Source organism: Melanotaenia boesemani, chromosome 1, assembly GCF_017639745.1.
Source record: "Melanotaenia boesemani isolate fMelBoe1 chromosome 1, fMelBoe1.pri, whole genome shotgun sequence".
In the NCBI taxonomy this organism is placed as follows: domain Eukaryota; kingdom Metazoa; phylum Chordata; class Actinopteri; order Atheriniformes; family Melanotaeniidae; genus Melanotaenia; species Melanotaenia boesemani.
The window spans coordinates 18,351,671-18,418,356 of record NC_055682.1 but is presented as its reverse complement, the minus strand read 5'-3'; the positions used below and the strand labels follow the sequence as shown (position 1 = coordinate 18,418,356).

Sequence of the window (66,686 nt, the reverse complement as noted above, 5' to 3'; positions counted from 1 at the left end):
GTCAGGAAAATCATGAACTGTGGAGGTGAAAAGTCTGAGCTCAGGATGAGTTTACACCTCTCTCTGCACAGCTACAGGGTGTTACTGTCACAGTGTCACATCCATGCTGGTGTTTTTTTCTAGTTGCTCTTTGCAGGCTGAAGATGGTTTTACTTATATGTTTGTAAAAATCTATTTTTTGTTCAATACTTCAGTTGACTCATTGCTTGTGGATGTGCATTGATTTCATATCTGTCACTTACGTAATTGAGTGCAGAGCATGTATCATGCTTAATTCAATTGGCACCACAACGACGGGCAGCCTGTGGGCTTTGTGTGTGCTTCTGTGTTCATGTGTCTGTATGTGTGACCCACTGTCTCTCTCTGTTAGGATTTGGCATGGAGGCCACATTGCTGCTGGTGGTTGGATATTCCCACAGCAAAGGAATGGCAATCTCCTTCCTTGTCCTGGCTGTGGGCTTCAGTGGATTTGCTATATCAGGTTTGTAACAGACTTTTAATATGTTGAGAGCATAATATAAGGTTTAAATCATTTTATAATGTACTGTAATTGAAATGATGAATGTTGTCCCGTGGCTTTAGTGTACCTAATGTTTGATCTGGGACATCTAAGAGGATACTAACAATCAAATGTCAAGGGGGGGAAATGTGGAGTATATGTTGGTGTAACTATTTCTTGGCATGATTTGGAAAATGTGTTGGTATTTGAAAGGCAAGCATTTGAACTGTGTAAGGCTTTTCTGTAGACATCTGACTGCAGCTTGTACTAGCCCTTAACCTGAACCTCTTGGTTTTCTTCATTAATTTGTTCAACAGATCTCGCTATGTTGCTGCTCAGTTAGAGAGCATACAGAGGTCTGTGACTGTGTGCAAAATCAGTTTCCTTGCCTGTTGTTCTCAAGCTTTCTCCTGCCTGGAGTGTTTAATAATTCAGTGTGAGCTGTCTCAGGGGATAAACCAGGCAGGCAGTGTGCAGCGGCTCACGAGGACACTCACTCATTCAGAGTGGGGGAGGAGGATGTGTGGCGACTTGATGCTTATTTCTGCAACAAGATGGTCACCATCTCTGCTGCTTTTGTCTTCAGCTGAGGCCTGCTTCTGTTCTTTTTTTTTTTTTTTTACTTGACCCACAGTCTTCATACAGTAAACTTTTAGATTAGTTAAAATCTGGCTTACTGGACTTCCTTCTGATTGAAGTAAAATATCTCAAGATATCAAAATATCAATGTGTTCATTTTATGTTACATTTGTCCCATCAGGCTTTAACGTCAATCACCTGGACATTGCTCCTCGTTATGCTAGCATCCTCATGGGCATCTCAAATGGTGTTGGTACTCTGTCTGGGATGGTGTGTCCACTGATTGTTGGTGCAATGACAAAGAACAAGGTAACACTTTAAGCTCTCAACAATGAACATTATATAGAGCTTCTCTTCTAATTTATTTTTACAAGCAAATGAGAAGATAGAAAAATATAGAGTGAAGTCCTTCAGTTCCTTAGCAATCATACATGGTGAATACAGTAATTATTACAGAAATGGTCTATAACAGATTAGAAAGAAGTTAAGAGATTTAACTAATAATCTGAGAACAACTGTAACACCACCCTCTTGGTCTTTATAAACCAATAATGAGGGATATTTTTGTATAGAAAAAGTAATGTAAAAATGTAGATTAATTTAAATTAGGAGATATAATGGCAGACTTTTCAGTGTTTCATAAATGTTTTCATGCTAACAAATGTTTATGCACTTCTTGCGAATCGCTGAACCTGGGAAAGAAACAGTGAACTGGGAAAATGTAGCTCATAGATCATGTGGAAAAACGTTCATTTTATTACTTTTAGATGTTTTGTGTTCAGTATTGTTACAGTGCATATTTTATAGAATCAAAAGGTACAGAATCCCATATTTGGAAGCACAATTTTCCAGCTTCCACTTAATGTCTCATTATAAATAAGTAAATAAGTAAAGGAAGTCTTATTAAAACCCACGAATTGTAAAAGAAGTGCTTGTAGCCACAATGGTAGATACTCATTTTAAAGCCTTGAGTTTGGCATTTGAGTTGTTGCCATCTGATCTGGAGAGGAGCCAATGGATCTGACTAAGATCCCACTGACACTGTGTTTGTCCATATGGTAACGACTAGACAATTACACCCCCTGAATTTCTGATTTTTGCCTAGTTTAGTCGAGTGGGATCACATCTGATAAAATGCTCATCATGGTTTGTTAAAGACTGCTTCATACTTGTGACTTAGACCAAACATTTATCAGAAAAAAAAACCTTCCTGTGGTAGTAAATCAAATGAGCAGTGGGGTGATTTTTAACATAGATTTCTTCATCATGTAATCAGATATCTTTTTGAAATCAAAAGAGTCACCCCCTGCTGGCCAATAGAAAAACTGCAGGGGTTAAAGACAATGACATTGGCTGCACTTGTCAAACCCACGGGCCAGCCCTTATTGAGTCGATTAGTTTTATTTTCCAGATTACTTTTCTATCAACCCACTTTATTCAAATGTCACTGTTTCAGTGGTGAATATAACAATAAGTAGTGATGGCATTCACTTGAGTTTTAACAGGTAATACAAGGATAATGACTATAAAACACAGGGTTATTTTATGGCACTGGTACATATCCAGTAGCATAAATACATGAAATTATAATATATTAATACATAATGTCCCTTTAGCCCATTTGTTATAGATAAGTTTAATTTTCAGCATTCCTTTTCCCCTCTCATTGTCCAAGTTAGGTTATTGTTTCCACATTCTATGATGGTAAAGAATAAAAAATATACCCTTTGACATATTCATGTAACTACACTCATAAATATAGCCACATGGGAACAAGAACATATATTTTGATGCAACTATAAAATAATTTTTATTCTCTCAAATAGCTGTGATCTGTAATTTTTAGAAAAGTATGTGAATGGCACATAGCTAGTAACTGTTGATGATGTTTTCCCTTTTCCTCTTTAGACTCGAGAGGAGTGGCAGTATGTATTCCTGATAGCCTCTCTTGTGCATTATGGGGGTGTGGTCTTCTATGGGATCTTTGCATCAGGAGAAAAACAGCCATGGGCAGACCCAGAACTGACCAGCGAGGAAAAGTGTGGCTTCATAGATGAAGATGAGCTGGCAGAGGAAACGGGAGACATCACTCAGGGTTATGGTGCTTTTGGTGGTCCCGCTAAAACATACGGCGCCACCACGCAAGTGAACGGAGGATGGGCTACTGGCTGGGAAAAGACGGAGGAGTATGTCCAGGAAGAAGCCCAGGGAGGAGGCTATGGATACAGGCAGGATGAGGGATACTCTTAGGCCAAACACGCTGTCATTGACACACAAGTAGACTTACTTTCTTCAGTGTGCATCAGTTTTAGTCATAAGAACAAACAAGAAACACGAAAAGCTACAATCCATTGTTGTATTGTTTGCACAAATCCTAAAAAAGAAAAATAAACTAAAAATGTTATTAACTAAATGTAAAAATTACAAATATATATACATATATATATATATATATATATATATATATATATATATATATGTATATATATAAAATAAAGATATTTGATGACTAGAGGTGTAGCACATATCAAATTGGCAGTCTGTAAATGTACTATTATGCATATTCATAATAGATATATATTTATTTGGAGTGGAGTTGTGTGTAAACGTGAACTTTCATCCAATCAGTCGAGGCTTCCTAACCATACTGAAGCCTGTAGGATTACATAGAAGCAGTATCAGACCTGACCCCTCGTCTGTCAGGTCATCAGTTACAGTACAACATCCTACAAGCCAGCCATTAGATATGTCACCATGCAGCACAGTAATCAGAAACTAGGCACTCTGTTGTTATAGATTGTACTGTATCTCCCCTGAATGCACTCAGACTAGTGTCCTTTTCAATGCACAATAGGACTATTTTAATTTTCTTATCACCTGTGTCTGTGTGTGTTAAGTCCTGAACATATAAGTGACCTAGTGTAGAGATTTGACGAGTGGCACATTGACTTGTGATGATCGTTACACATGCGTAGGAAGTTAAATTGTCTTTCAAATGTCTTTTTTTTTAAGTTGTAATTTCTTTAACTGTGCACCAGTTTAGCTGAGCATTTGTTTTTTTACCCAGTCTCAACTGTGTAATCCACTCCTGTTAATGTAGTCCAGCGTCTACAAGTGTAGTAGTGACAATACATTCTTAAATTGAACATATAAAAGAGAGATATTATGAAGTAAATATGTATGAGATGAATTTAGACATTGTTAGACCATGATGTTTGTGGTCACACATGGCCTTATAAAGGGTATGTGCAATGCAAAAACTGCTGTGATTAACCAAAAACAGTATGAGAATGTTAATGTTGTAGAGCTGCAAACCGAAAAATATTTACACAATCAGAGGAATGTGTGCAGAATTCAAACCATATTGTTAAGGCTCCTGAAAACTAAGATTTCTTCAAGATGCCTAAAAGTTAACCCCAAAAGCTCAACTTATCTATATTTACATTTCGATCCTGGGTGATCCCATGGCATCGATATTAATTAGCTTGGACATCAAAGACATTTCAGGGGTCATTTTTACACATTTTAAACGGTTTTGTGAAATTTTGCAGCCTTTGTTATAATTCGGTTAGTGTAAAAGCTGAAGACAGTGTCGTACCTCAGTGGTACGTCACTGAAATGGCACACAAGTAATCAAAAATGTGACGCATTTCATCAGATTTGACTGACAGATCTGAGTGGCAAAACAATCCACAAGCTGTCATTTTCTGATAGAAAAGCTGATGACTAGTTCACTGAAATGTTTATTTCTCTTCTGTAAACTGCCAGCTTAAAATCAGTGACATCAGTGTCTCAAACAAGTATTGATATTTGTTTACATATAGCTATCCTTTGCATAAAGCTGAATAAAATAAGACATTTTCATTTATGATTACAGGAAAGTTGCAGAAGAAGTGGCAATCACTACTGTGTGAATTTTAGCAAAATGTTGTACAAGTACCATGGGACATTTTAGGCATCATTCTAAAATCTAAGGACCTGCCTTTAACTGTAGAAGTTTGGAGATGAAGATGTTTTAATTTCCTGCTTAGAATTAACACAGTCTGAAAAACATGCTTTGTCTTCACGCTGCATTTACACTGACAAAGACTGATGGGGGCCAAGTTTTATTTATCTTGTCACTTTTCTGTGGAGACTTTATGTCGGCACTTCACATTGTAAATGTGCGAGGATGTGTATTTATGCATGAAACAGTGTAGTACTTTTTTTTTTCTTTCAAACTTTTTTGTCTTTGTCTCAGAAACTGTTACTGATGCTTCAATTTCTTTGCACAATCAACCAAAGGTGAAAAGTATAGTTGGTTTTTAGCAGAAGTCTGATATTTCAAGGTAGTACAGATCCTTAGCAGCAAGGTTTCCAATGAGAGGAACCAACAGCATGCAGGTGGCATTAAACATTACTCAGTGTACAAAGCAATAAATTCATAGTAACAGTTCTGGTCATGCACAGTCATTATGTCACTGTTTTTTATGCATTTGTTTAAAAGTTCTGTTTTTTGTGATAACAAATGTAGAAAATAAACACTTGTAAAGGGAAAAAAAAAACATGTATAAAAATATAGTAATAGAGTCCAACACAAACATCTCTGACAAGAAAAGTCAGGGAGTTTGCGACAGGGCTGCTCACCAGATGAGAATGATAAAAAAGAGCTCTGTCTGAGAAGCGGATGCTCTTCCTCTTTCTGTTTTGGTTTTGGTGTGGTCCACACTGACCGTGTGTTGTTGTTCCCCCCCTTTTCGCTCTCTGTCTCTCCTCCCTCTCCATTCAGTTGAACCTGTGTCTTTTATTCAGTGGCTGGACCCCCATTTCTCCTCTTAACCACATGTACCTCCTCCTTCCCCTGTACAGCCTTTCTCTGTCACAATATTCATTGACATTTCGGATGAAATCTAAACATGCGATTTTGAAAAATGACAAATGTGCAACCTGAAGTAGTGAGAAGTTTCCTGTTTTGTGCCTCTGAAGTTAAAATGTGATTCTCTGGCTTCTGTTGCTGTGTAAATCGAGAAGTTTGTTGATGTCAAAATGAAATACTCTATATCCTTTTTTGATATAAAAATGTAAACAAATCTGTGTTTGTTCTGAGTATTTTTACTGATATACAAAAAGTTGGGCAATATTAAAGAGTATGCAGTAGGTGTCATAAACAGTGATTTGTGATACAGATTTAGTCTTGCTTTCAACATAGTTTGATGCTGGTTAATATTTTTTAAAAAGCATTATAGATTGCGTCTTTTAAACACCTTTTCTGCAGAATATTACTTAGTGCTAATCATGAAATGACAAAGAAGTCAAAATAAAACAAATATAAAAAGTCTGCATTTATTATCTATATAAAAAATAGACTGTAATATCATTACATTAAGAATCTAGGTAAAATTAGTTTGAGAGGTTCCACCAAGGCCACAGGAAGCGCATCAGTAATGGCTGCCCTCCTTCCCCCTCAGTGAAATCAATAGGGACTGTCCCCAGTGTTAGACTGGACCTATTGACTGTTCTAACCTCTTAATGGAGATGAGAAGGAGGAGGAGCACTTATTGAGCTATTTGGAGGTGTTATTTTCGATTAGCAAACTGGCTGCTACCTTCACTAACAAGTCTTCAGCTCTGGTTGATGGTTTTCAAAGAAAAAACAGCAAAACAACGCAGTTTTGAGACAAAGTACAAATATAGTCTTTGTTTCCTTTAGGTAAAATTCTCCTCGAGAATAAGGTTCTACTCTTTATAATGAAATCTAAAAATAAGATCTAATTTAAAAAAGCTGAAAACATAATAACAAAATAAGTCATCCACAGCAAACAACATACATATATTCTTTTAACTGACAAGTTCAGATTAGTATCATGCATCTGATGACTTTATATGATAGTTAGACCTTCTGTTTACATTTTACCTTTTCCCATCTTAGGCATGCAATCACATACAGTGCCTTGCATGTATTATTTGTAGATGACAGATGTTATATGTTGTTTACAAAATGCAAACCTCCCTGATTTAAAGCAGATCTCACTATTCAGCAATATGCTCAAGAGCAAAGGAACGGCTGTTAATAGAATTAATAGATTTCCACTTGATAAAGACAAATTTTTTGCTGTCTTTTTGGTGGCAGTAACACAATTTAAAGGCTGTTCCTTGTTATTTTAGCCAGAATATACAGAAAAGAAACTTAAACTTTTAAGAGAAGAGAGGATGTGGAGAGCGACAACAATAGATAGAGGGGTTTGACTTAAACTGTGTTTGGATTCTCTGCTTTGGTTTTCCTTCAGGAAAAAAGGTATTTAGATTTTTAAACTTTTGTGTGATTTGGTTGGCAGTATTAATCTTAGTGGCATCTTAAAAAGATAGGCACCATGTGTGAATTGGAATATTTACATCCTTTTTTCTTTAAAATAAGCCACAACTTTATTGCACCCACAAACTCAAAGTTAATCTGTGAAAGACTTGATGCTTTGTCATAGTTTGGAAAGCCAGAAAAAATTTTTAATTTTCAAAGTTAAAGTTTGGACTCCAACTTTGTAAAGTTATTCTGATCTTTCCAGGGCAGCTTCCTGTCACTCACAAATTGACTGTTGTCTCCTTGCAGCAACTTACTTCCCACAAGATTTCACACTATCTCAGTTCCAAAAAACACATTGCAGCTGTATATATATATATATATATATATATATATATATATATATATATATATATATATATATATATATATAAACTATACATCTGCTTGAAAGTAAATGTTTCCTTGAGTCCTGACATCCTGTTTCAAACTGATATCTAGATGACACCAGCCAGTCCTGGTGCAGTATGCAGGATGGGGAAGTGACATGAATCATCAAGCTCACAAACACAAAGAAATATATCAAAAATGGAGAATAATGATCTATGTTAACAAAAAGTCCCCAGTGTGTTTGGCAGACTCATGCTTGAGTCACTTAAATTTTGAATAACATGTATGTTGTGTGTCATTGATCCCCATTGATTTAAATGTTTGAGGATTCCAGCCCTCTGCATTAATGGTGTATAATTCAGACCACAATCTCACACCAAACAACACTGACATCAAAAGAGTCTGCAGCAGCTCTAAAAAACAAGGTGACTCAGAGATCATTTTTTGATTGATGCACCATTTCTGTAGCAGGTCATATGAAAAACATGATCCCTTTATCCACATCTGTTTGTGTGTGTGAATGTGTGTGCGTGTGGGGTGGGTGGAGGGTTATTGGGACTCTTGTCCTGGCTCAGTTCACTGCTTTAGTTAATTTGACAAGTTCAATAAACGTGTCACCAGTAAACTCTAAATAGTGTTTTCTCACAGTCAACCAGCCTGAACCATCATGCTGTCCCAGTACAAATGTGGGAAGTGACCCATAACTCTTTGTGACCATCGATCCACCAATTACAAAAGGACAGAAGAATGCTGCGGCTTCATACAAAAAGAAAAGAGGAGACTTCAAGGTAATAGCAGCCAGTCTCTCTGCTTATAGATGCAATATTTGTGCAGAGACACGTCATCAAGTAGGTTTAAATGTTTTTATTTGCATCATTTATGTGTATAAAGCAATGTGGGGGTGTGTCTGTGACAGTGTAGATGCTAAGCTGAGAGAATGAGTCTGCATATGTTGAGCATCTTAAATGGCTGTTAAATTGTGGGTGGGGGGCAGGTGCTGCTATGGCCTCAAGGGAGCTGAGGGAGGGTGGGAGGAGTGGAAGTTGATGCCAAAATCATGCTTTAATGACTCAGGGAGGGGGAAAGGGGGCTGTGCTCCAGTTGTGCTAGGACCCCTGAGATTCTATGTGGCTCATAAATAAGCTCCTGATTTGCACAATGTGCCTCCAGCACCTCTGAGCAGGTTGCAGGATGACTAGAAAGTACTTCTCCAGACAAGATATTGATTTGAAACCAAGCAGGACACAGCACTATAGGTCTAAATGAATTTAAGAAAAGAATACATATTCTCAAAATACCATAAAGTATTCAAGTATTACTCAGAGTCTGAGTATTTTGAGTCATGTCTTTAAGATGATTAGCTTAAGAAAAAAGAATATGTTTGTTTAGGAAATAGCAGAAGTGAATGCAGCCTACACTGCTTTCTGTGGTGTCATAGAGCTGCATCTGAGCTGTCCATGGTGCTCAAGGATAACTGCGTAACACAATCACTGGTGTGTTCACTGAGCTGCACATAGACCTGCAAAATCCAAATAAACAAAACATAGAATAATACCACTTGAGATCTAAGGGGATTCCTTCTATAAGTCACAATTCTACATGACTTCGGAGCTACAACCGCCCCAAAATCAGCACCAATTGGTTTGGAAAATTGGAGCAGGATCCTCCTCCAGCCCAAGTCAAGAAGCATGATTGGCCTTTAGCACTATAGCCACAGCTGGGATATGTTTAGCTTGCCACCCCCTTCTTCAAATCTATGCCCCCCTCACATTGCCTCCTTCTCCTATCCTTATGCCCCTCCTACCACCTTATCAGGAAGTGCGTCACAGGTTTGTCAAGGGGGAGCCTCTGGGCGAGGCACACTAATATTAGGAGGTTGGAGATTCTTTTTTTTTATAAGACTTCCTTCAAGATCACACAGAAAACTGTTAAAACAGCAACATGATGCAAGAATGTGTGCACAAAGCTGAGAAGTCTCGCTGTGTATGCAGTGCAGATACTATGTTTGCCTTTTCCTTTCTTGTTTGAAAATGAAGCTATTTTACCACCATTCCTCCAAGAGCATCCATCATGGGATGCAAGATGCTATCACAATGTGGCATGTATTGGATGTGGTGATATGGTGGTTTTCATTTCTGTTGAGCAGTTAAAGTTTGATGTTTCATCTGAAAAAATCCCTAGCATGAATTCGTAGCACAAGTTGGAGCTGAATAGGAGTAGAAAATCCAGGGAAACATGTAAAAGGAGGGAGGGAGGCCTTTTTTCAATTAATGCAGCTGAAGCACCTGGGCTGAAGAGTGTTCCTGTGCACGGATGTGCATGCCCATGTGTGCTGGCAGGTTCTTATTCAGGCTTGCCTCTTAGTACCCTACCACCAGATGGGAGCTCGCAGCAGATTTGAATGTGTGCACATGTCTGTCTGTGTATGTGTGTGTGTGTGTGTATGTTAAGGGGGGTATTTCCTAAAACCCAAGCATCAGGCTTCCTTTTGTCCTCCTTCCTGTCACTGATGGCTTCACAGTGGGGTGACAAACACACTCCAAATCTCATTAAAAGTGAAAGATGGGGGAGGGTGTTCATGTCCAATGACTGTTCGGGAAATATACAGCAGGCCCATGTGTTTTAAGGCAAATGCAGCTATTACAAGAGGATTTAAAAAAAAATCTCAGACCTCTTGGACATATTTCCTTTGATGCTTTATTGATTTGATTTCATGCTGTCACCAATTCGTGTCCACTAGATTTCATTAGCTATAGTGATGTGACACATCTGATAAAGTGGTCTCAAAGACAGGAGATAATACAAGAAACACACTATCACAGTCAGGCTTTTTGTTATACAGCTAGAGAGTGGCCTCTGAACCACTACCACCCACCCAATGTAAGAGCTGACCACGATAAATCCATTTCCGATGGCTGTCACTTGTGTTACACAATAACAACCCTGACAAAGACATCTGATAAACATCTTACTCCTCAGAACAGACATCTTATTATCTCATGTTAAACCACTTGCTGTAATTGCCAGTATGAGTAGCACAACAACAAGCCTCCTTTGTGCACCCTGCAATTTACCCATTAGACCCAGAAATTGCTTTACAATTGCAAGTGATTACTTCTCATCTACAGCAGAAACCACACACACTCTTGCTCCTCAATAGAAAAAAAAAGCTGTATTCAAACAGACGTTACTTCATTGTTTTCTGCGTTATTAACGTACTGCAGCTATTAAAAAAAAGAAGTTAAAAACACTCATTTGCATTCTTCTGATAGTTCATATGCTTGCCGGGATAAAATATTGATGTCTGGTACCTTTAAGAGGTTTGCATGTGAGAGCAGACACCTTGCAACAAGTGTGTGGGAGAAAGAGGGACAGAAAATAAACAAATGGGAAAAAACACCCAGGAGACACTGCCCCTTATATTTCTTTAGAGAGGTCATAGAAAAAAAGCAGCTTTCAAATAAAAACATAACTAAAGCCACAGCTCTTAGTGATAGCACTAGTGTCACACACATGTTTTGATTTACCAGCACTCCAATATATATATACATATATATATATATGTGTGTGTGTGTGTATATAATTTTTTTAATGCCTTATAGGCCCTTCATGAGCTAAAGATTGTTACATCATCAATAAAACAACTAGGTAACACCTCTAAGACATCAATATGCGAATTGAAGCCTGCAGAAAAGAGTGAGATGAAAAGGATAAGATAATGTCATGATCTCTCTTTCATCAAATCAGCTTGCTTTGTTATCTGGTGGCTCTTTCTCCCTCCTTCATGCTCCTCCTCACTCTGTCACTGCTGCATGGTGACTCAGACACTGCAGAGACACTACATCTGAATGATACGCCGGATGAGTCACAAGCTGATCGGACATTGTCCATCTCTGGAAAGTTTTTTTCACTTATACAAGCACACAAACCCTGCAAAGACTCACACTGGTGTCTTGTACTCTCTGCACCATTTTGCATACCGTCAAACACCAGCAGATTTAGCTCTGTAGAGTGTGAGTTGTCATGGTGCACTCTTGTTTCCAGGATTGAGCTTGCACCTCCGCATAAACAAACTGATTTTAATGGTCTTTCCTTCACACTGTGCTGATCATTGCTGCACAAGAAGAGTGAACACTCATTGTGGGCTGTCAATCCAATGCCCCTTGGAGGGGTAAGAATTTCTTCCATCCTCTCACTGCTTCTGTCTTTCTGTCAGTCTTCTCCCCTTCTGATAAAACAGTGGGCTGATAGGTTTGACATTTAGAGATTTAAATCACTTATACACCAAATTCTCTGTCTAACACACACAAACACATGCAAGGTCGCTGCTTCAGGGGCTTCAACAAGTCAGTCAAGCTCAACAAGCCCCAGGCAGCAGTCATGGTATGTAATATTTATGTAAGTATTGTACAAATTTGTGAAACTCAACTTGATCATATGACTTTTACAGCTTACTTATTGCACAAAGTTTTACTTCATTGCATCGTGCTAGATTTTAATATTTGATATGCCAGGCATAGATAGTAAGAATTTTGCTCCATGTGTTTGAAAAGAAAAATCCAGTCCAATACATCTTTGTTCAGCCCAGTTTATCAGGTACAGTGACAGGATAACAGAGCCAGTCTTAAACCTTCCAAACTGCCCAATAAGGGCCACAAAGATTATATTATATATGTTATTACGTATATTATATTTTTTAGTAAATCTGTATGAATTCAGTCATAAAGAAACCTCAGGCCAACATTACCTACAGCAAAAAAATTTTATTTAGTGTGTCTTGGCAGCATTTTGAGTAAAGATGACAATGAAGCAGGGTGTTAAATAGGGCAGGGCTACCTTGTTATTTGTTGCTTACTCCCCAAAGGCCATGAGTTGTCTCCATAGATATCGGTGAAAGCCACTGTACACATGTACCATCAAGTTTTTTAAGGTGTAAGATGTGAAACTAGCTGTGTTACATGTCACCCACATGACATAAATAAACAACAAAACAAATAGAGGTTTTCAAAGAGCGGAATTGTAAATTTTTAAGCATTTACAGGAAATGCTTAAATATGCACTCTCACTGAATTGTGATAATAGAAAAGTGGTGTGAGCCAAGTCACATTATAAAATCTGAAACAAAGTCATTATGATGAACTGATGATGCTGATAGAATACCTCATTGAATAAACATGTCAAATAAATGACATGTTGTGAAATATATACAGGGATAACATGATCATTTTATTTTAGCTTCTCCCAAACATAAATCCTGACATTTTTGGGTGTTTGTGCTTTAGATGAAGAAACATTAAGGTGTCTCTTTGGCACATCTTTGTGTGTATGTGATAATGTTGCATTGATTACTGTGTATAGCTACATGTTTTACTTTGTATGTCCTTGCCTGCTTTCTTTCTTTTTTGTCTGGCTTTTGTCCATGATTCTAATACCAGAATGAGTTGCTATGGAGACCGGATACATGTGTAAAAAAGAAGAGGCAAAGAGGAGAAATGTGGTTGTCAGGAGACACTCATAGACTATGAGGTTTAGGCTGGAGTTTAGAGAGGGTGTCCTGCACATCGTCTCGTCCTCCCTTTGTCATCTAATTCTGCTTAGATAAATTATGTCACACAACCTCACATTAATTTAGGCGCAAAAACCAAGATTCACAAAATCTATCATCTGCTATTTGTACATTTTTATAAGTTATAATAAAAACGTTAAACCACAATGATCCTCATCATCTCTTTTTGATAAACCTTTTCCCATCATCACACAGAAAGTGAGTGACACTGTTATCGCTCTTGTGTTGACAGGGGTTAAGAGACTCGCCAGTGATAATACAGCCGTTTCAGGCACTCCATCACTTCATAATTACATTATGCTGGTACTCCATTGCTTCCACTTGCTCCTGGTAATCTTGTTAAAATCCCAGTGATAGGAATCACAGTGACAGAGACGAATGACAGTGAGTCAGCTGCCTGTGAAGCCAAGCCATCCCAGTGGCTGACTAAAGGATTTGAAGTGCATTGAGCTTTTACCAGGTTACTATGGAGCTGCATAGGATACAGACACTAAAATACATAGGCAGTCCCTTTTATTCCCATCAAAGAGCTACCCATTTTCTGTTTGCAGCTTCAGAAAGAAGTAATGTGCTGCATGGTGTCTGCATTTAAAAACAAAACAAACAAACAAACAAAAAAACTTTACTAATACAGATACATTAGATCACAATATAATGGCTGCCGCCCACTCCATTAAAAGTAAAAAAAGAGCTATCCTTTATCTTTCTCAGCCTTTCACCTAGTGCTTGGAATTAACTTGATCTGCTGCCCTCTAGTGTCCAGCTTATGAAACTAAAATCAAACCATTTCATGTATCAAGACATGCTGGTATATTTAAATACTCAATATTCATGTCATTAGTGTAAATAAGTCTGTTTATTTTATTTGAGCTCATGCTGTGGACTTAAAGGTAGAGTAATTTCAAACTGGCTTCACATTTAGATGTGCGTTGTGACAGGTAGTTTAATTAAAGTAAAGGTCTGCCCTGCAGCTATACTGGCCTGCCAGCCTGAGCAGAGGTAACCAGCATTCATTTGTCATGAAGGCGACAGGCTGACATGTAATTTATTAGTCATTTATATCACTGCTTCCCTGTCAAACACCTACCAGAAAGCTGTAATAATGAAACAGGTCTCATAGTTTGGAAGAAACATAAAACAATAGAATGAAATAACTATAATCACAGTACATTCTAGAAAAGACAAAAAAAAAGCAGATGCAGAATATTTTCTAGAAATGTATTTTCATGATAGCACATTTCATAACATCTAGAATTCAGAAAAAACTTGGTTTTACTCTTTTTGTATATTTTTTATCACCCCGCATTTCAAATTGAACCTCTATTTGAGTCTTGAGGGTAGTCTGCAGGTGGATATTATAAATAATTACAGGAAATCTAAGTTTCTAAGCAAAGGTTGCATGTGATTCGACAGAAAAGGTGACTTCAAGTGGGAATTTTTGAAGGGGTGTAAAAAAGACTTAAATTAATGACCAAATTTAATTAGTGCAAGAATTTGTTTACATATTTTCTACATGATAAGTGCCCACATGTTTTCAGCTATGGTAAAATAAGACTTTCATAAGCTGTTTCTCTTCAAGGGCAACTTGCACCCTCATTGCCCACAGATGACATTAAACAGCTGTTAGGGCCAAGTTGTTTGAAGTGACTATCATATGCAAAACCATTTTTTATGTAATTCATAAGCTTTCAGGTAAAACCATAATTTTCCCCTTTGAAAAAATCTGAATTTGATGAAAGCAGAACACTGACTGTACTATGTGAAATTCAGACAGACAAAAGACACAAGTCCACAAGCAATTCAGTTACACACAGATACCTAATTTCACCTTAAAAAAAGATTGTAGTTAATCTGACAGAATGATAAAACACTTGTGAGCCTCTAATAAGTGTGTCCCCCATCTGATGGGCTTCAGGTCCTCTTGACCCTGGGGACCAATTTGAGTGGTACCCTGCACATGGTGCTCTACTGAATTATCAAACCACCACAGTGGCAGGGGGCTACAAGATGAAGGTGGATTAGGGTTCAGTTGTCTTGGCAACCTGAGATGCCATCTGTCATGTGTGTACTGATCTGCATCGTATTGCTGAGACATTATTTTAATTCAATCATATTGTCAGTGGCAGACAGATATCATGTCAACATACAAGAACTTAGGCCTGCAATCTATAGAAAGCAGCCCAGATAAGATTTGGGATTTTAATAAAATTCTCCATGACTAAATGTGTGCTGCTAAGTTAGATTTAGGAATTTAATACACACCACCCACAGACCACATCAGTAAAACAAAAAAGTAACTTATTCAATTTCATGCCTTGAGTCAGTTAAAAAAAAGGTCTTACTCCACAGCAACCACTTAGTTTCAATACAATAAGCCATTTCTGATGCATGCTGCCTAGCAGCAGCTGTCACTGAGGACATACTCTGGCACAGAGCAAGTCCCTGTAAATAAAAAAAAAAAATGTGGAATAATACCAGTTGCTCACTTAAAGGAAATAAAACAACCACCTGACTGTGCTGTTTGGCTTCATTTTACTATCAAGCCTACATTCCAGATGCCGAGAGACTGTCTATTAACTCTGAGGGTGCTTCTGAGTCATTGTTAGATCTACTTTAACAAGCCTTTAAAATATCATCAGTATGTCCGCCACACCATGCCTACTCAAAGGCTCATTCAGCCATGCAACACAGGACAGGACGTAATCCATGCTGGCTATGTTCACTGTTTCAGAAGCTTCTCTATGAAACAGCAAGAAAAAAGGAAGGTTAGAGAGTGTGTAAATTTGAAGAGGTTTAGATGAAATTTCATCTAAATGTGTTTAGCATGAAATGAGAGTTATTCACCATCACATACGGTCATTAATATTCACAATAGCATAGGTCAGATGAATACTAAACAATGAAAATGAGTAGGAGGTCAGCAGGGAGGTGTACTTACGCAGGAAGAGGGGCGTGTCTGATAGACGCAGAGACATGAGCGACCCGTCCCCTGGGAGAGGCTGCAAATGAACCAGGAGCCACACCTGAGACCACACCACACACAACCGCAGAAGACAAGAATATTGGGCTTAGCTTGTAGCTGTCTCCATCACCTACCTGACTGATTGAAGCCCTGCAGCTGCTCTCTGTCACTATAGAAATAAAAAGAAAAACTGTTCAGTTCATACTGAAGAGGTGTAATTAATGCTCACCACTCTGATAGCATCATGATGAAAACTGTAGATATTTATTGAATGAACTAAAACACAATAAAGGCAACCAACTCTGCCAAACTGAGCTTATGGTTTAAGCTGAGTGATCTGGTGTTTCCAGCTGCTTCCTACTTCCTGTATGATCACTCTGCTTTCTGACCCATAACTGTGGCTTGGAGGTAACAACTGAATAGAATACCAATTTCAATCAGGAGGAAGAGCAGCATTCCACCAACCAGATTGTGGTGTGGATCGATTCCAGGCTTCATGCCTTGGGGCAAGACACTGAACCCCACGTTGCTTTCCAATTTGTCTATCAAGTTATGAATGTGTGTGTGAATGGGCGAATGTGACATGCAGTGTAAAGTGCTTTGAGTAGTCATGACTGGAAAAGCGCTATATAAGTACAGTCCATTTACTATTTAATGAATTGCTAACAAATGTTAAGTGTAAACCAACCTTCACTTAGGTAAATATCAGATGTCCCAAGTGTCAGTGAATGCAGCATGCAATGCACTTCTATATGTTGTTCTACATCAGAGGTACCCAAGTCCGGTCTTTGAGATCTATCATCCTGCAGCTTTTAGATGCAACCTTTTATCAACACACCTGAATCAAATGGCCAAATTCCCTCATCCACATGTCATTCAGCTCTGCAGAGGCCTGGTAACGAGACATTCATTTGATTCAGTCACTCCTCTCCTACAGCAACACTGAAAAATATCATTGTTTGTTTTTCCATATTTAACATCTGATGACCACTTAAGTTCTAATAATCAGTTAATTATTTACTAAAACCTAGGCCTTAAAAAAAACAAAACAAAACAAAAAAAAAAAACTCATTTGTGCCGCCCTTTTTCTGGTCAATGCTCCTGCCTGGCCTTTTCGTTAAAAGTTTTCTAGACCCACCCCTGCACATCTAAGTATTCTAACACCTGTCAACCACGTGGTCAGAGAAGGGTCTTGCTCTTATTTCAGACCCGGTTCATAGTTTCACCTTCACCACAAGTACAAAATGCCAAAACAAGGATATACAAGGAGGTGAGTTTCAATGAAACTGACCAATGTCTCTAGCAGATCCAGTGAAGACAATATATTTCTAATACAATCATCAATTTACTGTACAATGAATTAGTAACGTGCTGGATTTGATTTTTTCTTTCATTGTTGTTAATTTTGTTTACACCATGTGGCAAGCCCCCGAAGAGTTGTGTTTTGTGGTGAAAGAAAGAAAGAAAGAAAGAAAGAAAGAAAGAAAGAAAGAAAGAAAGAAAGAAAGAAAGAAAGAAAGAAAGAAGTCAACAGCCACTGTACTGTTTGTTTTTTTTGTTTTACTTGTTTGTTTTCTCTTCCAGTCTCACTTGCTGTAAGACGACACCACAAAGTTGCAGGCGTGTACAGGAGAGTTTGTTTTCACTCCCCCTGTCACGCTGGTGTGTACTTACATGTGGCGGACCTGAGGGCGATGAACATCTGGTTGGGAGTGATGTGTGCATGTGTGTGTGAGGAGAAGACCCCGTGAAGAAAGTCATTCATGAGGATCGAAATCTTTGGAAGAATCCTGCAGTAACTATTGGAGTTTGGTACGTACATCTCTGTGTTCATTACAGCTGTAGTTGCTGATGCTGATAGTGATAATGCCAAAAACAGTCTTGTATCTAAAAACTATGAAAAATGTGTCTCCATCATTATCAGAGGTGGTTTCAAGTTTTTCTTTTTTAATTTTCTTTTACTTTTTTTTTGTGTGTTTTAATTTAAGTGAAAAGTAAGGACTTAAATAGCTTTGTCTTTCCATTAATAACACAGGATGTTCAGAATTTAACTTAACTAGTTTCAAATGATTAAAAAAAATTAATTTGCATAATTTCCAATACAGTTCACTCAGATCCAGCCTCCCCATATTCTCATTACTTTTTGTTTAGTTTTAGTGTTTTGCAATGCATATCAGAAGAAAGAGTAATTGTGCCACTAAGTCACAACATTGTACATGTTTAAATGTTAGATTTGTTAATGCATTTTTGTATAAGGAATCCTTTTTCCAGCATGTTTCTGGTCTCATGGAGTCACATCAATGAACTGATTGTTCGAAGATCTTAGCTGTTTTACTTGAATTTGAATAAACACTTCATGGAAGACTTTTTTCAATCTAGATTTATTGGTTTTTATCACAGCTGAATAACATGCATCTACGCGGTACCTCTCTATCCTGTGCTGATATGGGTTTATTTAGTCTAGAAGCTGGTGAAGCGACGCCTTGGGGCAAGAGTACAGCTATAGGTGAAACTACACCTCAACTATGCAGTTATAAACATTTAAAACATATTGTTCATAGTGCTGGTACATGACTTGTTATAAGCTGTTATAGTTCAAAAACTGACTCCAGAGACAAAGTCACAACTAGCAGAGAGACCTACTGCTACCAGCAGCGCTGTTGGACATCTTGAGGTTATAAATCTAGATATTTTATGAACAGTTCTTTCAAATGGTTGACACACATATAGAATGGTTACTTCTCAAGCCTCTAGGCTACACCAAGACCCATCTCAAACATCGCTGAAGTGTGTTTGTAGAGACCGCAGCTGAGAAACAGTTTACAATGCAAGAGATCCTTCGTTTAGTGAAAAATTTCCTACTTCTACATTATTTCCTAAATAAACATGAGAGCTGTGCTTACCGTGTTAGGAGGCAGAATTTTGTTAACTAGTTGTGAATTTAGTTGTTTGCCAGACACAAGCTTTGGGGTCATTCTCTGGAGACGCCGGTGTTAGAGCGCTGCTGAAAGGCATATGCAACCAGCTCATCAATCACTCTGTCACCTTGCATGCTGTTCATGTTCAGCTACTTCAGTCATTGCTTCACCTCCAAATCATGATTTTGCACACATCTTTCAGTCATACTACTGTGTAATTACAGCTGTTTCCACTTAATCGTCAGTTAGACAGTGAAGATGCCAGCTTCAAGGAACAATTGAAGACTGTGCGATACAACTGAAGCACATCATACTTTGGGAGCATTTAGGGTTGAGTAAAGGTAATGAGGTGAAATAGACATTTTGATACATACATGGACATGTGTGTGATTGGGCAGTGTGTTTGTGCTTACAGATGTGGACACTTAAATCTACTGGAATATAAAGGCTGCTTGTGTCTGAGAGCTGGACCCATGGGTGACCTTTGCCTTTCCTTCCCAGCAGAGCCATCTTGCAGCAGAGGTGTGAATATTGCACCTGGATGTTTTGCTAGAGACAGGCTCTCATGGCCTCATGGTCAGCCTGTAAAGCAACCGCAGACTTGGCAGACATACATTGCAGACCTGTCCCATGTCTGCATGGTGTGTTTACCAAAGACCATTCTCATTATGTCCTGGGAGAACAGTATTTCTAAATCCTCACTTACATCTCACACAACCTGAGGCCAGAATTTACTGACATACATACTGGTACATTCTGGAAATTCACCTTTGTCTTACATTCTCCTTAATCATAGTGTGAAAATGTAAAAGTTACAAGCAAAATGCTACAGGTCCTATAATACAGAAAATGCAAGTGGTCCCATCCACTTCAGGCTGTAATGATGGAAAAAGGAAGGATTCTAACCAATTTTGAAAATGATCATATAATTCATCAAGAATCCAGGTTTATAAAAATCTATATTCATAATATGCATGTGTGTGTTATAGTTCAAAAAGGAACGAGGAGGTGGACTGTTTGAAACTCTCTACTCCCTTCACATATTTGTTCTGTATATCACTTTCATATTGGTTGGTCAAGAATACCCACATTGAAACGATACCAAAGGAAGCCCAGAAGCTCTTTTCTTTTAAAGTTTGAACATTTTATTGTCTCTTCTCAGGGCAGCTGCGGCATATGTTTTGATTATTTCACTCAGTGGGGAACATCTGTGAGAAAAGTAATTGAATGGGCCATACTGTGTGTTCCAAGCATTTTTCCTCCAGACTTTATTTTTCATTTTCAGCCTTGTTAAGTGCAAGAAAAACTGCAGTGTTTTGCTTTTCTCTGTAATAGTTGACCAGTTACATTTTGTACAAATATGTAAGAAATCATAATGATTTTAATATCCCTTAAATCCTATTATAAAGCATTTAGTGCATGAGTGTGGTTAATATATTCTCAAGATATGCATGCTGATGTGAGCCTTTTGGTCAAAGCACAACTGTTCCTGAGCACAACAAGGAGCTGCATTCACACATTCATGCTGAATGGGCGATGATGGCAAAGCAGCAGAAGTGGTTTTATAGGCTGGATTGTGCATGTATAGGCCACTGAATGTAAAAACTGTAACTTTATCCACTGATGAAGTTTTTATGCTTAAAGTTAAACATTTTATTTTGTTTTTATTTTATTCAAACATGAAAGGCTCTGACTAGAAAAGCCTCTTTGGTAGCAACCGAATGACCATGTTAAATTAAAAGTTGCTGTTTCTCACAGTTGGTCTCAAGAAACAAATATATAATCATTACCACGATGAAAACTTCCCCTTCTGCACTGTTTTTGGAAAGCCTTAATAGCTACTTATCTGGTATTCAAACTGGAAAGACCAGGTCATGTTTCAAGTCACATTGGTACATAATACAACACACCCCCACCAGCGCAGTGTGTTGTTTTAATGCTGTTTGTAAGTCTGAAGATCTGCTCTGGCTTGTTATTTTATAACGAAACCTTACAGTCAGTCATCTGATGCAAAAAGAACCCTTTGTGTTTTCTGTATATTACTCAGAAGACCCAGTAACCCGCTGTGTACCTTGTCGTCTTAATTCCAGCTGATTAGCTGCAAGTATAACAGTCAGAGCATGTCTCTGCATGGTGCTGAGCTTTATGGTGGAGCCTGCTCTGGGAACAGGACAAATGAGCCATGCAGCAGCACCAGGAGACTGGCTCAGGGCAGAGGCTGTACATCTTATTAAACGCAAGCCGTCTGCAGTCAGTCAGTTTAATCCCTTTGATTAATGGCTGTGTATACAGTATGGTTTGATTGTAAATATAACTGCACACTGAAGGCAGTTGCAGCCTGTGAATTTGGTCTCAACCTGAATTGTTGTTTTTGCTGTTTCGCCACACCAAATAACCAGAGATCTGTATGCATCTTGTGAACATGATATCTCTTAAAAGGCAGAGAACAATTTCTAAATATTTATTACAAATTTAACTTAAATCAAGAGTGTACAGATGAAAATTTGAAAAGCCAATTTCTTTTACCTAAACAATTCATGCACTTAACAAAATGTAAAATGGCTGCACCTTTACTTCAAGAAATAAATATTAGTTTTATTCACCAAGCATCAATACACTTAACATCTTTTAACTCCTCAATGCCTGAATTTATTTACAAATATATAAAACAAATTAACAAAAAAAAAATAACTGTTTAAAGTGAATTGCCTTGATTGGTAACAAGTATGTGGATTTCCAGTTGATTTAATCTCAAAGAAAATACTCTTTCTTCAACCTAACTGAACAAAACTGGCGTGAAAAGTGTTTAATATAAATATAGTGTAGTTAAAATCTCCTTTTGTAGTTTACAAAGAAGTTGAGATGCAAAACAAAATTAATTTTGCCTTTAAAATTGTCTTTCTTATTTTAACAAGACAAAGCCAAACTACTTCATGATTAAGTGTAAACACCTTTTACTGCATTACATGTTTTAAATATGAGAATATGTAGAAGAAAAAAAAACTTTACTACTAAAATATTATAACACATTATCTGTGCTTTAAATTATTTAGCCCAGCAGAGTGCATCAAAGGCCAGCTGTAAGTGAAGCATGGACAGTGAAATAGGAACGATGGCAACCAGCCTCGACAGTCCGTTGAGCCCCAGGCACCTGACCGGGCTTGGGATGAGCTGCCTTCTCTCCCCAAAGTACAGACACTCTGGGCCAGGCCTGGCCAGTCCTCAGGAGTACAACCAGTGGTTGCCTTACCGTCATGATGCCAGCCTCCTGCCAATGAAAGACGACTTGGCACTCTGGCTCAACACCATGATGGGTGAGGTAGTTTTTTTTTTTTTTTGTAAAAAAGTTTTGTTTGCTGCAGCCTTTACAATAAAAGAAAAGTTCATTCTTTTCTATTTCCTCTCTATTTTTTGACAATTTGAAGGAGTATGTTGATTTAAAATGAGAGCATAACATTCAAATGTATTATCCCAAGTTTTTTGTTTGTTTTAGATGAAAGAACCTTACATCTTTTCATTTAAAGGAAGTATTAAACAAAATCCAAAGGAAGTTTTAACCTACTTATCATAAATCCTTAAAGTCCCTCTACACGTAAAGATGTTTCTTTTCACTTCGCTGTATTGTGAGAGAAAACATTAAGAGTCTACACATGTCACAACCTGCTGAAAGACATTTGTTTAGTTATTCAGACATGATGAGTTTCTGACTAATGCCACATTACAAAGGAAAAAATAGCATGTGTCCTAACAAGTTGTAGGTCTGTAATGTGATTTATTTGACAGCAGAAGATATTCATCATAAGCACCATTTGAAATGTTTTTGGACTAAAAAAAACATAGATGTTATTTCCAAAACCTTTTACTGAATGCCAGTTTTTTTGTTGTTAAATTAGAGGATAATAATACGGGACACTGAAGACACTGGAACAAGCTCAGCACTGAAATAAAAATCCTAAATAGGACGTGGAGCAATGAACTTTACAAACTTAAGGTTGTTGGACGGCTCCCAGACTCTCTTTGGCAAGAGACACCTGAATTTGTTTGTCATTTGTAAATTGTTTTGGTTTCTCCAATAGGCAAATGATTTTTATGTCATTGCTGATCAGTGTGTTTTCCCACAAGATTAAATAATTCATTATTACAATTCAACAACATGTTTAAACATGAGAGAACAAATTCACAGGGTCAGTAGTGAGGCACAGATCGTTAGAAATGGCAAACAAAAACAAGGCAACCAGTATATTAATAGTAGGAAAATAAACAAATATAAATAACAAAAAAAGTTATGAGTTAAGGTACTAATATATAAACAGATTGATATAGCAAGACATTGCACACAATGATTAATTTCTGTATGTAGCTCAGTGTGTGTTTGTGGATTCTCTTCAGGAGAGAAACTCACCGCAGACAGTCTGATGGAGAGGTTGGATAATGGTGTTCTCCTCTGTCAGCTGGCACATCTCCTTCAAGAGAAGATGATTCATGCCAACAATGGCAAGGTACTGCACCAGTCAAATTTAGAGAAATAAATAAAGAAAGAAAGAAAGAAATTAAAATTAAATTCTCCCCAACTGTCAAGTATGATTGAACTGTAACACAAGAAAAATCCAAAATCAAATCTCAAGCTTTCTATTGATGCGTTTGCTCTCAAAAAGCTTTTTATGTTTTCTCACTTTGTGTAGACATAATTTTTCCTAATTTGTTCTCCATGCATGATCAAAAAAACAAAAGGAAAATGTCTTGAACTGTGCACTATGATGAGTGTGTATTGGATGCCAGTAAACACCTTCATGAACAAGTATTAATCCAATAATGAGTTTCCACTGGAGACTCACTCCCTCTCTGTATATGTGTGTTGGAAACAATCACAGCCCTTTGTAAGAAGAGTAATCCAGTGGCGAGCTGATGCAACATCTGGATCATTTTTCGCACGAGACAACACTGCCAACTTCCTCTACTGGTGTCGAAAGATTGGTGTTGATGAGTCTTACCTTTTTGAGTCTGAGGATTTGGGTGAGTTAAGACCAGGGATTGTGCCTCCCATTAAGGAGTCAAAGAGCTCTGATGTTTCTCTTCTCTGCCATTAAAAACCATGACTTGCAGTACATTTCACGATTAATATCAAAGCCTTGTACACTTTAAGCTTACAACAGTTTTCAGCTGTTTGCATGTATATACCTTCAGCTGTGGTATATTTGTTGTGTGGCTAAGAAACGTCCTTATTTCCCCTTTGATCTGTCCATTTCACTAAGGATGCTTTCTCCACCATCTACTTTCCCTTGTCTGATTTCATGTTGTAGATTTCACATGTTATGCGTTATGAGTCAAATTTTATAATACTTTTGTTGTTCACTTCCTAATTTCACAAAAATAATTGTAAACATACACTAAATCTGCTTTGTCAGGTAAAAGAAGGCATCTCACTATGTTGAACCATCTTTATCAGATGTTTTGTTAGGTTTTAGATAGTATATATATATATATATATATATATAGGGATCACACTAGATGTGTGTGAGCCAGTGGTAATATATTCTTTTCCTTTTTGTATTATTTTTTCAATAACAACTTATATGCAAAGTATTGTGTTTTCATACTTGCATGGTTCTTTTTAAATGTTCTTTTCCATGCACTTCTTATTTAGACATGCCTGAGCAAGGCAGCAGATGCGTGAGAATGATAATATGCAGGTAAATCCTCATCAACAATAAGACCCCTTGGAGCCATAATAACCAGCATCACTTTACTAATGAAGTGACGGGGCAAACTTCCTCTTCAAGTCTCTTGTCTGGTGGATGTCAAATACAGATTTGTAACCTTTATTGTGTCTGTAGTTTTTTTCTGTTTCAGTTGTGAATGTTGTGTACTTTATGGTTCTGCATGTTTTTTATGCTTAACTTTCTGTCATCTTGACTTTTTTTTATCTGAGTCAGAACACTCCCCACCCTTGAATAAAAAGATAGCAGAGGTATAAGAGGGTTATTCATTGATGAAGCCCTCATGCCCTCATGCTGTGAATCCAGAACCCAAGGGAATTTCCTTCACCTTTAAAGATAGAGAAGCACAATAGAAACTCCCTGAAACGTGCCCTGTCTGTTCAGGCAGCAGCTCCTGTCTTCTTTTGTCCCATACAGACGTTTATCTCTGGAAGCATCTTTGCATTCATATATGTGCCTTCTTTATTTCTGCTCCTCAACCTTCTTTGTTTGTTCTTCATTCACCTTCTGTGTGAAGTTCTTCATAAACAGCCTCGGGAAGTGTGCTTGTGCCTGATGGAGTTGGGACGAATGGCAGCCAGGTAAACGGAAACTACCAACTCAGTACAATTACTAAAAATAACAAGTCTTTAATGTTATTGGGAATAAAAACAGAATCCCACAGAGGCTCTATCTTTCAAAGCTTAGGATATATATATATATATATATATATGCTTGCTATTTTATTTGTATTTATTTTGGTCAACTGAAGTTTGTTTTTAAATCTGCTACACAAATAAAATTGAATTTCATATTTTTTGTAAACCTCACTTTCAGGTATGGAGTGGAGCCACCGGGGCTGGTGAAGTTGGAAAAACAGATTGAAAAGCAGGACGAGTGCTTATCTCCATTCTTCCCTCTGCCTTTTCTTCCTCCCACATCCCTGTATTCACTATCACAATCATCCTTACCCCCAGCCCCTATTCCTCCTCCTCCTCCCTCTCCTCCTCTTTCTCCTACTCCTGCTCCTCTCACTCAGAGTACAACCTGTCTGTCTGAAGCCCTCCCTGCCTCTGATCTTCCATCAGCCACTACAAACCCAGTGCCTGCATGCTCTTCCCCTCTTCTGCCCTCCCTCTCAGCCTCTAACCCTTGTACAACCACAGCCTCAACACAAACACCTTTGTTCTCCTCATCCTGCACCACGGACACATCTGCTTCAGCTGTGCTGTCAAAACCTTCACCAGTCCAAAATCAGCAATCCACTGCCAAAATCTGCCCTACCACAATAAATAAACACTCTCCTACAGCCACACCTATCATCACTTCCCCACCTGCAAGGCCGACTTCTCGTTCATCTTTCAAATCTACAAGCCAGAGGAGCACAACCACCAATATTTTGGATGATATTGTACGAATCTTATTTCCAGTTAAATTAATCTTGTTTTGACTAATTCAAAATGTACATTGTAAATTTGTGCTCAGTTCTCTTTGTTTAATCTTGTTCAGATTAGAAACATTGCTGAAAATCCCCCCTGCAGCTGTTCTACCAGATTCCCTGTTGAGAAACAACCTAAAGGCTTCTATCGTGTTGGTGATAAAGTTCTGTATATAAGGGTAAGACACTTAAACTTGCTTTTTCTCCTCTAATATATATTCTACCAATAAACACCTCACCACATGTGGATCATAACTTTTTTATTTTAAAGTTCTGCACATCATCCACCTCGATCTCCCCATAAGAAAATGAAAAGCATTCTTTTCTAAAGAAACCCTCGCTGACATGAGACAAGCAGTGATTACGTTACAAGTCAGAACATCAAATATTTTCTAGAACATGAGATTTGTCCTCAATCCACCTGCCAGTAAGTTCAGATTTGTTATTTTATTATCCATTAAACTATTAGAATAATCAATAAGTGTGTATACACTACTTGAAAATGAAGATGTGTGGTACCAGAACTTATAGATTATAAAGCAAATCTAATGACTAAAACAATGAAGATGCATTGGACATGCTACAGAAGAAAATATGAGTTGAGGTGAAAAGGCCTTAAGGTTATTAATCAACAGTTGAGTCAGCAACAAGTGTAGTGTCAGAGTGACTGATATGCAATCACTTGGTGCTTTTCAGCCTCCCTCAGCCATACTGCACCCAATATGCATCTGTATGGAGGCTCAAGAAACAGGAGGCAGGGTTGCTTGGCAACCAATGGTCAGGATAAGATGGGGCTGACAATGATTGTATTCAGGACATAGACCTTCAGCAGAGAGCATAAACCTGGAGGAAAAACAAACACGTCTCTTTGTGGATGATTCTGCAAAGACGTGACCCTGGCGTGTGCTTTAAATGGCAGCCCACTAGGGAGTCTAAGGCTTTCTATGTAGGATGGTTTTAAACGTGAGAAGAGGTTGCTTTCTTTCATTGATTATAAATGTTCATCTACACATGCAGAAAATATAACATTAGTGCATACTGACATGAATATATTTTCTAAATATATATATATATTTATATAATATACATTTTTAGACAGCATAGAGTTGAAATGGTTCTTAAAGCAGGCCGATGATGTATGAAGCACTCTTTAAACTGCTTATTAGTGCTGTTAGTGTTAGTTTGGGACAACTACGTTTTTATCACTTCAAAATTAAAAATTTAAAAAAAAAAAAAAAAACTCTAGTTCCAGAACACCTGTTTTCTGACAGTAGACCTGTCAGTAACATGGGAGCACATGTCCTAATACCATACCACAGACGCCTGAGGTGAAAAAGACATGAAAACCAAGGCAAGGTAAGGATACAGATAGCTTCAAAAAAGAGTAAAAAGGAATAATTGAATTGGTTTAATTTTATTATATGTATCAAATTATTATTATTTTTTTTAATCTCATGCAGTCTTGGAGATAAAGCGCCTTGCCATAGTTATGTCTAGATGTCAGTTTTCAGCCATAATTTCCAGTGTGTAGACACAACATGCATTGTTCCCTTCCATTTTCCCTTCTCTTCTGAACGCTGACAAGCAACCACACCTCAGCTGTTTGAATGAAGCCCATCGACCCCCTCACACCATCCATTACCTTAAAGCGCACACATGTCTACATGTGTGCAGGGAAACATGCCATAAACCTCAATTACCATATACCATGATAACCTCTGTGTCACTCCTAGGAGAGTGTTCCGTTCAATGTGTACAGACCTTTTTAAAGAGCAGATACTATTGATTACTGAGACAAAGTCATTAGTGAGGGGTTTAATCAGACAGCTTGTTAATGAGCAACTGAGCATGACCGCCCCTCCTTGCATGTAAACTTTACACCCGACCCCCTCCCAACCTTAGTACCCACTCCCACCCCTCTCTATTCCCTCAGGAGACTATTCAATCATCCTGGCCCTGGAGTGTTTCGCTATTCTTTAGTGTTGAAAAAGAGGAAGGCTTTTCTTTCTCTCTGTGCCCAATTAGGCTCTCCTTCAGCTTTGTATCAGGGAGAATACAGTCTGACTGTGTCCATGGAAGGAAAATACATTCACTCACCTCGCAGTATTAAGCAAAATCTTTTCTGTTTTTAATGCAACCTAAATGAAAGAATTCTTTTCTGGAAGATGATAAAGCTGAGTAAAACCATCAAAATGGGGAAGAGGAAATAAGTTTTCTCAGTGGAGCATTTTAGTGACAAACCCCATGTTGTGTTCTTGAACAACACATTAGCTCAGTCAGTTTTCAGGTCTTTGTTTTGTTGCTTATTTTGACCTATGACCTTATACAAGATGGGGAACACAAGTTATTATTACCACCAGTGCAAAAGAACAATTATTTCTGTTAATCACTCATTTATATAATTCATCTCATTTATTGCTCATTTCATTCAATTTCATGAAACCTCTGTGAACTAATCATATGCTAAAGAAAACGTTAGAAATAACATGGTTGTTGTCAGTTGTCAGCATGCTATCATGCTGGTAACGCCTTCAGATCTGGTTGAGTTTAACATGTTTACCTCATTACTCCATAAGAAGTCTGAGCTGTTCACAAGTCATGTTCACATCTTTCCATGTTGTATTACAAACCTATGAGCTCCATATAAAGGCATCAATAATATTTACCATGTTACCCATTTTAAATTGCTAGATTAGCATGCCAAGATGGCTAATTATCACAAAGTAGGCCTAGTATATAGAACCATGCATGTTTTTTGGTTATGCAGGTTATGCCTCACATGCTGACTGTTGGTCAAGACCATTAAAGTGGTTGAGTTTGGTAGGTAGGTACATGATAGGTACTTCTTGAGCAAAATCTTTCAAGTGAGTGAGCATTGTGGCTTTCAATGGCCAAAATAATGAAATTGAATGAATTTAAAGATACTTTATTTTAACAGGAATTTATATTGATGCAGTGGTACAAAATTTTAAGTTAGATAAAGAAAAGTGTATTTAAAAGTTGGAGTGGTTGTGAGAAAAGATGAAAACTCAAGTGTGAATTCTATAACTAGAGTTACAATTTTGTTTTCAGATGCTGTTTGGTTAGGTTTGGGATAATATTGTGGCTTGTGTCAAATTTACACTCTTAGTGATAGCCATGTGACAACTGGCAAAGAATACTGCTAAAGTTAAGCCCTGTGCACTGACACACAGATGCTAAGTAGTCTTGGACAAGGGATTGAGTTGGAAGTGTGAACACTTTTATTTTGCCTTTACACAATAACAAATTAAATGTGATTTAATTTTTTTTTTTCAAGTAAAATTTATAATAATATAGCAGAAGATAGAAAACTGGAGTCAACAGCTCATTAGTCTTTTCATACATATGCTACTCCAAAATTGGAGCCATGAACAAAAGCTGAAATGGGAAAGAAATAGTGAAGAACAATAAAAATAAAAGTAATAAAAACTCTATTAACTTTAATAAATTGATATAGTTTGTCATCATTCTCATCAATGTGCTTTTCCAGGAGCTCTGAAATGGTGTGAGGTGTGATTTTGCATCTAAATAAATTATTTTTGTTGAATTTCAGGAACAGGACCACATCTCAAACAGTCTAAATCTATAGATTCCCACCTGTCCTGCTCACCTGTTCAGTCTTGTTTTTGTGACACACCTTTATCTTGCAGATAATTAATTTAACAACTGTGTTCTTCTCCTTAAAGGTGTGGTCCTTGTTCATGAACAGAAGAGCTCATTGAGATTTGAACCTCTTTTGTAAGAGAAATCAGATTACAGTAGGTCAGAGAGCAAGCATAACACATTGGGGTCCTCTGTAATTTTCCTCAGACTGTTGTTTAACTGACAGTACTGAATGTACTTTAAAAGCAGCGGATGTGGGTAAAGCCTGCCTCCTATTGGCAAGTGTATAGATGGTTCCTCCTCCCAAGTACACTCATGCATCTTTCAGCAGGAGGGGAGAGAGGGAAATCGATAAAACTGCCAGAGGAACGACACATGGGAAACCAGACGGTAGTTTATGGGCTGCAGACGTAGCACACTGTGTGTGGAGACCTGAAAGAGGAGTGGGAGTTCCAGAGACAGAAATAAAGGAGGTCTGTCTCACAAAGAGGGCTTGCTTAGAATACTTCAGTGAAAGAATGTCTGCATTTTTGTCAGTTTGGTGTATTGGTTGACAACATATGAGTTTCCTTTAAAAGTGATATAAAGATAGAAGAGAAGAATTATATCCAGAGGGATAAATGTAAGTTAATATTGCTTTATTTGAAAAGGGATAGAGAGACCAAGCTCCAATTTTATAATCTGTTTAATAAGGACAACATAAGGGTTACTAGTCTCTAAAATGAATAAATAAAATAAAATAAAATAACATTTTTGTGGACAAAGGAAGGACAGATTGATATTCCTTCCACATCTAACAAGAAGGTGGTTTACCCAGGATGTCAGACTTGACCTCTGTCAACCTTAACATTTTAATCTGCAGCTTGACAGCTGAGACGGATCTAATCTGGAGTTTCCTCAATAGCTGCCTGTGTAAGCGTGTCAGTGCTTGTGCCATTGATTTTTTCTCCTCAGCCAAAACATGCAACGCTAACCTCCCCACATTAGAGGAGCAGATCTGCTTGTTTTATCACATTCTCAATGGTTCCATAATGAAAGGTTTATTGGCGATAAGGCAGGAGGGGGGTGGGCTGGTGCTGACAGAACAATGAATGGGTTTGCAAGGCCTCCTGGGAATGTTAAGGCCCTCTGGGAGTTGAGGGTCTGTGCTGAACCCATCTCAATTTCTCCTTCTTCTTTCTTATTCTGTCATTCATATTGAGGCTGTAGTTGCCATGGCAGCAATTTGTTTCCTGCAAGATGGCTGGATGTCTGTAATTGACACATTTATTCAGACACATCTGACCTGACTGAAACTGTAGTTAACAGATAGGCTGGCCTCATAGGCAACAGAGGTCATTATATTTAAAATAGTGACTGGTATGTGGATTGTGTTGCAGATCTGTGTGCCTTTGTGCATCATGGTGTGTGTGCTTGCATGCTTAAATGTGGATTATAGAGTAGTATATGTGCTCAGCTGGTGCCATGAGGTGCAGTTTCATTTGGTTTAATGAGATTTTGACAAAGCTATCCGAGAGATCATTTGCTTTTCACAATCAGAGCTACACATGCACACAAAAGGCTTGTTAATATTAGAGTAGCGTGTCATTGTGTGTGTGCTTGTGCATGTGTTTTGCTCTTCATATGATTGAAAATTCGTAAACACCTTGGTAAAATATAAGCCAGAAAAATCCATAGATGAAAAATATTCCCAGCCATGCCGTCACTGATTACTTGTCTTGTTTCATGTTTGCAGATGCTGAATGAGCGTCATGTAATGGTACGTGTTGGTGGAGGATGGGAGCCTTTTATAAGTTACCTTCAGAAACACGACCCCTGCAGGGGGGGAGGAGGGCCGAGCAGCAGATCTGAGGTCAGGGTCTGTCGGGCCAAAGCAAAGCCACCAAGCCTGAACATCTCATCTGACAGTTACATGGTGGTTGGTGCCCATCACCGTGGCAAAAAATAGCTGCCAATAATGTGGACACTAAGTCTGATCAAATACATGTTGTCAATGAATTAAAAGTTTTACCTTAAATCCTAAATGAAATACGTTATCTCACAATAAGTTGAAGATACAACTGCGTTTACTTCCTATCTGCAGCAATTTGGCAGTAAAGTTTTACAGCTGCATGTGCAACACACTTTAAATCTGCAATATTTTTATATTGGGTTTAAAAAATCTTGTTCAAGCTACTTTAAACTGAGGACATCTTTTTCTTTTTTATTTTTTGTTAAAACAAGAAGCCTTCATAAGTTGCTTTAAGGTGTGTGAGACAATAAATAGATGATTGTAAATTTAAACATCTGCTGTTACACTAGATCACTAGATCTATTATATATAATAACCCTATATATATATATATCAAATATTATTTCAAGAAAGGTTTTTTGAATGAATGAAAAAATACTTTATTAATCCCAAAGGGAAATTTTTTTATTTTTGTAGCACTATATGCAATGTTGTCATTAGAGGTGAAAGTTATGATTTAAATTGTTGCGCATTTATTAAACTTAAAGCCAATTATTTCCTTTGTTTGAATTTGTATGAGTGAACTTTTGCATTTTACTTTACTATATGACACTTGTTTAAATTACTGGAATTGTTCTATAAAAAAAGGACAGGATTGTGGGAGAACATTTTACACAACTTATTCTATTACATTTTATGTTGATGTTATCAGTCAGACTTTCTCTTTTATTTATTATTCTAAAACATAAGTGAAGCAATTTACAGGAAGGGCCTGTAGAAAAGACTCCACATCAAATCAGCTTGATGCAAATGGAAAACATCAAGTCCTCCCTCTAGATGGCACCATGTCCTAAATGACAAAAGGCCATGCCTCACAGCTGCACCAAACTGCTGCTGATCAGTCCTTACAGCTTAACGTTTATCTTGTACTCGCAATCTCATTTCAGTTTTGATTTAACAAACTAGCCTATGCCCATGGAATCAACTATGCAAAACATTTTGATGACCCATCAGTCAAATAAAAATAGTCACATACTACATTTTTAAAGATAAAAGTGCTTAAAAAAAAAAAAAAAAAAAGTAGTAGCAGTGGGGATAACTCATTGACAAGTGTGCAACCTTAGAAACCAAAACTACAGAAAACTGGTGCAAAAACAAAGTCAGGAAGTCACAACATCTTAATAATTACATATTTTATTTCATTAAAATAAATCAATTAAAAATGGACACTTTTTTTTAATATATTGAAAGAAACTAACTGTAATGAGATCATGCAAGACTTTAATGCCTTTTTTTTAATCTCCACACAACATCTGAAATGGATGCACTCAGTATAAATGACTTGTAGAAAATAATAGCTGTGCTACTGAAACAAGTGCCACTCTAAACAGTGGCATTTTTGCAGGGCATCCGTCACTTCACACTCTACAAAGTCCTTCATGAAACATGGGAGGTTGCCACTCGAGACGAATTTGAACTATTTTAAATGCATTGTCCCACTCTCATGACCTAATTTGTTTTCCAAAGGTAAATATTTCTATTCTTTTGCAAATCTTGCTACTGTGTGCTACTGTTTTGTTGCACACTTAGTGACGTTGAAGACATGCTACTTTGCGGTTTTTCAAGAAATTTAGTGTTTGAAGTTTCTTATAAATATGTGCTTTAAAATTCAAACATTTTTGGACTGCCCATGATGGCATACAGGAGCTAGAAAAGTCAGATTAACTCACCAGTTCTACACAAATAAACTTGTTAGATTTGTGTGTTTCACTCATAACACATTAAATCAGCAGCAGGTACTTTACACATTACCATTTACTACTTTTAGTAATGATCATATTACTGTGAATGAGTTTGAATTTAAATTCAAAACTATAGAAAACCAAAACACTGAACAGCATTTCTGTCAACTGCCAGTGAATTGACCATAGATATGAATACTTTTATTTTTACAATATGTCCTAGTTTCTGGCATTAACATTTTTGTCAGTAGGAGCCTGGACTGGCTCACCATGAACAGATAACACAGTATTAACCCAAATTCTTTGTAAAAAAAAGACAACAGGGTGCTTGTTACATGCTCTAATCATATTCTGTTTTCATGTGTTACCTTGCAAACATGTAATGTATAAGTGCCTCACCCTCCAGTCTCATTTACTTTTATGAAACGCAGCAAAGTGCAAAGAGCCAACAAGACACTGAAGATACAGTTTTCAGTCATGCCTCTGTAAAATTTCTTGTTAATGGTGATGGTGAAAGGACTGAACATCACACACAGTGTTGTTAACACACTATTAACACCTTTTTTTCTAAGAGAATTAATTGACATAGCTGATAGAATATCTGATGATTCATCTCAGGCAATCAACACTTATATGAACGTTATCAAACATGGCTGTAATATTCATGTGTCATGAACTTGTGATGAATTTCATTTCGCAAAATTAATTAGTTCCAGTAATTGAGGGACAATAAGAATCTCAAAAAAAAGACATTGTCCACTCAAAATTGGAGGACTATCATAAATCTCCTTTCCATTTAACATTTTAGCTTTAAGCGCCATTTACATTGTTACATCCCATACCACGCTCTGTGAGATACATAATTATGTAATACAAAAACTGGTGGATTTGAATGATTTGAATGAAATGTATGAAGAATTGACGCTGTGTGGAAAATCTCAATCCAAATATTACATCAAACAATTTCAAATGAAAAATATTCTCACAAGAATAAAATGATCATCTATTATAATTGTTGGAAATTTGCATCCATTAACACAACACTTAAAAAGCCAACTATTTATTATTAATCCTTTTCACTTCAGGGATACTTCTTTTTTCTCATTTTCATATTAATAAACAAAGCAAAATAAGTTTATAGTGTCTGTATTTGCAATACAACTTTTTAAATGCACTTTTTTGCAGTCAGTTGCAGTTTGTGCTTTTTTAATCATATTTGGACGAATTTCTAATACATGTATTGAATCACAAAAGAAAAAAGAAAAGAAAAAAGAAATAAACAAAAATGTATAATTTTCTCTATTCTTGCACCTTCTGAATTTAAAACGCTAATACGCCACAAATGTTTATTTCCTTGATATTAAATCTTTTTAAATCAGTCAAGATACAAATAAAATAATGTAAAATTGGAGTACTATGATCCTTAAGATGTTTAGACATGTTCAATGGATTTAGCTCTTCATTTTTACCTTTGCTTCCCTTTCTTTTTGTATTTGTGTCAATTCCCAATAATAATAATAATAATAATAATAAATAACTCAGAGTTAAAACTCCCCAATCTATAAAATGCATCAGTAAGTGGTGATGAGCTGTATTATAAAAATCTCGCATGTTTTTGCAGCCACATTTTTTTTAACATATCATGATATTTGGTCAATGTTTGATATTTATAAATCACTGGACCTTGTTCAGATGAGCTTTTTGATTGTGCTTCTGTATTTCCTAAAATTTCTTAACCTGCTCGTATTCAGAGTACACTACAAGGCTGACCAGTACTAAAGGTAAACAGACACTTTCACATTTTTTTTCCAGATAATTTATGATTCAGCTGCCAGCAAACATCTGGAACTGTCAGAGCGGTGACAGAACAGCAAAGTTAATTTGCTGCTCAGCAGCTGCTATCTTTTAATGCTTTCTTTCACTTAATTGTTTTTATTTGGTACCAAAAAAAGACTTTTGAGTTGCTAAAACCAGTTAAGGATTCAACCCATTATCTCCAGCCCTCATTACCTTTTAACAGACAGAAAAAAAATCTTATTAAAAGTGACTTTACACTAGCAACAATCTGGATCTACAGAGATGCATCTGTACATAGAGGATTTTCAAAGAAGCATCAATTTGCTTTCCAAGGCAAATGTACTTCTGTGTACTGTCTAACACTGATGGCACTGCAACATCCATAATAGGCATCTACTCCCAGACCAGTGTTTGATATCAGTCAGTGTGCTCACTAATGATAAGCAGTGAAAGCCACTGCCAGCACTTTTTCTTAAGATTACTAACACACATGATAGAATGAAAGAGGAATGCTGATAGGATGCTCTAGCCTGATGTTTTTGTGTTTGTTCCAGTTGAAGGATTTTTTTTTTCATGTTTTATCTGGAGAAACTGAGCACATGTGAAAAAGCTGGTGCATGTGTGTGTGTCCTGTGTGGGAGTGTGTGTGTGGCTTTATGTATTTAAAAGAGCACCATTTTAAGACAAATTCTCTTCAGAGAAAACAGTCACTTTTAAATCACCATAAAATCTGCATGTCAAAATGAAAACAACCTAAACAAAAGAGGAAAAAATGTTCTATTTGTGCTATGAGAGCCATTCCCCAGTCATATGTTGCTGTACACGTTTCTCTCAATGTTCCTGGAGGTCCCTCTAGGGTTTTTTTTTTTACGATTAGTGTGAAGCTTGTAGATACTTTGTTGCTTCCTTCACAACTCAGGCACACTGAACACTGAAAGGGGATGGCAATGTTGGGGGTGTTGTGATATGGTGATTAGACAAGACTGTTTCAGAGTCAAACATCAAAGTTGGACAGGTGTGGTTTGTGCGTTCAGTGGGTCAGTTGCTTCACCATGCCACTGTCACACGGTTCCATTCTCCTGCCTGGGCTTGTGGGTTGTTGTGCGAGCGGGCGTGCTCAGAGAGGGGGCCAATGTGCAGAGGAAGCCAGCCAGCAATGTGAGACCGAGGCCCCCCCAGGCACAAAACATGGACCAGCCATAGCCATGGCTAATGTCTTCGGGGAGGCCGTACATGTAGCGAGGGTAGCGGGACAGCTCAAAGTTGATTCCAGCCACACATGTGCATAAAGAGATGATGCAGCATGTTCCTGCATGAGGAAAAGAGAGCAACAGTGATTTAAAAGGGCTCTTTATCGATCATTAAACTCTTACGTGTACTGTACATCTTAGTGCAGGACGAGAGTCAGATTACAGCTGGACATTGATCTGCTGTCTCATGTCAACCTAACAGCGCTCTCAGCTGTCACCAAATAAACATGGAAATTGAATAAAGTAGGATTTTGTCTGTATGCTTGTGCGCATATGTGCTTTCACAGTACCTCCCATGAGAAAGAGTAGCCCAGCTACATATTGCATGAGGTCATGCTGCTGGCAGCATCCCAGCACTCCAATGATCCAGCCAAAAAGGATGATGGATACAGCCATGCCCACAAAGCCAGCCGTCATTCTTCTTAAATCTGCAAGAAGACATGAAAACGTCACCCTGGCAATTTTGAGTTACAGATACAGAAGAGTAAAAAAGTAAAAACCGAAAACTATAAATGAGTGACATAGCAACCCAACCAACAACCTAATTTAATTTTAAAGAAGCAGCAGATTCTGAAAATGTCATTACACTCAAGTCAAAATTAAACATGTAATTTCCTTTGTAGTCTCACTATATAGGGAAAAAAAAGGAAAGATGGTGGATAATTATGGCTAGAAAAACTAACAAAACAGCAATTTTTTATAAAACTTTACTTTGACTGCACAGCAAAAACAGTTTTGTTATAATAAGAATTTGTTTCAAATTAGTGAGACAGGACCATTTTACATTGACTAATTTTTGTACATGGCAGCATTCATTGCAAACCCCAGCTATTAAATCTCATATCTGGAGTTTTTATTATACCAAAGCCTAAGCTTGTATTTATCCCAGCTTGCTGGAATGTAATATAAAATGGAAACTGAGGATGCAGGTGTAGAAAAATAAGGGTAAAAAAATATTTAGAGTAACTTAACCAGTGGCGGCGAACTATGGTACTCATCCTGGAAGTTTTAGATGTTTCCCTTTGCAAACACCTGATTGAAATTAATGAGTCACTGTGCATTAATGACTCAATAATGCATGGTGAGTCATTGTTATAGGCTTTTAAATCCATTTGATTTGAATCAGGTGTTTTGTAGCAAATAAACATCTAAAACTTGCAGGCCTCTGGTCCTTGATGACCAGTGTCCCCCACCACTGCTCTAAATTGACTGCACAAACAGTAAAAAACAGCATCAAAAGAAGTGATCACCCAACAAGCCACAGCAGGTATGCACTACACATTGGGTTTATTGGATTTATTGGTGGTTTATTGAGTGGATGGATAACCATTTTAAAAAAGACATTTAAGGAATGTTTTAAACTTCAAAACACAAAATCAACTAAAGCTGGGTACACACATAAAGATTATTGGGCTGTTTATGTCCCGATTTTGCCCCTTTCCAACCAAGTAAGGCAAATTCCTGATTATCTTTAGTCTTATAAGCTTTTTTAATAAAATGATTATGTGGTCTGAGGTGTGATATGAGCGAATTCGCCTTGACAGTCAGCTCAGAAACGGGTCGTAGCCGACAATCGGAAAACCTGAACATGTTCAATATTTACGACAAAATATCTTCAGGTGTGTGTGAAAAGGTGACGACTCCTGAGTTCTGACTCTGAATTGTGACGTGGAACAGAATGTAGCCAATCAGAGAGGGAGGCGAGCTGGCTGGGGAACAAGGAAGGATATAAAGTCCGTGTTCACGCTGTCTCCAGTCTGTTTTTTTTTTATTTTTATTTATGGATTTTTCTGTTAATAATAAGCAGACAACCATCATTACTTCATCATGTAGGACCTCTGTCCTGCAGGGTGTTGTGTTTTCCTGTTGTTGCCATGTCTCTTCTTCTTTGCTTTTGTTAGTGCACGTTTGATGACGCGAGATTTCTGGCTTGGAGGACTAGATTGTAGCTCGGTTGCAGGTCGCCATCGTTATGTGTGTGTTGTTCTGTGCTGAGATTATCAGACCACAGTACACACATTACGATCAAAACTGTTAAATGTCAGATTTTTTATCTTCACGTGTCAGGTCTCGAACAGATAAAAAATCTCATCAGATTAAAAAAATCCTTATGTGTGTGCCTAGCTTAAGGAGCAGAAGACGTATCAAACTGTATACAACAGGATTTTAGGAATTTGTTTTCGTTGGTGGTGCAGAGGTCTTAAACTTAGACATCAAATATAACACATTTAACTTTACAGAGCTAATTTGCATTTGGAAGCTGCTGTGAATCCACAATATGCTGTAATATCAATACAAGTAAAATCCATCATTCCTAATTTGTTGGTCAAAGAAAAGTAAAATTAAACATAAGAGTAGCTATGGAACAGTTATCTTAAAAGAAATTGCAGTAAACTCAACCTGTATGAGAATAATAGGAAAGAATAAGTAGCAGGAGTTCTTGGAACAGCTCAGAGATCATGGAGCATACAACATCATCTGTAAAACATCTGGATGTGGTGTAATGGCATTTGTGTACATGTACATTGTTGTACATATAGTGACACAAAGACATTCCATACACAGCCAGAAATTTTCTGCACCCTAAAAGAGGTGAAAAGACTCAAAAAACAAAAATTCTCTAAAATGTAGCAGACTAAACTATATCTACAAGACACCAGAAGAAGTTTCAAAACTAAAATGCATTAAAAGAAACGAAAAGATTACGGTACATTAAAAGAAATTAGCAGTAAAGAGGGCATGAACCAGCAGGCACCACTGTGCTGCCCCCAACTTTTCATTGTGAACAACAACCTGTGTATTTAAGGTATTACGTTAAAGCAGCAGAAATAGTGCTGAATGAAGCTTTAAAGTATTAGGAACCCCCCTTTGATGCCTCAAAATAGTTTGGTCCACTGACTAATATTCCAGCAGCAGAGCTCTTGTAATGATCCACACACAGCTGCCATCTGAGTCTAAGAAAGATATTTGGTTCAATCTAAGCTTGATTTTCATACCAAAATGCTTAATCTCCCTTACCTCCTTTATCACTACTGAATGTTTTACACTTCACAACACAACTACACAACATTTTATATAATATATATTTACATTAAATGTTTGGGACATTTTAATAAATTATTAGAGGCTTATAAAAAAAAACAACTATGTTACTTGATGAAGGTTGGTAGATGGTTTCGGATGAGATGTAGCTGTCACCATGTAAAAAAGCTTAATTTTCTGGGTTAAACCATTGTTATGGGTTAGTAGCAATTTTCACATGCAATTTGAACATATAGAAAAGAGGACGACTACAGTAACTTTAGAAGTCAGAGTACAGTGGTATTACAGGGTAATCTGACTGCATTTATATAGCTCCACTCTCATTCTGTCGACCATTTATAAGGCTTATCATTCTATACTGTCTCTGGTGTGAACACACTTACACAACAATGAACAAATCAGTGACAAAGAGGGGCTTGAGAACTTGGTCAATAACACTTTGGCATGTGAACTTAGGACACCAGGGCTCAAACAACTGACCTGTTGTTGCACAAATTGTTACTACTGTGCTATAATATAACTTCAGAGATGTGTTAAATTCATAATACTTGATATTATGTTTGCAATTACTGCAAATCAGAGGCAGCAAAATTGTATTAATAGATAACAATTTTTTCTTTTCTTTTTTTTTTTTTGTCTTAAACAATGACATAAACTCCAAACGTCAACATCTAAAATCCAGGATTTATTTTAAAAAAATGTAAAATGGCTCAATTCCAACCAACTTAAACAAGTAGGATGAGTCATGATTTGCTTCAACAGTGTTTTGTGGTTATCTAATCCACCCTGCCTGTGTGGATTGCTGTTTTGTGCTCTGTTGTTTTGGGGGTTGTTGGATTCGCCCAACATATGCTAAACCACAGGAACATGATAACATGTAAATTTTAGTAAATACGACTCATCCTCCTCATCAAACATTTTGTGGGATTGAGAGGGTTCAGCACTGGCTAAATGAAATGATCTTTGTGAGAAACTGGTTTGAACAGAAATGTTTTAGATGTACACACCTAACATGATAATTCTAAATAAAGTTAATGATTTCACCTTTTAAATGCTGTTAATATTTTTTTTAACCTGAGATTGTTTGCTTTGATGTGCCTATAGACCAGTGGTCCCCAAACTTTTCTGCAGGGCCCCCCTTTTCTTTGACAACAATTTTTAGCCTTGCTGTGGCACCCACTGTCATAACTCTGGGGCCTTCTGGTGGGGGGGCTCTGATCTGTTTGTTAGGCTGACATAGTTTATTTATGGGTCTAATAGATTAGTACTGAGTTTTATGGACCAGTTAGACTCTAACGCTAATTCCATAACACTCAGTAGTACGGCAGCCCAACAAACTCTGGGCCAGCCTGTGCAAGATCTGTTTCACAGAACTTTCTTTCCTGACCACTGGCACATGAAATACGTCGATCTGTGACCCATCACATCTGTACTTAACTGACACCAAGCTAAACCAATGAGATATTTTAAACCCATTTCTGGTTCCATGCCAGCTACCTATCATAACTGAGGGGAGATGACAGAAGGGAAGGCACAGGGAAATATTTTTAATATATTAAAAAAACAAACAAACAAAAAAAAAAACACTGCCAAATGTTCAAATATTATTGACATGTTTGCCATAATGATGATAAACTCAGTTCTTTTTACTGAATTGAGTTTAAATGTGTCACTCACCAAAGTGAATTGGATTTTTGAGTCATTTGAGTGACTGAATCAGTTAACCAGAGTAAATAGAAATCTACATGTACACACAAGCTAAACCTGCTTTTTTTCTGACTGATTCATACAAAACAGGAAAATAATCCATTTTATTGTGGAAAAAAGAGTGAAAAATCTTAGTCCTGCCCCTTACAAATAAAAGTTAAGTATGGGTAAAAAAAAAAAAAAAATGTCTGTGAGTCAGCTTCAGGATGCCGTGAGTGAATGATCCATGCGTACTGTGAGTGGGGCCGGGGCTACTGTGAGCAACTGAGTGATTTATTAATACTATGAGTCAGCGCCAGGATACTGCAAGCTACTGTGACTCGTAGCTCACAAAGAGGGAGGGGGTGAGTCGTAGACATAAGTACGTATCAACCGCCTCAGCTTGCAGCTGCAACACGCCAACAGGTCCACCATCTTGGTCCTGGCAAGAAGCTCATCAGATGTACACAACAGTTTAAACTGGATTTAATATTAAATGTTTGTTAAATTTCAGCTGACAGGGTTTAATCTTTGATGTATGGTGAAAAAAAGTTTACAACTGTAACGTAATTGTTAATCAACAGTTTATTGGGATTGACGTAAGTTATATTGCATGGGTTGGGAAAATTATTGTCAAAGCAAAAGTAAAACCAGGTACTTGTCAGGAGTATATGTGGTAGATTTGTTCTTGTAACACAGTAGCCTAGATATTATTTCTATTATAGTCCTCTGGTTTAAAAGCTGTGCCCCTAAATAAAGTAGTAAAATCTAATATATTGTCCATTAATTCATCTATAAGTAGATCCGTTTCTTCAACCCCTTGTCATCTTGAAACATCATACTGTGGACAACCACTTAATGTTTTTAAGTTTGTTTTTAAAAAATGTATTGCACCAGTTACAGTATTCAATGTTATTATAGGTAGCACTACAATAAATGTTATTTTAGTAAACCCTGTAGTGTTAAAAAGGTTCCAGGATCATTCAGATGCTGTCAGATTATGTCTGAAGTGGGACAGTTCTTGCATATTATCACTAGAATAACATTAGCCTAGTACAGGAGTCTGCAAACTGCATCTCCAGAAGCCACAAGTTGTCCTCTGGACCTTCCACAATGGCTCTTAATACATGACTAAAATGCTAAAGAGCTAACTAATCTTTTTAAAAAAAGATATAACAAATGCAGGTTTTAAGCAATCTTTCTTTTACATCATTTTCTATGAATATCTACATCCCATTGAAGAAAGTTTGTCTGTTCTCTTTTTGCATAGTTTTTTGTTGTTTGTTTGTTTTTTTTGTTTGTTTTTTTTTTGTTTGTTTTTTCAAACCTAAAAATAGAAATAAAAGTGTGGTTCTTTTAAAATGACAAAAAATTTCCTATAGTAGATATTTATCAAAAAATATAAGTTGTCTTTTTCCAAAAGATCTCGTAACATTTGCAGCTCTAAACAAGTTTTATTTAGCTGGACTGAGGGGAAAATGGCTCTTCGCATTGTAAGAGTTGCGGACCCCTGACTAAAAAAAACTATTGTTCATTCAAACTAATAAAAGTAATTTCTGGTAAACATGTTAAAAGATTGTTATGGTTTGTTCAGGCCCAAGCTGCCAAAGATCCAGGTGTCTTTCCTCCATTTAGTCCTTTGAAATTGCTAACGTGCCAAGACCAATATGGTGGTGCTATTGACGTACGAACTGGGGATCAATGAGACATCTATGTTTATATGTAAGTAAGCAAGTAAGTAAGTAAGTTTATTTCGAGCACATACAAAACCAAATGTACAGCCATGAAAATTCCAAATACAAAAAAGAAAAATGAAATAAAGATCATGTCTGTGGGGTCATTCACATGTGCTGCGAGTTGAGCGATGCTACATACTGTGAACTAGTGAGTGATTCTCTTGTGTTGTGAAGGAAGCTGGGCTAATATGAGCTTTGTACAGAGTGTTTTTCTTTCATTTACAGCTCATAGCAGGAAGGGAAATAGTCATGGTCTGCCAGGGAAATGGAGAGTTTAGTTAAGAAACACGAGCTGTTCCTTTGCCACAATTACAGTGATTAGCTCGACACATTTCTACAAGCGCAGTTAGAATAGCAGTTGCACAATAGTGATATGTTGTTTGGTCTCTTAAAACAGGAAAACAGCTGGTGAACTGGCTGTGTTCACTGGTTAAAATAACATTAAATTTTGTTATTTGATATCCACATTTAAGGGAGCACAAGATAAGATAAGATAAGATAAGATAAGATAAGATAAGATAAGTCAAATTAAATTAAAAGTGGGCCGAATATCCTGCCTTGAAGTACACCAGTTTCACATACACTCAGTCAACCAAACCTCTAAATGCAATGAGAATTTTTCAAGGGGATATCACCCTAAATGGCTCTTAAATGATTTTATATATCACAAATTTAATTTCGCTAACTTAGCAGCACTGGAAAATAATAAATATGCAGCATTAGCAAAAAGTTCAATTGTATCATAAAACAGTTAAAAAGAAAAAAATATCCTCAAACTATAAAGTGCATCCTTAATGTGAAAAGGCCATTTTTCTTAATGTATGCATTGACTGATATTGCAACCTGCAAGCTTAATTGTTCCAACTAATACACGGCAAATATGCCTGAATAAGTTGAATGAAATTAAAAGACGGCACTGCCATGGCTCCTAAACAGTTTCAAACATTGGTTTATGTCTCGTGTCATAGCTCATGTAGCTTGGCATTAAAGAATAATAAGAGCTAAACATGGGTAGTACATAAAAAGGCAAGATAACCAGTGACATGTAAAATCATGCAAACACTTGCAGACTTACGGAGTGCATGCCATTCATCCTGTCGTATGGTCTTTGTGATGTTGACTGGTAAATTTCGTGGTAGGATTGACGAAGAATAGTGATACTTGACAGGGGTGCATCTCTGAATTATTCCTGGAGAAGACAAAATGATGGACACAATTAAAACTGGAATGCAAATATACTTAGTTTGTGGAGTTAAGAGCACCAGTATGAATGTAAATACAATAAGATTTGCATTCTGAACCTTTGCCCCTCTTCTGGGATCAAAAGATAATCTGAATATACACACACAGCAGAGGAGTTTATTTATTTTCCACTCTCAGTAAGTTTTAATTTCCTGAGCTGGCCTTATTAACCTTGTTTTTCCAGCTCCTACGTTGCGATTATGAGGGGATTAGGAAACAATACGGAATATGGATTATTCCACCAAAGCTCTCATACTTAAATGTTCTGATTTAAACTGAATCTCTTCATACTTTTGTCTTCATTTAGGTTTTTTGGAGGCCACCTCTGTAATCCAGCTTCAGTCTTCTTTATCACCCTCTTAGCAAATCAGTTGCTTTACATAATTTAGGAAAGACCTGAATAATTTGTAAGCTTAGCTGCAGTAGTTTGTATATGTTCGAAAACAATGTTTTACTATTATTATTATTAATAAATCTGAAGAAATTTCACTATTTTGGTTTCAAAGGCTACGACCTATTATACCAAAAAGTTTCCCCAAATGTAGCTAAAACTGTCATTTGTTTGGGTTAATCAATTTGAACCATACAAGACAAGAGACAAGAAAAATTTTAAATATTTTCAATACCTTCACTGACTAACTTTATATTCAAGCAAATTTAGAATTTGATGTAAGTAACATGTGAAATGTTGGTATTGAGGCATGTTTACAATTGTGTTACATCACTCTGTCTTACAACTAAACTTGTTAATCATTTAAGAACTGATAATCCTAATTGTGGAGTATGGCGGGATAAATCCAAGTCAGTTATTACTAAATTTAAGCAAGTCACCATTTTTTTTTTTTTTGTTTGTTTTTTTATTATTGCTCTCTTTGTAATAAACTTTGGTGTTGTCAGCATCTCCTGGCTTTCAAACAAGGCTTTTCAAGGCTAAGCAATGTTGTTGTTGTTTTTTGTTTTTTTTTTAAGGATTTTGTACAAGACAGTCTGTGTTGGTTGAATAGCCAAAAATTGCTTTTGTGAGTTGAGGTCAATGCAAACAGATGCTTGTGCGCTTACTATAAACCAACCTTTTGGGTCAAATACCGACTAGTTCAAAGTAAACTTGAGCCAAGACGGATTGTCAACAACCTATTTCATTTTCAAAAAAAGGAAGGGTAAAAAAATGACAAAAGACAAAGAACCGTGGGTGGAAAATATACAGACAACAACTGCACTGTATAACCTTCCTTATTTCAGCTGTTTCATTCACAAAAAGCAGGTCTGAATTCACAGTGAGATCTGTCTTTTCTACAGCAGAGAAAAGCAAAAGGAGAATAGTACTGAGAACCCCACATCTAAAATTGTCCCACATATTTCTGAGATTGTCCACTAATAGCAGCAAAATACTACGTGTAGATATGTATTTGTAAAGGTGCATCACAAAGCAGCTTTAGAACATATTAACGCTACAAGCCTTTTGGTTGGTCCTCCTTTTATATTCAGTCATGACAGCCTCACCTGTCACCAACTAGTCTGTTGACTGTGGAATCCTCAAAAATACTTTTATATGCTTTGCACATTCTTTAAAAAATGTTCAGTGTACTTAAGTCTGTTAAATAAAGGTTTAAATTATTATCCACTTAAAGATTTGAGTTTTTGTTGTATTAAGAAAAAGAAAAAAAACTCTTCTCTTTTTGTACATTTTAATGTCTCTTGCTCACATTTTGGATGTTCAAGGCTTTGATTTGGATGTCCTTTTTTTTCATTTTTTTTTTTTTTTTGTAACACCTAAGGCTACACCTGAAGATGTTTGTTTGGTCATCAGGGTACTTTTTGAGTCCACGCTGTTCCAGCAAGCTGTGATACTGCAAAGACAATATGTGATATGAAGCTGCACCTCACTCACTAGTTTTTCTTAAGATGTTCAGTTAGTCTTACAAGCCTGTTTTCAGTGGAGTTCTCTTTACATCCTGTAAGGGCATTTTAACTTAGAGAAATATTTTCACACCTGGCGAAGCTTGATGATCCCAACTACCTTTGGTATAATCACTCTGGATGTTTTAATTGCCTAACATGATTAGAATTATTGACATCTTCTTGAAGTTCCTATTATCGTTGTGCTTCTGTTGAGGTGGAAGAATCATAGCTGTTATCTAGCGGTACCATGTAAAAACATTTTCACCCACTTCTATTCTGAGCAAGGGCCAAAATAACTGAAAGATGAAACTTTGGGGGTGTGTAAGGTATGTCTGCCAGAGTTTAATTTAAAGATGCCAAATTTGAAATGTTGTTATGTAAACACTCCCAAAAACGGTGTGAGCACATAAACAAATAACAACAAAAAACTTTTAAATACCTAACCAAATAAAGATTAATCCAAACTAACCACTTTCTAGATTTAAGAATATATTCAAAACTGTATATGGACGTATTACTCTGTTAGTGATATTACTTCACAGTAGCAGAATTTACACAGAAATATTCACACTTTGATTCTTCAGTCATGTTTGCCTTCATGTTTGGACAATTATCAGATAATTTATTAATGTCAGTTGATTTTAAGGCTTGTATTACAGACAGTATTGAGACAGTTTACACACAACTGTACTGACAGAGTTTAATTAAGTTATTTTTAAAAAAGCGTGGCTTTTGTATTTAATGTAATCAGCATAATACAATCAAAGATCTTTGAGTAAATACACATGTGGTGTAGAGTGTAACAAACTATGCAACAGCACAGTGGAGCTTGTAGAAAAAAAACACAGAACTAAAATAAGGTGTTTTGTTTACTGTTATCTAATGGAAATTCTTTATACCCATCATACATAATATATGAAAAACAAATTGCTCATTTATCAATAATTGCACAAAACAGTTTTTGGAAAGGAACATGGATATGAAATAAAGTGAAATGTGATCTTAAGAATCAGACATAACTCTCTACACTGGGCAATGATATGTGATTGCTTCGACAGCATATAACAGCTACTTCTTGGGCTAGTGGAAATGCTATAAACAGATTTTAATATATTTGGAAATCAGCCAAACTCCAATCTGTACCTCCATTCTGCCTGTTTGGAGCTCAGCATGCTTTGAAAAATCCCTGGCCAAAGTAACAATGGTTTTTGAGAGTTTTTCATGTCAGCAAAATGTCTTTATTTATTGTTTCAATTTTTATTATTATTTTAGTTGTTTTTCAACACTTCATGGATAGCCTATGTACACAGATCATATTTAATATAGTAGAACTGCCAAAAAATGTCCCATTTGGAAGCCCCAAGCTAAATGTTCTGGCATTTTATCCCTGAAAATAGTTTAGTTTGGTAGACATACAACATAAGGCTGCAAATTTACCACATAGCTGAGAGCTGAGTCAACACAACTGTGCAGCAATGTCAATAAACCTCCTAGAGTTTGTAGGTCAGGCAAATTTGATTTAACACCCTGTTTTTTTTTTCTTTAAGAGATTAAATTATCAAAAATATGTGTTAACCATTGCTTATTTAAAATAAATAGGTGTTATATAGAGTCTGTTATTGATTTTAAATTATCGTGGTGTAGCTGACATCATTCAGAAGGAGTTCTTAGAAGAGAAAATGATGTACCTTTCAGGTTGTTTTCAGGCGGTTTTGTGCTTCCAGTCTCACAAATCATATCACAATACCTTCTCTCAGCCATGTTTACCACAAAGGAAGATCCAGCTGTGTTTGTGCTCAGCTTGGACCAAGCAGGGCATCAAGATGGTCTGAAATGTGTTTTTAATAACAATTTACTATGAGGACTTAGGAATGGGTTGTCTCTGTAGAGAAGAATTCAGAACATATTTAGGTTGTCATCCCCTGTAAAAACTTCATGGTATTAACTGTTAGAAGATGATGTTTAGTACCCAGTAGACTTTGTGTGAATAACAACTATGACGGTCCTTTAGCTCGAGACTCGGGTCTATTCAGAACCATGGACAGCGAAATTTGCCACTGAAATAATTTAACTTAATGTCTCTGTAAGTCAAGTTTTACTTACAGAATGCGATCGCAGAAACAAGGCGAGCGGTCCCTGAGTGATCTTGTGTTTGTGTCAGGTTAGGTTTGAGCTTATCACAGAGCCCCACGGCCTGGTGCGCACCAGAGAAACTAGGCTTCACATGTTTACCTTTGTATATAAGGTCCTCGGTCTCCAGGTCGAATCCTTCCCGGTGACACTTCCTCCAAAGCCCAGAGATCGTGGAGTTAAACTGTCGGCTGCAATGAGACTCCATGGCAGACGCTGCGGCCAGAAAGTGCCGCTTCCCTCTGATGAGAGGAGCAGCATCTGGGCCGTTACCTTTCCTCTCCAGGCTCTTGGGAGGCATCTGAAGGGGGAGGTTGTGGCTTGAAATGTAGATGTAACCTGGGTCGTTCCGCTTGTTGGCATAGTTTTTACACCTCTCTCGATGTCTCCTCGCATCCGTCTCGTACCAATAATCGGTGCAAATCGCCATGGCGAGAAGCCCTAGCGCACAGAAAGCCAAGAAGAGCCCTGTGCTGGTTAATATTTTCATAGCGGCCATCTTCCCCGCTTGATGGAGAGCCCAAACAGTCGCAAGAAGGTTCCTCCGTGGCCGTGGCGGTGGTGCTGGTACCGCGTGAAATAAATCACGACGGCACTCAGAGCCTCTCGCAGTCCTGAACCGGGAGCATGATGCTACGAGGCCACTGTTGTCTGGACTGAATGCTGCGCTCTATTGTTATGGTGCCCGGTGGATGCAATGTTGTTCCCACCATCTGTTATGGTACAGGAGGAGAGGGGATGGATGGCGACCAACGCTGTGAGGAGGAGGCAAGGGCAGTGATGTAGTTGCGCTGTCTCTCCTCCAGGTTGTTGCGGGATGGGGAACAGACAAAAATATGCTCTGTTTAAGGGGGGGAGTGGTGGTCATTTGTGATGCTTGAATGGTCACTTTTTGCATTCGTAAACACCAGAAAAAAAAAAAAAAAAAAAAAAAAAAAAAACTGGCGGGAGGCCAAAATAATGTAATTGGATGCAACAAATATTTTAAGGGAACTTTAATTTATACTGAACATGAAAATCCTGCAATGAACAACAGCAATATGAAGTTTGCTATAATTAATGGATCCAGTGTTAGAGATGTGTTGCAGTTCATCAGGACTCAGTTGTTATGGGTTCAGGCCAGTCTGGGGGGTGGGGGGTTATTTACAGACCTATTGATCTCTGTGAACATTTAGAATAACAAGTAGTAGAACTTGGTCAAAAAGAGGTTTGAACCCTGAACCTTTGAATCCCCAGATAAGCTAACTTATAGCTTATGTATAAGTTATAGATCAGTAGGGTGCTATAAATACATTTTTTCCTATTCTTAATAATTCTCACAAAATGTGCAAAGCTTGAGAGGTTTGCAATGAACAATTTTTTTTTAATTTGAAATAAAATGAGAAAAAAATCAATCCAACTAGTTTACATTTGATGAAGTCTGAATAAACATTTGAAGAAAAACAAGCTACCGATAAGTTGATTGCTCTAATAATCTAATATTACTCTTTTTCTGATGTTTCACAACACAAAATGTTAGTGCTAAAAGGTATACTATCCATCCATGTCAGTGCATGTAGAGATGTAATTTCACAAATTTTGTATAATGTATAATACATAATAAAATTAAAAATTATTCAGCTGACTTATACTCATGACTTTCTGAAATGTCCAATAAACCACAGCCATCTTAAATCATTGCCAGATTTTACTGCTGGTCTGAGTCTAAACTGGTTCCAGTTTTGTATCTGTGGCACTTTAGTACAATGGTAAAAGAATACTCTTGAACTTGTGTCTCCCATTTCATATTGGTACTTCAACACATTTACTTTCTTCAGTTTTTATGTTTTTAAAAACTTGATTTGCTTGTAAAATCTAAAAACATAAAAGTAAGAAGAATAAAGAAAAATAAGAAGATGAACAAAAAGAAAAAGGCTTCCAGTGGTTTTGCTCCTTGGAAGCTAAATAGTAAAAAATGATAAATGTAATGAGTAGGTTACTGCAACACAAAGGCTTGATTAGTAATGACTGAATTAATCAATAACTGCTGTTCTCCAATACAAGATCAGGTCATTATTACTTTAAGTTATTAAGCTTGCTAATAAATGATCTGTTCAGGAATGGTAGACTGATGTTTTATGTATCTGCATCTTATACACCTTTCAGTATGCCACTTCTTTTTCTGGTACAGCTCAAATGAAGATTTGGTACCTCATAAATAAATATGTTTGCAACTAAATTAGCATAAATTCACATGAAATTTTGTTTCAGACTCATGTTTTTGTTCAGCCTGTCTGAAAACAGAAACGTGTTTTAACAGAAAAATGAGGCTGTTTTTTCCAAAAAACTTGATTGTCAGATGAAGATTTACATAATACATCATTTGCATATCAATCCATGTGTCACAACTAAAGCAAATTTCCTCAAGTTATAAAAACGTGACTAATTCTTTTTACTTGTTTTATACTATATTTTTTATATTTTATTGATGTGTGAAATCCATACTCTGTGACTCAACATGTCGGAAAATGCATAACATTCTCTCAAACACTATTTGTTAGTAAAGGAGTTATGATGAAATGAGACTCACAGTAAACGATAAACCTCCTTGTGCTAAGCAGCTTTGAACTTATCCTGCCAGCAGAGCAACAGGATACGTTGCTGACATGACGGTTTTAATGATCATATGACTTCATTTTAGTCCCTGCTGGATACGTTGACAACTATGGCAGATGAAATCCTCTTGTGATGCTGACTTTAGCATCAACATTTAATCTAAAAGTTGACACAATCCTTTTGAAGCAGGAAACTCCAATTCTGGGTAGTAATAAAATCTCATTGCACGTTATAAATATGAACAAAATAGCTACCATGACAGCCTCATCACAAACTAATTACACATCAATCCCAAATATTTTAATCCAGACTCCAAGACTTTATTGCTTGGACTAAACTGAAGTTAGGGAAATGAGAGTTTAAGATTTGCCACTTGTGTGTTTGCCCCATTTACGGCTGTCTTCCACTACCATGTAAAATAGTGGTTGTTTGTTGTTTTCCAGGGCTGTGACTAAAGAAGACTCCCACAGACAATAAGCTGCTCAAAGGCTGATGACTAAGGAAGACAACCCGCAGCGGAGTCGTTATGGCAACAGAAGCTTGCCAAATAAGACAGTTGAATTTGGACAAGTGTGAATACACAGTAAATGCCCCTCCCCCTCACTCCCATATGACATTTTAGGCTTTGGTCCTTTGCAGTAAAATTATGCTCACTGTGGGCAGGGCTTTATGTGTAGCAAGGTCAGATCAACAAATTCGACCTCCTCAGCCCCTTCGTACAACTCTGCCAATCAATATCAAGATGTTCGAATTCCACCGAGATCCATAAAACTCATGCATTTCAATAGTCTGCCTGTTCTCCTCAAGTTAAAAATAAACCAACAGTCTAGTTTTTATAGAGATGTCTAAAATTTAAAGTTTATTTCATAAGGAGTAAAACAACATCACATGAATAATCCCTTGTGGTCAACTTTCTAAGAGTTGCTATCGTCTCTAGTCTTCAAAATATTGTTATTAACAAATATCAAGTCAAAACTAAATATTAACCCACATCAATAATTTCTTTAAAACAGATTTTGTGAGCATCAAGACATGCTCGGAAGGTGCAGATTATTAAGTAAGAGGAAGAAAAACAGATAAAAAGGTACTTTGGTGTGGATATGATCAACTTGACCTCTTGGCACTTATTTTTATAAAATGCAAAATAATGGGAGTAAATTTAACCGTTTTCATTTTCAATAAATATGAAGAAGCAACATCAGAAACAGAGAATGCACTAAAGTAACCACACATACAGTATATACATAATTTGGGTTGGAACACATAGTGAAAAGAAGGTCCATGCACAGGGCCAGTAAAAGCAGGTGTGTTTAAAAAAAATGGAATTATTGTTGTGATTGTACAATAAAGTGTACCTGTGTAAATACTTGTGTAACACATCATGATCGTCAGAAAGACAGTTTGGTAACATTTAATACAAATCCTCTTGATCCTCCCCTGATAATTACGTGGGGCACATTTTTCAAGTGTCCACACATAAAAGTCCAGTCAGCTGATCGAGAGTCTTCCTTTCAGCCATCCCTCCATAAAGTGCTGTTCCTTGTTACATATTTGCATTAGTGTGACATTTCGTTAATCTCTTAAAACCTCCTAATTAAAATGTTTCCATGAATGATGGGTAACAAAAATGAGTGGTGGGTATTTGGTAAGGCCAGACAGATGTTCGTCCATGTTCAGTCAACAATGACAGAGAGCAGCGCCATGATGGCCACACCACATAGAATGAGCAGTATTTGCTGTAGAGATTGTCTGGAAAGAAACAAAACACAGGATACAAAGTCAGAATGATTCAAGAACATTAGCTGAATATACGATCTGCTGATGTCACACCACTCATTTCCCATTCATTTTTATTCCAGTAAGGCCTGCAGAATAAATACATCCTAATAATAATAATTTTAGTCACTTGATTTTGTTGCCTCTTTTTGAATAAAGCTTGGTGAAAAGACATGCGCTGTAGGATGCTGCAAAGGTGGCCAAGGCTAGACTACACTGGTCAAAGAGGAATGTTTTTGTATTGTTCTAACTGGAAAAATGTTTTATTTTTGGTCTATGGGTCTCTCCGGTCTCACCTCTAGTTTATAACGAAAATAATCCCAAAAAAGTAATTTCCTACCCTATTTGCAACAAGTTCGGTGACTGTTGCTTACACAAACACCGGCTCCTAATACAGAACACAATTCAAATCCACAAAAACAAAACAGCCCAAAAACAAGTATATTGGCCACTAATAATATAATGGAGCCACATTTTACATGAGATTTGTTTGAGATATTTTTACACACACACCAGCACAAAAACATACATGTGCAAAAATAAAGGTGATGCAATTCACAGTCAACTATCATATTTATGTGTCATTAAATGGATTCAGTGTGCAGGTTAACAGCTCAACAACAGTGCTGTTGTTCTAGCAGAAGGCAGGAATTGTAAATATAAACTTCTTTTTTAAAACACAAGCAAGTATTTTAAAATATTAAATTTACCTTAAACTGGACTCCTGAAGGAGGTCAGGCATCACATTCACTAAGGCTATGTAGAGGAAGCCTCCAGCAGTGAAAGGCAATATCCAGCTACTGGTGCTTTCTGCAAAAGTATTAAAGACTCATGACTCATTTGATCAGCTGCAGAATCGTCTTTGCTTCACAACTTGTTTAAATGCATGTCAAGTAATCTTTTCTGACCTGTGCCTTTTGGAGATTGAACACACAGAGCGAAACAAGCCCCCAAGACCCCGACCAGTGCTGTAGACAGCTGCATGCGAGCGGCGCTCCAGCGATCGAACCCTGCCCTCAGCAGAATGGCAAAGTCTCCCACCTGTGGAGGAGGATATTTCTCACAGCACAGGGATGGCTAAACATCAAGCACGTTTACAAACCCTGCAGCAGTCAGCTTCTTCCTTTGAGATTTCAGATATGCCAACATGAACTTCTGCATTCTGAAATAATATTAGTGCACAAGTTAGTGCAAACTCTGTTATCTCACCTCATGGGGGATTTCATGAAGCAGGATGGCAAAGGTAGTAAGGAACCCAACCTGTAAGAAATGTCTTGTTAATGATGCTGATGCAGAAATGAAGGCCAACAGAATTTAATTAGGAGCATAGGATGATGTCATCTTTACCCATCAAAAGACTTAACTCAGTCTAGTTAAACAAACAGTTATATTTACAGGTACAGCTTAATTACACCTCGCACAAATAAGTTTGTCCTTCAACCAATAAGGATGGAAAAAAAATTATCAGCGTGCTGTTGATTTTTTTTTCCCCTAATACATTTCAATAAGGCAGAAACTGCAATGACTGCAATGAATTCACCATGAGTGAATTGAACACGCTGGTTAGATGTCTTGTATGTGCATGTTTGAGACATCTAGTTAACTTCCTCTCTGGCACATTGATCCATAGATCATGCTGCTAGCCTTATGTCTCTCCAGCTGGACTCTTCTCCCACAGCTACAAATATACAGTAACCTACTGAATCGGTACAAATCTGTGGTACTGCAGCCTAAAATATGTCCAAAATATCAACAAGCCTGTTACATAATGAAGTTCTAAAAAGTCTGTTTTTTGTTGTTTTCTATAATAAGTGCCCAGGGAGATAATGAAAGTGGCTATGTATATGATAGTGATTGTGTTTCCTTTAGTCTTGGCACCATCTTCTTTTAGTTTATTTTCAAAACCAGGATTTTGAAGTTACCCTAATAAACTCATGTGTGGAACAGCTGAAAATCTTGAGGTATTTTACAACACAATGAAATACCTTAATTTTCATGAAAGGAGATTTGTGCATTGGTACAATTTCTATACACTGTTTGCACAATTATCAGGTAAAATTTAGTTGCGCAAATATACGCTCACTTATTAGGCACACCTTGCTAGTATCAGGTTGGACCCTCACTTTCCTTCAGAACTGCCTTAATGGCATAGATTTTACAAGCTGTTGGAAACATTCCTCTGAGATTTTGGTTGAAATTGATATGGTAGTATCCTACAGATGCTAGAGATTTGTCAGCTGCACATCCATGATGACAAACTTCCGTTCCACCACATCCCAAAAATGCTCTACTGGATTGAGATCTGGTCATTATTGAGACCATTATGAACTCACTGTCATGTGCAAGAAACCAAACTAATGATTTGAACTTTGTGATATTATCCTGCTGGAAGTAGCCACCAGAAGATGGGTACACTGTGGTTATAAAGAGATGGACGTGATCAGCAAGAAAATATTCCCCTCATCATTATAGCGCCACCACCAGCCTGGAATGTGGATGCAAGGCAGGATGGATCCATGCTTTCATGTTGTTTACGACCAGTTCTGACTCTACCATCTTAATGTGGCAGCTGAAACTGAGATTCAGACCAATCTTGCCAATCTTCTATTGGTGGATTTAGGTGAGAATGTGAAAATTGTAGCCTCAGATTCCTGCTCTTAGCAGACAGGAGTGGCACCTGGTGTGGTCTTCTGCTACTGCAGCCCATCTGCTTCAAAGTAAGACATGGTGTGTGTGTATTCTGTTTACCTGGGTTGTAACAAGTGGCTTATCGAGTTAATGTTGCCTTTTTCCATCTCAAACCAGTCTCTTCTGACACTTAAGGGGTAGTGCACCCTAAAATGTGTTTTTTTTTTAATGTAAACAACATAGTATTACTCAATTTATTTGTATTTTTTTGTAATAATTGTATTATTTGTATTTTTTTATTTCTTTAAAAATGGGATTTTGTGGGTAAAAAATGGCTCATAATACCTTCTACAGGGTAAAACCGGTGACATAAAGAGGTTATAAACGTCATGAAAATTTTTTTAAAAACCCCACAGCCCCTCCCTCCAGATGTAGATAGACGGATCCTCGCCTTGCAGGCATAGAAGACCACGCCCACCAACACATATGAAGGGATGTGAACTTATATGGTGTAGGTTTGCTAGTTTCAGACTTCTATTCTTTCACAGAGTTTCTGATTAAATGTTTCTGCACTGGACAGATGTGTAAAAGTAACACTGGACTTTATTCTTTACCTATTGATCCTCATCTTGCGACAGGCAGCAGCTCAAATCGTAGCAGTGGCAACTTCCTGCAGCTCCCACAACCTGCTGCGAGTTTCCACAGCTTTCAAGAGTCTGCTGGAGCTGCTGACAGGCCAACGCAACAGCGCTAACGGTTCAGACTGATACGGTTCAGGACCACCTTTTCATGTGTAGCTGAGGGGATTCTAGAGGGAAAAGTCTTTCACCTCAAAGACCGCTCTGTGGCATAGGTGCTTTGTGAATCTCACTTTCCATCTTGCTAGTGGCCACTGAGCTGCTGTCTGTCAGTCATTTCTGCCTGTGCATCCCGACCCGCCCACTCTCCGCTCTCTGATCACCCCAATCCTTGCAGTTTCTGCCATTTTTCAAAATTTGGCAGTGGGTGGAGTTACACAAAGAGTAGGGGTTGTAGTTACACTTTAACAAGACAACTTCGCCTCATTGGATATTTGCTCGTTTTTAGGCCATTCTCTGTAACCCCTGGAGATGGTTCTGTGAGAAAATCCCAGTACATTAGCAGTTTCTATAACACTCAGACCAGTCCATCTGTCACCAACAACCATGCCACGGTTGAAGTCACTGGAATCCCAATTTTTTCCCCCATTCTAATGCTTGGTTTGAACTTCAGTAGGACATCTTTACCTTTATCTTTAGTTGCTGTCATATGATTGCTTAATAAGCCATTTGTGGAGCTCAGTGACCATTAGTAATCCAGCATGGGTCCACCCATCAGTTCTATTAAGAGCCAATTATTTTACATATGTACAAAATCTTTTAAAAATTTGGTCAGGTCTTTCTTAGCCCAGTCTTGACATCTTATCTTGTGAATATGATTCAATAGTAGCTGTGTTTGAGCCTTTCCTACTCAGACCACGTCTCTAACTACTATATTCCTTTAACTCTGAGCACCGTTTCTTTGTGTGTTTTCTTCTCTGTATATTGTTTATGAATTTGTTCACAGATGACATCAAAACATTTGACTGAGGCAATTAAAAACTATCTCCCTCATAACACAAAAACAGGGATAAATCAAATAAGTTTACATGTTTTGGAAAAAGAGTTAAAAAATATGCACGAAAAGGATGAAAAAAATAAGTCATATAATAATTTTGCATGACTTGTATTAGAGAAACAGACTTTCAAAGATAACTGTTTTGAGGCCTTTATAAAATGAATGTGTTCAGTTTTTTTTACCTTCTTGCTAACCAGGAAACTCCCGGCTACTGCCAGTCCATGAGTGAAGTTGTCAATGCAGTTGGCCAGCAGGTTAAGGTACCCACTTATCTGTACAATACACAGAATACACTGCTGAAATTACGAGATGTAATATTATAATGACAATGTTGTCACATTTTCTTAAGCTAAACCTCAATATCCAAAATAGAAATCTTGTCCAGACTGTAATTGTAATTATTAAGTCTTGTGATGCTTGCTAAGATTATTATCCAGTTTGCAGTCGGATCTAGTCACAATTAAGAAGCAAGAAGTGTCTCTTTTATAAGCAAACCTTATCAGTGTTATGTTAACCTTCGACGGTGCCCCACTTTTCATTATTTTCTGCCTTCCTGTTACAATGGATATGTGTTGTTTCTTAACATTACCTTGATTTTCTCTGATCTACCCTGCAGACTTTGTTGCTTGGAGGATTTCCATGACTCAGTATGGTGTCCATTTCTGAGTGATGCCACAGCTTTTCCACCGAAAGCAGAATTAGACTGTGTCTGTAGGGGGAAAAGGGAAAAACACAGCTTGTCCACACATATATCCTTTTCTCTCTATATATATAGTTTAAAAAAAACATTCTCATTACAGTCTACTATCAGCAGTGTGTCATTAACTGAGAAAGGATGTATCCTCCATAGAACCATGCTGCCCACCTTGACCACCAACACCATATAATAAAAACAATAATTTAGTACCATTCTGAATCCCACAGTGTAGTAAACAACCATTTTTACTGTTGCACCTGCTGTGTGTCAAAGTGTTTGTCCACCTTGGAGCAGACCAGCTTTTAAAACAGTCTCATTATTTTTTTGACCTTCCTACATCTCCAGTAATAAGCAGCCATCCTTTGTTTCCGGATGGAACAGGCGACTCTTACATTTCCACAGCGTCAAACATTTATACATTATGAATATAAAAGAAGAGAGCCATTCATCCCCTACTAAAGCCTCTGTTTTTTGAGAATAGCCAGCTTCCTTGTCTAATCATTCAGAAGCCACTTACGCTGCCATCTAAAGTGATAGTCAAATGAAGCGAGAAGGAAATAGCCTGGTGTCCTCTGCCTGTCACAAGGAAATGTTTGCACCATGAAGGATAAGGAAGTAATAATGTGTGATCAATCTTTTAGGGCTATCAATGTTCTCCACTAGACTGAAGCTAATTTCAAAACAATGCCCTGTTTTGTTTTTTTTTGTTTTGTTTTTAATGATAAATAAAAAAAGAACATTCAATTTTTCAATTTTGCTCAAAAGCAGCATTTTGTGAGAAAACATGTTTAAGCTCCCTCTCTTTCTTACTCTGCCCCTGCCTATTGTTGCCTCTGCCTAAAAGCTGAATGCTCTTCTTTGGACACTGAAATGTGTAAAGCAGCTGCTTCATCTCAGCACTAAAAATAGACACTAGCAGAGGAGCTGAGCCGTGGATTCCAATCTTCTCCCTCAATGGCATTAGAAAGACAACAGGGAGGGTAAAACTGCCTTTACAAAGATACTGCAACCAGCCATTCAATCACAGTTCCTGCTAAAAAATTCAGAATATTAATTCAGAATAACAAGCCTCCACCTAGCAAAAATCCAAGCATCTTATCTCAGTACTTGGTATCACAGGAAATACATAATAAATAAGACAAGATGTCTGAAAACAGAAAATAGCATTTCTTGTGTGTTAGGTGGCTCATTGATAAATTTCATTTTCATTTAGTAAGCAGATATTAGAATATCATTTTCAGCAAACATACCCATGTAGCTCTTTAGCTTGATGTGAGGATTGATCCTGCTCTCAAGCATGTGGAGGTAATATATACAGAGTCAGCAGCCGCTTACTGTAAGCTAGCATAAACACTAGTTTACGCATTTCAGGCTGTGGGTTGCAAGTCTGCCTACTACAAAATCTATAGCACACTAAAATGTTAATGTCTTGGGTGTTTTTCCCCTAAACAGAAAAGCACAAAACTGACACATGTGCTTTTCACAGGATTTATGTGACAGACAAGAAAGCCAATAAGCATTTTCCCCCAAAATGTGGAACTATTGCTGCACTCTGGGGCGCACTGCAGGTCATCGGATCCTACAGTCATCAAAACAGCACTGACAGATATGCAGACTAAGCTGAAAGGCATCTACAGATAGCAAACAAATGAAAGTAAAAAATATGTAAAGGCTTGCAGTGACATGTGAGATAGTGAAGCTCCAGCAGAAACACTTACAGACAGGTTAAAATTCAGGTCTGAATCTGAGGTGGGATCCTCAAGGCTGTCGTGGTCTGGGAACATTTTCTCCAGCAGGAGGAAGGCCAGCAGACCGATGATTACCCACAAGCCCTGGGTCATGTACTGGTTTTGTTTACCAGCTAGAGTAGTAGACAGTAAAGGGTTAGGATATTTGTATAATACCAGAGTGGTGATGCTACAAACAGCATCTTTTTCCATCTATCATCACAGAGCTAAAGACAGCGTAGAAAATATTAAGATGAATTATGTCACTTTAAAAATATGTTGCATTTTTGAAGAAATTGTAATGCCAAGTTCACTCAGCAAAAGATTATTATGTAAAAACAACATCTGATAGAACATATGCTCTATTAAATTAGTATACTCAGTTTATGTCTGTAAAAAGGCACCGTTATAAGACGTGGTAGTCTTAAAACAGCAGTAATATCATAATAGTAGACATATCAACTGTCATTTAGCTAGAACAATTTATTCTTGTATGCTTCAACAGGAAAACTTGGTCTAACAACCTTTAAAATAAAATAATCTTTACCATTAAAAGGAGACCCACCTGAACAGCAGGAGAGTGCCCATGCCTCAGGAAGGAGGTGAAGAAATACATCACCAAGGAGACCACCAATAGCAAAGCTCAAGAGCTGCTTTAGCTTCTGACATCCAGCTGGCAAAACAGACAAGAATCAAGGTAATTACTGTGAAGCATGATGAAGAAAGACCAAGAGAGTATTAGCATCATTATGTTCTCATTTTAGTATGAGATCAGAAACGCATATTCACAACTACGAAGTAATAGTAATATATTTGCTGCTTGACTGTTCCTTCTCCCATTTACATTTTTAATTTTTTTATTTTAAAAATTAGCATAAGATGCACATACGCAACACACAAAAAGTCAGGGAGAATCAACGTATGGAATAAATTTAAAGAAAATGTCAAAGGCTCATGCTACAGTGATATAGTTTCGTGAATGTAGGACATTTAAGTAGAATTATGGAATAGTAGTTCCTTATCTTGAAACAAAAGAAAACAGTGGTGAGTATTCTGCAACGTAACATGTCAATGTCTCAATAAAAAAAAATGCCTTATAATGTCAAAATGTGAACAGTATGATGACAAGGACTGTCTTGCTTTTGAACTAGAACATTTAATGGTCGACCAATGGTACAGATCTTTCTTTTGTTTTAGTTTTTTCTGTAAAAAGATTAATCACCTTGTTAAGGAACAGCATGTTATGCAGTATGTGGTTAAACATTAAACGGTTGTAAATGAATATTCGACATTTTAAAGTAAGTCCAATTTAGTTCACCTGTAAAGGTTATAGTGCATTTTAAGTATATTCTGACATCATGCAAACTCTGCATCTCCTTAACATTTAGTGAGTGGAGTAAATGCACACGAGTACCTCTAGCTCACCTTGCTAATAATACCTATGATTACTCATACTCCACAGAAACTTTATTCTTGAAAAGTTCCCTTGGTAATGACTAACCTCTGCTCAGGGCTGCACTTGACAATCCGCAGCCTAAAATACATCGGGAATGTTGCGTTCCTGTGGGTGGGGCCCTTCAAAGAGCCTCAGCAGTCAGACTGACCTACAGTAACTGAGTTCTGGTCACAAGTGCAGTATTATCAGACTTGCTTAAATAGTATGTACGGTACTGTAGCACTTACTTAACACTAAATGTGTTTAGCTTACAATAGTCCCTTCACCATCTAGAAAAATATAAAGATAATAAACTGATAGGAACATGAACTGGTGAAAGCTGGAGATCCACTATCTCTACTAGGCATGATCACCATCAGTGTGCTGTCTGACAGGCTCTCTGGACTCAGTAGATACAGAGTTGAGTGAGACAAGTTTTAGAAAGTGGCTCAGAAAATTTTAATCAATTCTTCTTACAGAAACTGTTTCACCTCTTTCAGGTTCCTTATAGTGCATGTCTGTTACACAGGAATGTGCGCTACCAAACTGTATCGCACAATATGACTCTGTACATATTTTCCCTGCTTCGTTTTCCATTGCAGACAGTACCGTCTCGCTATGGGTGGGATCAGTCATTTCTCTGTATGGCATGTGTGAAGCTGCAGCAACACAGAGCAGACACAAAAAAACTTTGTGTGTGTGTTTAGCACAGTACTATGGCTGGGAATCATCATTAATTTTTTTAATAAATTTTGATTTACAACAGCCTCAATATAGATTAACAAACATTTATGCAACATTTTTTCTTGAATATTAAAGATATTCTCAGAGAACTATTTTATAAAACACTGAGCCCGTTCACATGACCATCAAAATCAGATAATTGTAATAATCTGATATGACATCTTTATGCACTTCTGAAATATAATATTCGAAAGATATTTTACCATTTACCAGTTCATTGCCGGATTTACTCGTCACTTCCTGTTATTTTCAAAACATTCAGTTTGTTGCCCGCAGGTTCTTTGTCCAATCAAAACTCTGCAGTATGGTATCGGCTCAGCATGCTCAAAACAGCAGCTGATGTTGTACCACAAAAATAAAATAAAAACAGGATAATGTCGGTTCTATAAAATGGAAAACCAAACAAAAAGCATGCTGATACAATACCATGCAAAGTAAGGTACTATTCAATGGAAAAGCAAGATTACTTGCTGCATCAATAAAAACACCTGAAGGTTGATTTCATTAAGATCTTGTGATCATTGTCGTTAATTCAAGTGTTTCACACCACTGCTGTAATCTTCATGATTGATTAGTACATTGTTATACTGTTTTCCTAGAAGATAGCCTCACCGTTGGGAAAGAGAAGAACTGAAGTACTATTACAGGACCAAAAAGAATTCCCAAAGCATCACAGAACTGCCCCCATGCAGCATGGCTGGGGTCTGCCAATGGAGATCAAAGGATTCCACTGGTCCATTGTCCACTCTTCTTGTTGTCTTTGCACCATTATATGTGTTATTCAACATGGAAAAAATGGAGGGGGTTGGCATGATACTCAGCTAGTGCTACCAGGTTATAAGAAGTTGGCTGAGCTCTGCAGTCACTTTAATAGTTGTAGTGTGGTACTTTCTCAGCAAAATGCATTTCAGTGCTCTGCAGTCTTTTGCGTTATGTCTCCCAGAGAAAGCGTTTTCTTGTTTCTGGTATGCCAGCATGACATCAGAGCCAGTTCTTCTCGAAACATTAAACATCTCTGCAGTTTCTGCAGTTCTTACTGCTCCATTCATGCTCCATCAATTTGCCCTCTTTGGAAGTAAAAAATAACACACATAAACATACTGTTCCACAGACTAGAATGAAAAGAAACATCAATAACAGGATGTCTACAGAACATATACATATGATGTACCGTTGGGATTCTTATTTACTAGTGTACAAAAATAAGTTAAAGTAATCACCACATCAAAAGGTCCATTTGTACCATACAATGGCTCAATTACCACAATTCCTAAATCTAATGACACTCAGGCTGCATGGTGGTGGTGATCAGCACTGTTGACTCAACAGGTTGTTGCAAGACGTAAACCTCTAAAACCAGCAGGACACCAGCCCTTGAGGACCAGGATTGAGGATCTCTGCTTCATAGTCTGAATCTGGGCCAGGATATTTCTATATAGCGTTTGCATGTCCTCCCCCTTTCAATTCGAAATTGACTGGAGGAATTAGGAAGTGTGAGCGAGCATGATTGTTAGCCTGGTTTGTCTTTGTGTTGGTCCCGCAGTGGACTAGTGACCTGTTCAGGTGTAACCCGTCTCTCACCAGATATGGCTGGGATAGGTTCCAGCCCCCCTGCAGCCATGAATATGATTAGGCAGGAATAGATGAATCATGAATATATTAATTAAACATTCATATTGCTTAGTTGTACATCATCATTTAGTTCCAATTAGCAAATTCATAGATGGTAGCATGATACAATAGCTGCCAACAATTACCATCCTGATATTAGTATTAGTATTCACTGCACCTCAGCCCAACAATCATGTTATTGAATATGTTTACCTCTAAACTTCTGTCTCTATAGTACAGCTGGCTTTTAAAGCTTGGGTCACCAATGATGATGTTTTGTCTTCCAAATAGCAGCAGTTTTCCAGGAAGTTCATTTCAGGCTGTGCACCACTTCAATTTTCAAACATGAGGATGTGTGGCTAGTTTTATTATTGGCTGTCAGAGATCCAACAGAACCAGTAGGCTGTTTTCTCTCACCGAGTTAAAAAACTGTAACAGAGTCATTAATTTTTAAAGCATGAGGTTGTGAGAAGTCTAAGACTGGTAGATACTAAACCAAAGTAGTAAGCTGTTTGCAGTTTTTGTGGTTTAAACCAGAAACATTAAACTTCCTGTGTAACTGATGAGGAATACATTTTTCATAGCTTTACTGGAGATATTAGAACTTTAAACACTGTCCATTTACAGAAGCTTTCTGTGGCCATGATGGCATCTGTCTTCATGTTGATGGGTACACATCACACTGAACCTAGTTGTAATCCTGAAAACCCTTCTCTGTAGAGTACATGACTGATTTTTTAAACATATTTTACACTATTTTGTTATATCTCTAACAAAGATCAACCCAAACATGCAGAATCAACGTGTGAATGCTGCTTCCAGTAGAATTAGGAGGGTAAGTAGCAGCTAATCAAATGCATGAAATAAGCTGTTAATCAAGAAGTATGAACTCATCTATTAAAACATTTCTTTATAAAGCCCTGATATAAAAACCTCAATTTATAGAGTGCATTTAAGGTTAATTATTGCTACCTTTTACCTTCTGTTTTGAGGGCTGCTCCAGCTTCAATAGGAAGAACAAGCAGGGGAAAAATCCCACTGAGGCCTACAGCAACAGAGCCCACCAGGGACAGGAGCCAGACATGTGTGTGCTCACTGGCTAAAAAGTCTGCTACTGCCTTGAAGCCAGGGAGGTCATCTGTCAGGCTGGGGCCTGATCCTGCAGCTGTGGCTGTTGCTTGAGACATAGCGGTTTGAATCATCTTCTGGCTGCTTGACGCCCCCCTGAAGGTCAGCATCAGCAGGGTAACAGGGACAAACAGAGCAGCTACAGCCCAGCTGGGCTTCCAATAGTTTCCACCTTTCATCCGTTCCAAGGTCCAAAAATTACTTGCAACCAGTAGTCCTGCAAAAAGAACACATGAAAGAAGTATAGAATGAAGCAAAAGGACCACTTTTTGGCATTTTAATCTATTTCATAGTTAAACGTTTGATTTTAAATTTAAAGTGGAATCTTCCTAAAAAAAAAAAAAAAAAAAATGTATGGAGTCAAAATTAGAAGGTCAGGAATATATGCACATATATACATATATATATAAGTTCAATCTACCATTGAATCAATGCATCTGTGATAGCTGTGCAAGATGATATATCAAAGAGAATGACAACAAAACTGTTGACAAATGAGGTATTGTGGGTTGGAAAAATCTATTTTATCGTTCAATAATTTCCATACTGCCATTTTTGTTGTGTGTGATCTGGTGACACAAAACTCTCAGCACATCTCATCTTTTTCCTCTGTACAGTGTAAAAATTTTACATGCTAGACAGACAAAATCCTTATTGGATGGAAAGAATCTCTTTTAAAACATATCTAAAAACAAAAATTTACTCCACGTGCACAGTTCTGATAAATGCTCTCTGGTTCTGCATGAGACAGAAACTCTTCTGTAGTGAACTTCCAGACAGACTTCCTCTTGGCAGCAGCCTAATTACATTTTTCCATGCCTCGCTAAGAGTGACTAAAAGTTGAGGTGGCTACCTTTAACTTTGTGAAACCTTATCTTCACAAAACGCTGGGATGTTAATGAAGAAACTACCAGCTGATCAAACATGCAGTTTATTAGTCTAACAGTGTTTCCCAAGAAGTAACGGTTACTCACATTTACAGAAAATTACAGCGTCGCGGCGGCACTAAAGCATCAGAAAAATGCAGTAAACTATCGTTGCAATGAAACCTCTGAACTAGCGAACTCTCGCATCTGCGGTTTAAAGTTAGCAGGCTAACATTAGCCAGCAGACATGTTCAGACGTGGAGACCGATACAGCTTGCTAAAGAGATTAGCTCCCTAAGACAGGCAGTCACAGTGAATTAATGCTAACTAATGCTATTCTAACGGAGCTAGCATCCGCTTCAGAAACTTACTTTAAAAAAACGTCACCAACCAGAAAACCCCTGCGACATGCTAAAATCAGACAGTACAACTAAAGTGCGTAATTCAGTCTTTCAATACCTTGTGGTTTCGGCAGTCTGTGCACCAGTGTATCCCTGCCATCCAGGCCAGCTTGATGAGGTCAGGCTTGAGCCGCTGAGCTCCGCCAGACTCCCAGCTGCTACAGCTGCTGCGGGCAGGCAGGGAAGTCACTACGGCTTTCCCAAAACAGCCACGTATCAGGATCCTGGAGGGGAAAACACAAACACGAGAAGGGAGTCTCAACATGGATCCCGCCCCATTAAAAATTCCAGGAAGTGGTTTTATATCCCATGCAAGGACCCCGACACGCACTCCAAATTTGAGAACCTAACAGTTTTTAAGGGAATAGCCTTTTATATTTCAGAAAAAAGAATAGTTCAAAAGCGGACAAAGTAGAAAGAGACCGAGTACCCGTAACTTTAACACACAAGGTCACAGAAAAAGACAAATAATTCAGTCTGAGCTGATCCTGCATCATTTGCGTTCATGTATGCTCAGTGTCCTTATATAAATAACTATAGCTTTATGGTGCAGCAACATATCAACACTGAATAACCTTTCTGTGTTTTTACCTAGTAATGTTGTTATTATTAATAATAATAATAATAAAAAAGTGATTAAACTACCTTAAAAGTGGGTTAAGAACTTTCGGCAAATGCTTAAATATCAGTTATGAAGTTTCATAAAAGGGATTGGGCCTACTTAAGAGATTTCTGTGGTATGTCATATACCATCAAAGTGTACAGCCAGGTTTATTTTTGAGGTCATATAAATCAACAGATACTTGGTCACAGCTCTCTGCTGACATAAATTTCAGTAGTTGATCATCTGTTCAGAGCTGTCAACAGCACTATTCCTTAACTCCATGTGCTCTGTTTTACTTCGATGTCAAAAATTTACTCGTTGTCTATTGGACTGCTTAAAAAAATTAGCAATCAACAAATGAAAATGCTTTTTTTCTTCTTCTTCTTCTTTTTTCTTCTGGCCATTATAGAAACACACAC

General features: G+C 37.4%; 4 protein-coding genes across 5 annotated transcripts in view; 2 read left to right on the top strand and 2 right to left on the bottom strand.

The window, feature by feature from the left end:
• The window catches only part of slc17a6b (solute carrier family 17 member 6b), an 11,983-nt gene extending 8,483 nt beyond the window's left edge, over window positions 1-3,500 (top strand). Inside the window, exons 9-12 of the mRNA XM_042000589.1 lie at window positions 1-25; window positions 371-481; window positions 1,260-1,387; window positions 2,987-3,500. The exon at window positions 1-25 is cut by the window's left edge and continues 108 nt beyond it. Coding sequence (XP_041856523.1) covers window positions 1-25; window positions 371-481; window positions 1,260-1,387; window positions 2,987-3,328 — 606 coding nt within the window. The 3' untranslated portion in view covers window positions 3,329-3,500. The remainder of the gene's footprint in view (window positions 26-370; window positions 482-1,259; window positions 1,388-2,986) is intronic.
• A 14,428-nt stretch (window positions 3,501-17,928) lies between these two features.
• gas2b (growth arrest-specific 2b) lies at window positions 17,929-34,376 on the top strand. The gene is made up of 8 exons (XM_041980709.1): window positions 17,929-18,081; window positions 22,241-22,501; window positions 23,577-23,686; window positions 24,059-24,200; window positions 25,422-25,485; window positions 25,721-26,294; window positions 26,393-26,500; window positions 31,681-34,376. Exons 2-8 carry the CDS (start codon window positions 22,279-22,281, stop codon window positions 31,891-31,893), a joined length of 1,434 nt encoding a protein of 477 aa, XP_041836643.1. The 5' UTR covers window positions 17,929-18,081; window positions 22,241-22,278; the 3' UTR covers window positions 31,894-34,376.
• Window positions 34,377-36,219: 1,843 nt separating this feature from the next.
• Window positions 36,220-49,207, bottom strand: tmem276b (transmembrane protein 276b). The gene is made up of 4 exons (XM_041980742.1): window positions 48,523-49,207; window positions 44,225-44,338; window positions 36,976-37,113; window positions 36,220-36,744 (listed from the first exon to the last, which is right to left on the bottom strand). Exons 1-4 carry the CDS (start codon window positions 48,917-48,919, stop codon window positions 36,497-36,499), a joined length of 897 nt encoding a protein of 298 aa, XP_041836676.1. The 5' UTR covers window positions 48,920-49,207; the 3' UTR covers window positions 36,220-36,496.
• A 2,652-nt stretch (window positions 49,208-51,859) lies between these two features.
• On the bottom strand, window positions 51,860-65,943 carry slc39a13 (solute carrier family 39 member 13). Of its 2 annotated transcripts, none has more exons than XM_041980720.1 (10): window positions 65,722-65,943; window positions 64,248-64,613; window positions 60,044-60,151; window positions 59,470-59,612; window positions 57,644-57,763; window positions 57,237-57,326; window positions 54,001-54,051; window positions 53,700-53,832; window positions 53,502-53,601; window positions 51,860-52,764 (listed from the first exon to the last, which is right to left on the bottom strand). In XM_041980720.1, the coding sequence occupies exons 2-10, from the start codon at window positions 64,573-64,575 to the stop codon at window positions 52,689-52,691; spliced, it is 1,149 nt and encodes a 382-aa protein (XP_041836654.1). In that variant the 5' UTR covers window positions 64,576-64,613; window positions 65,722-65,943; the 3' UTR covers window positions 51,860-52,688. The 2 variants fall into 2 exon arrangements, with proteins under 2 accessions (XP_041836654.1, XP_041836663.1); XM_041980729.1 differs by lacking the exon at window positions 65,722-65,943 and adding an exon at window positions 65,371-65,508.
• Window positions 65,944-66,686: the final 743 nt, after the last annotated feature.

Excerpts from the sequence above, each read along its gene's own strand:
- tmem276b (XM_041980742.1), bottom strand. The coding sequence starts at position 48,919 with ATGGCCGCTATGAAAATATTAACCAGCACAGGGCTCTTCTTGGCTTTC. Across the intron at positions 44,339-48,522 it reads CGAGGACCTTATATACAAAG|GAATAATTCAGAGATGCACC; the intron begins GTAAACATGTGA and ends TGTCTTCTCCAG. Across the intron at positions 37,114-44,224 it reads GGATGAATGGCATGCACTCC|ATTTAAGAAGAATGACGGCT; the intron begins GTAAGTCTGCAA and ends GTCTTCTTGCAG.
- gas2b (XM_041980709.1), top strand. The coding sequence starts at position 22,279 with ATGGACAGTGAAATAGGAACGATGGCAACCAGCCTCGACAGTCCGTTG. Across the intron at positions 23,687-24,058 it reads TTCATGCCAACAATGGCAAG|CCCTTTGTAAGAAGAGTAAT; the intron begins GTACTGCACCAG and ends AAACAATCACAG. Across the intron at positions 25,486-25,720 it reads TTGGGACGAATGGCAGCCAG|GTATGGAGTGGAGCCACCGG; the intron begins GTAAACGGAAAC and ends CCTCACTTTCAG.
- slc39a13 (XM_041980720.1), bottom strand. The coding sequence starts at position 64,575 with ATGAAAGGTGGAAACTATTGGAAGCCCAGCTGGGCTGTAGCTGCTCTG. Across the intron at positions 57,764-59,469 it reads ACCTGAATTTTAACCTGTCT|ACACAGTCTAATTCTGCTTT; the intron begins GTAAGTGTTTCT and ends TTCCCCCTACAG. Across the intron at positions 53,833-54,000 it reads TTCATGAAATCCCCCATGAG|GTGGGAGACTTTGCCATTCT; the intron begins GTGAGATAACAG and ends CCTCCTCCACAG.